Source organism: Ylistrum balloti, unplaced genomic scaffold (assembly GCF_031769215.1).
Source record: "Ylistrum balloti isolate Yb309-2 unplaced genomic scaffold, AGI_CSIRO_Ybal_v1 Utg371186, whole genome shotgun sequence".
In the NCBI taxonomy this organism is placed as follows: Eukaryota; Metazoa; Mollusca; class Bivalvia; order Pectinida; family Pectinidae; genus Ylistrum; species Ylistrum balloti.
Genome location: NW_026782646.1, coordinates 344,070 through 397,313, shown reverse-complemented (window position 1 = coordinate 397,313; position 53,244 = coordinate 344,070). Strand labels below are relative to the sequence as shown.

Sequence of the window (53,244 nt, the reverse complement as noted above, 5' to 3'; positions counted from 1 at the left end):
TATGTTTGTGTGGTGTGACTCATGTTGTTTTTAACTTTGTGACAATTGAAATGTAATTTGTACTAACGTTTTATTAGAGGTATAAACATATATTGAAACAGGACTGTGATTTATTTAATCTTATATTATGATCTTTGTTGTTTATTATTATTTTTTATATATTAAATATTTTTATTTTCTGCTGTCTTGGTTCTGTTGTCTTGTATTGTTTACATAACAATGAAGGTAAGCGATGCGTGTTTTTGGTATCTGTACACGCATGTACTCAAGGGATAAAGAACCGCAGGTTGAACTTTGAAGATGATTCTAGGCAAGACGTCAAGTATAATGTTTAATATTTTAAAGTAAGAATGCATATTATTCCATGCAGAACAAACTGCAAAATCAACGATTTGTATTTGGAAAGTGAGTTTTGAGTAATTGAAGGGAATGGAAAGAGAATTCTGTAATCTGAAATCGAAATGGACTGACTGTGGGAGCTGGCTAGTCAATACCGGGTATGTCCCCCATGCGCTCTCTCGACAGCCCTGATTCTCCTAGGCATGGGAGGTAATGAGTGAGTCTGTCCTCATTGGGATATTGGCCCATTCTCCCAAGAGAGCTGCTCTCAGTTGGTCCAGAGGAACAAGGGGAGGCTGGCGTCGTCGAACCTGTCTATCCAACTGGTTCAACAAGTGTTCTATAGGGGATAGGTCGGGGCTATATGACGGCCAGTGGGTGGATATTGTTATTGGTGAGAAAATGTTTTGCAGCAATAACGGTACAACATGGAGTCGGAGGATCTCATCTCTATACCTAAAGCAGTTAAATTACCCGCTACCACAACCAGTGGTGATTTAACTCCATGTGAGATTCCTCCCCACACCATAACCGATCCACCCCCAAACCTATCCGTCTCTACTTCCCAGCAGTCAGCAAAACGTTATCCACGACGTCGGTATACACTCATGCTCTAAACATGGTGAACCGGGACTCATTAGTAAACAAGACTCACCTCAACTGCCTCAATGGGAATATTTTGGGGGCATAATGCGCCACCCCAGCCATATGACGCTGGCGACGAGAAGTGGTAAGGGGCAGACCTACAGTTTTCGCATGGATAGGACGGTTATGAGTACCTATGATATGAAAGGAAGGTTCAGTATTAGTAAGGTATTAATTGCCGAAATGCGCGAGACGAACAAACCTGTCCTGACGTTGTTACGTAACGCGCAGACGCCCATACCTAGGTCTGTCAGCAACCAGCCCAGATTCCCTTAGACGTCTAACAAGACGTTCTATACTGCAAATATGGACATCGGAATGTCTGGCAACCTGTATTTGCCTTTGACCTTGCATAATTAATTTAATGGCCACGTGCACTATAACCTAGAAAGTTGCTTGACCGATTTTCATTGTTTTTGAACAACACGTTCGCAGGGTATTACAAATAATGCCACCCTGCGTCTCTTTATCCCTTGAGTGTATTTATTAATCGGGGAACGGAATACATGAAATAAATATTGTTGACAAAATATAGTCACGCAAATCAATTAATCATATAGATAGTGGAAGACGATCGTTCTTTGTAAATGTTTTGTAGATCTGATTAGTCGTTCAGAACCTATACAGACCTTGATGTTAACTTAAAATACACCTATTTTACAGTCTATGGTCAGCAGTGCCAAAAGTGTATATTAGTAAGTAAAAAAAAAAAAACAAACAAACAAACATGTCAACATATTCATAATCCAAATTCAAGTTCAATTCAAATTCAAACATAAGAATGATTCACACGAATACTCATAAAAGAATCAACTAGAATAAATCCAGGTGTTCGGGAAGAGTAAGCGTCTTCTGTTTCATCGACGACAACCACCATGTAAACCTTATTCAATCAAAGTAATTAACCCTTTATCACTTTGACACAAGTACTGTACGAAAAATATCTAACACCTTGACAGATAATGTGATGGTCTGTATGATACGTTAAGTGCTTGTTTTGCTGAACGAAATGAAAGGACTTGTTACAATGAATTGATGACCATTTACTGTGAGCGGAGCACGTTTTAATCAATGATTATACTGTCTGATCGTCCTCATATGTCTATGACTATTCGTTCTCTAATGAAATTACAATTCACTTCCTTGTCATTTCAACAGGAACTACACAGCTTTGTAGACAAACAGTGTTGAACATTACTTTCTGACAAACCTTCCACAGACAAATGTCGTTGATGACGTCGTAAACGTAAGACTACGCCGAAGATATAATGGAATAATCACAATTCTAATTCATCATCTATGGTATATCAGTAAGCTTTGGGGAAATGATAAACTAAATAGGAACACATGGAAAAGGGAAAGACCAGGTGTTCTGAGAGAAGAAGTGCCTTCTGCTTCGTAAATCAGCTATTTGGTTTGCGGTCAGTAAAGAGGTAAGCTGATAAGGCAGGGATTCGATTAACGATTCTGAGTTTAAAACCAGTGTTTTAATGTAGAACACCTATCCAGAACCCAGATCATTCGAAATGGACATGAAACTGAGTGGTTGTGATTAATATCTCCGTAGACAGCCATGTCGAGGAAATGTCAAGAAAGGTAGATAGCTAGTCATGGAATAGAAACAACTCATAGAGAAATATAAACAGTAACTACCATGATATTTCACAATTTATAAAAAAAGACCGCGGTATCACCTGGACAAATTAGTAAATATTTGATGATTAACACAAGACTAAATAATCAGTCATCATCTTTTGACAACTTCTAAATTTCATTTTATGAAAGTTGTATGCTGATAAATCAACGATTATATTAGTTATTCTATTTTGTTTTATCATCAATATATATTTTCTTTAAAAAAAGTACTTATCCACATTCACTTCGACGAAATGAATGAAGGACTGAAGTGAATTAGTTCCCCGGAAACACTGCCATAGAATCACAGAGAAAGGTAACATACACACGACTGTCTGTAGTGGATGGACAAGAGTTTTTCTCGTTTTCAAACTTCCAGACCTTTAGCATGGCATCCGTCACCGTGGACGCAAACATATCACTATCATTGGAACTTATGCGCATGTGCCCAGTACACGGGATGTAGTCGGGGACACCTCTGGTCCGGCACATAGGTCGACACATTCGCCCGCACTCATCATGTGCGGTACTCATCAGTTCTACAGGGGTATGGTCGGGGCGTTTTATCGCTATATAAGTATATCCTGACGAGAACGGTAATCGGTCGTCGGTCAGCGCCTGCTCTTTAAAATGACCATCATAGTTTAAACCATCTACACGTACGAACACTTGTAAAGCCCCATTCCGTGACCGTCTACAATGCTCGTACTTGGCAGCGCTTTGTTTGGGTAAGAACGACGACAAAGCTTCTGAATTTGATATCGCGTATATGTCATTATTCCATACAGGATAAGAGTGATATACAAGATCCCCCGATTTCTTATTAATAACTTTTACTGGCAAAAACACCCACTGATCTGTGCTCGCTTTACCGTTTATTTCGAATGTATTTTGTGCTGGAGATTTTCCATAGAAAATGTCATGTGCTGTCATCTTCGACATATGTTCATTACTTAAGTTCCTACGATGATCTGCATCAAAAAGTTTGCCCATAGTTCTCGTCTGTGAAACATGGGCAGTTTGTTCAGTTATTTTAAACTTAGATCTTCCCCGTCCACGCCTGATTTGAGCTTTAGAAACACATACTCCCTGAATGCAATTGAGCCATGTTGAATTACCACAATCGGGACATTCTGGAGACAGTTGATACGTATAGATATCCCTAGTCCAGTGGTTGGAATATCCATCCCGGTTTCTATAACCTGTGAATCCCTCCATTTTTGCGTTTGGTCGATGTGAACGATCTCCATATTCTTTCGGATAGTCAGAAGACGGGTCAATATTTCTTTTTATTTGCTTCTGTTGAAATTGCCACCAAATATAGTCAATGAAGCAATGTATTAAAAAGAACAGTGGATCTCTTGTTGCCGTGTTCATTAAGGCTACGTTTCCACCAATCCAGGAGTGAATGCTGTTATGACGAAATTCAATGTTATGTTGGTTTTGAGCAGCAGGTTCTGTGATTCTACGTGTCCGCCGACGTGATAAGATTGCATTCATGGCTTGTTTGCTCATTAGAATACCATTTAACCCAACATTTCTTACTAGTCTCCAGTCTTTAAACTTTCCATTGGTCACTTCCCCGTCACCATTGCCAGCAAATCGGTAAGAAAATATAACGGATTCTGTGGGATCCTCCATCTCGTAATCTAACGTACAATCCCAGTAGGGCAGCGTGACGTTGTTATCTACAGAACGTAAGGCCTCCTCTAGTCTGGAACAGAACCACAATCACTTTGGTTAGTTTGGATCATTTTCTTAACATCAATAATGTCAATAGAATAGAAGTTCTTGTATCACAACTAATAGAAGATTAGAGTGTGACGTTTCGATGACTGCACGGTCACCTTCATCTTATAACACAACCAGTAGAAGATTAGAGTGTGACTTCTCGATTACTACAGGGTCACCTTATTGTTCACGATTGTGTTATAAGATGAAGGTGATCGTGTAGTCATCAAAACGCCACACTCTAATCTTCTACTGGTTGTGTTATGAGATGAAGGTGACAGTTTAGTCATCGAAACGTCACACTCTAATCTCCTACTGGTCGTGCTATAAGAACTTCTAATCTTTACTTTGAATATGTGACTATGACATCAGAGTATATCATACAATTTCAAATCAATCATAGATATGGACGATTATATAGATTGACTTTTGTATGGCCTGGTCTTAGAATATAAATGGCGATTTCAAAGACTGTGTGATATCATTGTTCTAGATTAGACAACAGAGGTAAGTGTCCCAGACTGTGTGATATCATTGTTCTAGATTAGACAACAGAGGTTAGTGTCCCAGACTGTGTGATATCATTGTTCTAGATTAGACAACAGAGGTAAGTGTCCCAGACTGTGTGATATCATTGTTCTAGATTAGACAACAGAGGTAAGTGTCCCAGACTGTGTGATATCATTGTTCTAGATTAGACAACAGAGGTAAGTGTCCCAGACTGTGTGATATCATTGTTCTAGATTAGACAACAGAGGTAAATGTCCCAGACTGTGTGATATCATTGTTCTAGATTAGACAACAGAGGTAAGTGTCCCAGACTGTGTGATATCATTGTTCTAGATTAGACAACAGAGGTAAGTGTCCCAGACTGTGTGATATCATTGTTCTAGATTAGACAACAGAGGTAAGTGTCCCAGACTGTGTGATATCATTGTTCTAGATTAGACAACAGAGGCAAGTGTCCCAGACTGTGTGATATCATTGTTCTAGATTAGACAACAGAGGCAAGTGTCCCAGACTGTGTGATAGCCTCGCACTAGATTAGACAACAGAGACAAGTGTCCCAGACTGTGTGATATCATTGTTCTAGATTAGACAACAGAGGCAAGTGTCCCAGACTGTGTGATATCATTGTTCTAGATTAGACAACAGAGACAAGTGTCCCAGACTGTGTGATATCATTGTTCTAGATTAGACAACAGAGGTAAGTGTCCCAGACTGTGTGATATCATTGTTCTAGATTAGACAACAGAGGTAAGTGTCCCAGACTGTGTGATAGCCTCGCTCTAGATTAGACAACAGAGGTTAGTGTCCCAGACTGTGTGATATCATTGTTCTAGATTAGACAACAGAGGTTAGTGTCCCAGACTGTGTGATATCATTGTTCTAGATTAGACAACAGAGGTTAGTGTCCCAGACTGTGTGATATCATTGTTCTAGATTAGACAACAGAGGTAAATGTCCCAGACTGTGTGATAGTCTCGCACTAGATTAGACAACAGAGGTTAGTGTCCCAGACTGTGTGATATCATTGTTCTAGATTAGACAACAGAGGTAAGTGTCCCAGACTGTGTGATATCATTGTTCTAGATTAGACAACAGAGGTAAATGTCCCAGACTGTGTGATAGTCTCGCACTAGATTAGACAACAGAGGTTAGTGTCCCAGACTGTGTGATATCATTGTTCTAGATTAGACAACAGAGGTAAGTGTCCCAGACTGTGTGATATCATTGTTCTAGATTAGACAACAGAGGTTAGTGTCCCAGACTGTGTGATATCATTGTTCTAGATTAGACAACAGAGGTAAGTGTCCCAGACTGTGTGATAGTCTCGCACTAGATTAGACAACAGAGGTTAGTGTCCCAGACTGTGTGATATCATTGTTCTAGATTAGACAACAAAGGTAAGTGTCCCAGACTGTGTGATATCATTGTTCTAGATTAGACAACAGAGGTAAGTGTCCCAGACTGTGTGATAGCCTCGCTCTAGATTAGACAACAGAGGTAAGTGTCCCAGACTGTGTGATATCATTGTTCTAGATTAGACAACAGAGACAAGTGTCCCAGACTGTGTGATATCATTGTTCTAGATTAGACAACAGAGGTAAGTGTCCCAGACTGTGTGATATCATTGTTCTAGATTAGACAACAGAGGTAAGTGTCCCAGACTGTGTGATATCATTGTTCTAGATTAGACAACAGAGGCAAGTGTCCCAGACTGTCTGATAGCCTCGCTCTAGATTAGACAATACAGGTAAATGTCCCAGACTGTGTGATATCATTGTTCTAGATTAGACAACAGAGGTAAGTGTCCCAGACTGTGTGATAGATTCACTCTAGATTAGACAACAGAGGTAAGTGTCCCAGACTGTGTGATATCATTGTTTTAGATTAGACAACAGAAGTAAGTGTCCCAGACTGTGTGAAATCATCACTGTATGTGTTGTCTTCACATGAGATTACTTACAGGTAAATATAAACCCTGTGCCAGCCAAGGAAGTTAGCACCACCATGGACAGACTGAAGAATTGTCCTCCCCTGATGTATGTCGGCCAGGGTATCGTACACGCTTGTGCGGGTATTCGGAATCTGGAAGAAGAATCATAGTGGATCCTTGTTATTTCAGAGATATACTCTTGTATACTGTTTAAGAACTATCACTGATTAAACAACTGATACATTTATGAGAAGACTTTGTAAAAATATTTTATGTTTACTGGAAACATAGGGTATTTTAAAAGCACTAGAATGGAATGCGATCATATTTGATATAATTATTTTCTGTGCCGTGACCAAAGAACCGATGTGGAATCAGAGGATGCATACTCTTTCTTTTAACTTGTTCAAGGCGTCGTGAAACCGTCTGCGTTCGGCTCGTGTCAGCATGCGATACTCCTTCCGGACACGAGGAGGTTCTTTGGCACGTCTGGTCTTCTTTTCTGACTCCTGTGTTAAAAGCTTCCGTATGACTTGGTATGCGACTTTGTCTCGGGGCGCTTGCCAGCTGGGGCGACCAGATACCCACAGGAACTGGTTGATGCAGTAGGTACTGATAAGTTCTCCAGCGACATCACTATCCGACCTGTTAGTCTGTTTCATGAAGCAATTCGTTAGTGCGTCTGGGTAGGGTAGGTCCTCAATTGGTGTCACAAAAGGTAGAATACCCAGGACCAAGACACTTATCTGTAATAAATAACAAAATACCAGTCGTTAAACGGGGCTGGACTTTGGGGTACATGGAAAATAAACAACTTGATATATATGATGGGTACCGAGTTGATAAATAGACATCCTAAGTGATATATAGGGACATTCTAAGTGATATATAGGGACATTCTAAGTGATATAGGGACATCCTAAGTGATATATAGGGACATCCTAAGTGATATATAGGGACATCCTTAGTGATATATATGGACATCCTTAGTGATATATAGGGACATCCTAAGTGATATATAGGGACATCCTAAGTGATATATAGGGACATCCTAAGTGATATATAGGGACATCCTTAGTGATATATAGGGACATCCTTAGTGATATATAGGGACATCCTAAGTGATATATAGGGACATCCTAAGTGATATATAGGGACATCCTTAGTGATATATAGGGACATCCTAAGTGATATATAGGGACATCCTAAGTGATATATAGGGACATCCTTAGTGATATATAGGGACATCCTAAGTGATATATAGGGACATCCTAAGTAGAGACATTCTAAGTGATATATAGGGACATCCTAAGTGATATATAGGGACATCCTAAGTGATATATAGGGACATCCTAAGTGATATATAGGGACATCCTTAGTGATATATAGGGACATTCTAAGTGATATATAGGGACATCCTTAGTGATATATAGGGACATTCTAAGTGATATATAGGGACATCCTAAGTGATATATAGGGACATCCTAAGTGATGTATAGGGACATTCTAAGTGATATATAGGGACATCTAAGTGATATATAGGGACATCCTAAGTGATATATAGGGACATCCTAAGTGATATATAGGGACATCCTTAGTGATATATAGGGACATCCTTAGTGATATATAGGGACATCCTAAGTGATATATAGGGACATCCTAAGTGATATATAGGGACATTCTAAGTGATATATAGGGACATTCTAAGTGATATATAGGGACATCCTAAGTGATATATAGGGACATTCTAAGTGATATATAGGGACATCCTAAGTGATATATAGGGACATCCTTAGTGATATATAGGGACATCCTTAGTGATATATAGGGACATCCTATATAGGGACATCCTTAGTGATATATAGGGACATCATCCTTAGTGATATATAAGGACATCCTAAGTGATATATAGGGACATTCTAAGTGATATATAGGGACATCCTAAGTGATATATAGGGACATCCTAAGTGATATATAGGGACATCCTAAGTGATATATAGGGACATCCTAAGTGATATATAGGGACATCCTAAGTGATATATAGGGACATCCTTAGTGATATATAGGGACATCCTAAGTGATATATAGGGACATCCTTAGTGATATATAGGGACATCCTTAGTGATATATAGGGACATTCTAAGTGATATATAGGGACATTCTAAGTGATATATAGGGACATTCTAAGTGATATATAGGGACATTCTAAGTGATATATAGGGACATCCTAAGTGATATATAGGGACATCCTAAGTAGGGACATCCTAAGTGATATATAGGGACATCCTAAGTGATATATAAGGAACATCCTAAGTGATATATAGGGACATCCTTAGTGATATAGGGACATTCTAAGTGATATATAGGGACATTCTAAGTGATATATAGGGACATCCTTAGTGATATATAGGGACATCCTAATATATAGGGACATCCTAAGTGATATATAGGGACATTCTAAGTGATATATAGGGACATCCTTAGTGATATAGGAACATTCTAAGTGATATATAGGGACATCCTAAGTGATATATAGGGACATCCTAAGTGATAATTGGGACATTCTAAGTGATATATAGGGACATCCTTAGTGATATATAGGGACATCCTTAGTGATATATAGGGACATCCTAAGTGATATATAGGGACATCCTAAGTGATATATAGGGACATTCTAAGTCCTATAGGGACATAGTGATATATAGGGACATCCTAAGTGATATATATCATCCTTAGTGATATATAGGGACATCCTAAGTGATATATAGGGACATCCTTAGTGATATATAGGGACATCCTAAGTGATATATAGGGACATCCTAAGTGATATATAGGGACATCCTAAGTGATATATAGGGACATTTTAAGTGATATATAGGGACATCCTTAGTGATATATAGCGACATCCTAAGTGATATATAGGGACATCCTAAGTGATAATTGGGACATTCTAAGTGATATATAGGGACATCCTTAGTGATATATATGGACATCGTTAGTGATATATATGGACATCCTTAGTGATATATAGGGACATCCTAAGTGATATATATGGACATCCTTAGTGATATATAGGGACATCCTAAGTGATATATAGGGACATCCTTAGTGATATATACGGACATCCTTAGTGATATATAGGGACATCCTTAGTGATATATAGGGACATCCTAAGTGATATATAGGGACATCCTAAGTGATATATATGGACATTCTAAGTGATATATAGGGACATCCTAAGTGATATATATGGACATCCTTAGTGATATATAGGGACATCCTAAGTGATATATAGGGACATCCTAAGTGATATATATGGACATCCTTAGTGATATATATGGACATCCTTAGTGATATATATGGACATCCTTAGTGATATATAGGGACATCCTAAGTGATATATATGGACATCCTTAGTGATATATAGGGACATCCTAAGTGATATATAGGGACATCCTAAGTGATATATATGGACATCCTTAGTGATATATATGGACATCCTTAGTGATATATATGGACATCGTTAGTGATATATAGGGACATCCTAAGTGATATATATGGACATCCTAAGTGATATATAGGGACATTCTAAGTGATATATAGGGACATCCTAAGTAGGGACATCCTAAGTGTTGTATAGGAACATCCTTAGTGGATTCAGTACATCTTAATGCCTGTTATCGGAACTGTAGCAGTTTTGAATTGTAGAGATAACAATGATTTTTCCGGCATTTCTTGTCTTAAAACTTTGTCGTGTAATAAGATAATTTTATCTATCGATATCAGTGGCGAAACAACAACGGTATAATATCGTTATTGTTGCCTTTCCCGTATTGTTGACTTTCCCGTATTATTGCCTTTCCCGTATTTTTTACTTTCCCGTATTGTTGCCTTTCCCGTATTGTTGACTTTACCGTATTATTGCCTTTCCCGTATCGTCGACTTTCCCGTATTGTTGACTTTCCCGTATTATTGCCTTTCCCGTAGTGTCGACTTTCCCGTATTATTGCATTTCCCGTATTGTTGACTTTCCCGTATTGTTGCCTAGCCCGTATTGTTGACTTTCCCGTATTATTGCCTTTCCCGTATTGTTGACTTTCTCGTATTGTTGCCTTTCCCGTATTGTTGACTTTCCCGTATTATTGCCTTTCCCGTATTTTTGACTTTTCCGTATTGTTGCCTTTCCCGTATTATTGACTTTCCCGTATTAATGCCTTTCCCGTATTGTTGACTTTCCCGTATTATTGCCTTTACCGTATTGTTGACTTTCCCGTATTATTGCCTTTTCCGTATTGTTGACTTTCCGGTATTGTTGACTTTCCCGTATTATTGCCTTTCCCGTATTATTGCCTTTCCCGTATTGTTGACTTTCCCGTATTGTTGCCTTTCCCGTATTATTGCCTTTCCCGTATTTTTGACTCTCCCGTATTGTTGCCTTTCCCGTATTGTTGACTTTCCCGTATTGTTGACTTTCCCGTATTATTGCCTTTCCCGTATTATTGCCTTTCCCGTATTGTTGCCTTTCCCGTATTGTTGACTTTCCCGTATTATTGCCTTACCCGTATTGTTGCCTTTCCCGTATTGTTGACTTTCCCGTATTATTGCCTTACCCGTATTGTTGACTTTCCCGTATTATTGACTTTCCTATTTGTTTTTCGTCGAAGTTCAGAATGTGTGACATTATAAAACCACCGACTTTTCCCGTGATAAATCCATTATGTATTCATTGTAGTTTTTTGAACATTGTAAGATATTTCAGTACAGTATTTTGTGATGTTTTAGTATGTTTTTTATTTACATCATTGAATGACAGCGATCAACACACACCCTATCGATGTTAAAACACATTACATTCATACAAAAAAGGCGTTGCGACAGACCCGCCGCTAGGTGGCGTGTTGCCATTGGACTCCTCCAATCATTATCAAGTGGGTGAAACTAGTTTTTGTTTTCACTCAGAAAAAAACCCCGACGAATCAGAAAGCAGCAATTTATGTACAACCAACGAAATAATAGTTATCATAGTATGGTATAGTATGGGAACTTGTTTTGTGTGATCTGAACTGGCTGTGTTTTAAAGTACAGCCCATATAATCTTATCTTATATCCCGCTTTATAGTATATAACACAGGAACCTGATTTGTGCGGCCTGAAACTAAACATATCATAGTAAGGAACACGGAAACTTGTTTACTGAGGATGCATATATATTATGTTTCAAATGGTTGACAAAAATATGATTTTAGCGGGTTGATAAATTGAGGTTTGATTAATTGAAAAATACTGCGGCGTGCCCTTCCCTAAGTTGTGAATAAAGTGATCACTTTAAAATGTTAATTATTGATATGGAAACGAAGTAAAAAAATGTCTTCAACAAATCAGTGAGAAAAATATTTCTCAAGATGTAGACATGGGGTATCTTTGCGGTACATGAAGGTTTGTAGTGTGTAGATAGCGAAATACAGGTTCTGTGGGTCTTTAACATTTCACAATTAGAATAATGAATGACAGATTCAGGTATGGTTTAGTGTACTCTTAAATATTCTGGATAAGTGTACCTCCCCAACTGGTTCTGATATGAATTTGTGATTTCCCTCTGTCGCTTGATAGTTTCAAACGATTCAGGTCCCCAGCATCACTGCCGAGTCCTACAAATGTATATCTTATTTTTCACTTTACCGTATTCGATGCTCATAAGTATAGGAATGTATTTAACTTGCTTGTATCTTGTCCAATCTATTCTGTTACAGTTGACCAATGTACCGTTAGATATACACCATCACTGCTATAGTGTCTTTCCGTTACAGAAAGCATGACATTCATCACATCATGACACGGAACTCTGACTGTTAAAGTGTCTTACCGTTACAGAAAACATGACATTCATCACATCATGACACGGAACTCTGACTGTTAAAGTGTCTTACATTTACAGAAAACATGGAATTCATCACATCATGACACGGAACTCTGACTGTTGTAGTGTCTTACCGTTACAGAAAACATGACATTCATCACATCATGACACGGAACTCTGACTGTTAAAGTGTCTTACATTTACAGAAAACATGGAATTCATCACATCATGACACGGAACTCTGACTGTTGTAGTGTCTTACCGTTACAGAAAACATGGTCGTTCATCGCATCATGACACGGAACTCTGACTGTTAAAGTGTCTTACATTTACAGAAAACATAGAATTCATCACATCATGACACGGAACTCTGACTGTTGTAGTGTCTTACCGTTACAGAAAGCATGACATTCATCACATCATGACACGGAACTCTGACTGTTGTAGTGTCTTACCGTTACAGATAACATGGCATTCATCACATCATGGCACGGAACTCTGACTGTTGTAGTGTCTTACCGTTACAGAAAACATGGTCGTTCATCACATCATGACACGGAACTCTGACTGTTGTAGTGTCTTACCGTTACAGAAAACATGACATTCATCACATCATGACACGGAACTCTGACTGTTGTAGTGTCTTACCGTTACAGAAAACATGAAATTCATCACATCATGGCACGGAACTCTGACTGTTGTAGTGTCTTACCGTTACAGAAAACATGGTCGTTCATCACATCATGACACGGAACTCTGACTGTTGTAGTGTCTTACCGTTACAGAAAGCATGACATTCATCACATCATGACACGGAACTCTGACTGTTGTAGTGTCTTACCGTTACAGATAACATGACATTCATCACATCATGACACGGAACTCTGACTGTTGTAGTGTCTTACCGTTACAGAAAGCATGACATTCATCACATCATGACACGGAACTCTGACTGTTGTAGTGTCTTACCGTTACAGATAACATGGCATTCATCACATCATGACACGGAACTCTGACTGTTGTAGTGTCTTACCGTTACAGAAAACATAGAATTCATCACATCATGACACGGAACTCTGACTGTTGTAGTGTCTTACCGTTACAGAAAACATGGTCGTTCATCGCATCATGACACGGAACTCTGACTGTTGTAGTGTCTTACCGTTACAGAAAACATAGAATTCATCACATCATGACACGGAACTCTGACTGTTGTAGTGTCTTACCGTTACAGAAAACATGGTCGTTCATCGCATCATGACACGGAACTCTGACTGTTGTAGTGTCTTACCGTTACAGAAAACATGGTCGTTCATCGCATCATGACACGGAACTCTGACTGTTGTAGTGTCTTACCGTTACAGAAAACATGGTCGTTCATCGCATCATGACACGGAACTCTGACTGTTGTAGTGTCTTACCGTTACAGAAAACATGGTCGTTCATCGCATCATGACACGGAACTCTGACTGTTGTAGTGTCTTACCGTTACAGAAAACATGGTCGTTCATTGTATCATGACACGGAGGTAGATGGTCCAGATAGGAAATACGATTTCTACTATTAATTCATATTCCTTGAAATACTTGATTATTTTGTTCACACAGAAGACAATCCCGTATTGTAGAATACCCTGTTAACATTGTTTACCGAGCACTAATTGAACACAGTGGCCTCCGGTGTTTTTGTGTTTAACAGTTATGTCTAAGTAATGGCATTACCAGGGTGTCGTCCTAATGTAGACAACATGATATATAGAGGTAACATTTGATAAAGGCACAAGGATGAATTGAATTATTTCCACTGCACATTAAATCACTATGCAGTGTCGTTATAAAAACTTGTGGACGGATGCTTTCCGAAATGATTGTATAGACTGTCCGATAGTGACAACCCGTAAACAAAGGATATTTAATGGATAAATGCCGAGGGCATCTTGTTATTTTCAGTTTGTCCTGTTTGATCTATCCGTTGTACAAGATGAAATCAACCCCACACAGAAAGAACCATGTATACAGATCTATACTGTATTATATTTTTAACATATTCTCCAATTCCACACACCTGTTCCCCTAACTTGCCAGTCAGTGATATCTGTTTGATGCAGATACATGGAAATTGTAAATGGAAGCCGGTATGTCATTTTGTTTGAAACGGATTCTACATTTGTGCTTTGGACTGTCAGATCGACGTCTCCTGTAGCACATGCAGTTTACAAACTTAGTAATCAAGTATGTTATGGCGATAATAATGATTATGTGGCCAAATAACATGTTGGACAATATTTTTGTGTTATAATTTGAAAGCTTTGTAAAGTTACTTATTCTTGTGAAGGTCTTACTTAAATCCAACAAACCCCGGATATATCAGTACACTGTATATTGATAGTGAGAGTGACCGGCGGTCAGTTCTGTTTACTTCGTACACGTCTAAACTTACTAATTACAACACTGACCGAATCACTGTAAATTGTAGGATACAGTCTCATACTCTACAGGTTGGCATGTTAATGATGTATACGCTACACAGAATGTAAATATTTATATCTACCAGGATTATGTTTTGGTGGACATCTCACCTTGACCATCGAGGTTGCATTCTCATGCTTGACCAGATGGACTTCCATACCCCGATACACACACATTTGATTTACATAGAAATAAGCGGGAAACCGGTGGTAGAATATAAATATAATTTATTGTTTGCTATAGATACAATGGACGCAGAAATACAATACCGTACATCAGACAGCCCGCATAAAAACCTGTGTTGAGTATTGCTGGAAACACGTAAAATACAACGTGATCTATATCTAGTCACAACTAACATATACTGAAGCACATTTACACGGATATGCTTTATATACATCGCTGAGGCAAAAATCTTACATATCATCAGATAGATTGGATTCCCTTGTACATATCTATATTGTATATATCTAGTATGTATCTAGTATGTATCTATGTTGTATATATCTAGTATGTATCTAGTATGTATCTATATTGTATATATCTAGTATGTATCTATGTTGTATATATCTAGTATGTATCTATGTTGTATATATCTAGTATGTATCTATTTTGTATATATCTAGTATGTATGTATCTATATTGTATATATCTAGTATGTATCTATATTGTATATATCTAGTATGTATCTTTTTTGTATATATCTAGTATATATCTAGTATCTATATTGTATATATCTAGTATGTATCTATATTGTATATATCTAGTATGTATATATCTAGTATGTATCTAGATTGTATATATCTAGTGCGTATCTATGTATCTATATTGTATATATCTAGTATATATCTAGTATTGTATATCTAGTGTATCTAGATTGTATATATCTAGTATGTATATATCTAGTATGTATCTATGTTGTATATATCTAGTATGTATCTATATTGTATATATCTAGTATGTATCTATATTGTATATATCTAGTATGTATCTAGATTGTATATATCTAGTATGTATCTATATTGTATATATCTAGTATGTATATATATATCTAGTATGTATCTATATTGTATATATCTAGTATGTATATATCTATGTTGTATATATCTAGTATGTATATTGTATATATCTAGTATGTATCTATATATATATCTAGTATGTATCTATATTGTATATATCTAGTATGTATATATCTAGTTGTATATATCTAGTATGTATCTATATTGTATATATCTAGTATGTATCTAGATTGTATATATCTAGTATGTATCTATATTGTATATATCTAGTATGTATCTATATTGTATATATCTAGTATGTATCTAGATTGTATATATCTAGTATGTATCTAGTATGTATCTAGATTGTATATATCTAGTGCGTATCTATGTTGTATATATCTAGTATGTATCTAGTGCGTATCTATGTTGTATATATCTAGTATGTATCTATGTTGTATATATCTAGTATGTATCTATATTGTATATATCTAGTATGTATCTATATTGTATATATCTAGTATGTATCTAGATTGTATATATCTAGTATGTATCTATATTGTATATATCTAGTATGTATCTAGATTGTATATATCTAGTATGTATCTAGATTGTATATATCTAGTATGTATCTATATTGTATATATCTAGTATGTATCTATGTTGTATATATCTTGTATGTATCTAGTATGTATCTATTTTGTATATATCTAGTATGTATCTATTTTGTATATATCTAGTATGTATCTAGATTGTATATGATATATCAGATAATTTGAGCAAGGTCTCCTCAGTATCCTCTAAAACATTGTTTTCATCAAGTAACTGTTGACAGGATCGACCAGGCAATATACAACTCAGAGAACGTTATCACCGTGTCTTTATAATCATAATATTCTACCTATCAGATACACAGTTACCACACTACCCATGGTGCGTCACGACACAGTTAGAGAACGAGGTACAACTCCATGGTGATGAAATATTTGGTCTCTAAAATGATATACATATACTGACAATATTCTCCAAATGACACCCCAAAATACGTCATTGATGACATCATCAGTATACTGCAACGTATACCACAAGTGTTCAATTGACAACTCTTATGAAGGAGGTTCAAAGATCTAATGACGCAACATGTCACATAAGCCATTACGCGTCATCCTCTTCACCTGGCAGACCAGAAGACACAGAAAACCCGTTAGTTCTCGTTGGATCTATATTCACAGACTGTTGGGATTTCGAATATAAAGCGTTGTCGAAACCTAGATTTTCGTCAGAATTCCGGAAGCCACCGTTACGACGTTTGATAAAGATGGCAGCCACTGCTACTCCTCCTAAGACCACTAAAACGCCGATGATGATTCCTGCCACAGCACCACCGGATATATCCTTTGATTTGTTAGCTGAAATATTCGTCGTGGTATGTACAGATGTTACAAGAGTAAAGTATAATGACATTTTTTTTCTTGAAAGTATTTATAAGAAAATATATTGCCTCTAAAGTATACCATTTAATTTGACGTATTCTGATTTAAGAACAGCGACCTTGATTTTTTAAAATGTAAATTTGGCATAGTATTACAAAACATATTGACTCTTGGCATATAATTTGATGAGACAGATTACACGGACGGATGGACAAAATGAATATAGGACAAAATGAGGAATATACCAATTGTGTCAAAAACCGAGAGGAAGAAATATTGACACTGCACAAGTATATTAACCTGTCTCTTCATTTGTGAACTAGAAATCCGTGGTGAAATGAAGTGTTTAGGGTTATGTGGTATTGGGTTCATTTAATAAACACTAAACCTTCAGTATATCAGATTTATATTGAGTAACATAATTATATCTTACCTGTGTTGGACGCACGTTGCTGTTGTGAGTGACCGCTGATTGGTTTGTAGGTCACAAATGACGGCATAGTTGGGCCTGGCTTTGGAGTAAACGTCACATGAGGTTGGTTGTTGGTGTTGACATGAGGCTGTGTAGGGAATGGCGTAAATGGCGCCGGTGTAACTCGACCCGGTGTAACTGGTCCTGGTGTAACTCGACCTGGTGTAACTGGTGCTGGTGTAATAGGGGCTGCAGTTCCCGCGACAGTTGGAATAGCTAAATCAAGATAAACATCGAAAGGGTTTCATTAGCGTCAAGTAAGATGTCTTTCCTAGTTTCTTTGCTCCCAGAAATCTAGCGTCAAGTAAGATGTCTTTCCTAATTTCTTTACTCCCAGAAATCTAGCGTCAAGTAAGATGTCTTTCCTAGTTTCTTTACTCCCAGAAATCTAGCGTCAAACAAAAATATCGATTTTTATGATAATTAATTCAAAAATATTTTTTCAACATAAATTCATAATGGCTAACATTTTCAGACTTTTAAAAATCTGTCATACTTATTTATGTAACTATTTGTTTTATTGCGCTGATTGTTTTATTTAAAGCGGAAGGAATGATTAAAACGAACGACAATTTGGTGTTTTAAAAACAACATTTTGAACTCATTTCAGTGCAGATGTCTCCCTTGAGGTTCGGTCGGGGATGGTGAATTTCTGGGCTGTTGAATGCTAATCTGAATTAATGTTTTAATGTATTATTCAGTACTTACAGAGATAAAGCGATTAAAAATTAAAGAAAAAACATTGAAGAAAATGAAAACGAAATCTACCCATAACCGACCTCATCTTCTTCATCACGTAGTAACAATAGTGACAAGCATCAGGATATTAGAGGGATTAAGTTTCGATTGTCTTTTGTACAATCTTGTTAAATTATATAATTATTTATCTATGGTCAGTTTTTTATAAAGATAATTTGATGCGTAGCTATATTTACTTCATTAAAACATTTCTGTAGCAGTACTGCAACAAAGTCTTCGGATTTACATCCGACATAATATTACGTGAGAATCCGAAATGAAACAATATCAACAGCCTGAGATTAACGTCACGATGTGATTGTGGATGTACATTATTACAATAAACAAACTAGATACACAAATACATTAAGAAACTCATTTTTTTCATGAAATGTTTAAATGAAACAAAGTCATATTAGCTTCACAAAACAAAAAATACCCATTTCCACAAATTCTGATTGTTGTGAATATCACTCCTGCGTTGTACGAGACACTTATTCATTTCAATTATTACATAGTTTAACAGGGTCACTTTGAAATATCTAATGACTATCACTGATATTTGAAAACAATATGTGTAAGAAGCGAATTACAAGGTAGGTAATCCATGTTGGAAGATGTAATGTTCTTTGAGAGGAAAAAAAGATACATGTGTTGTAAGAAGAATGACCATATATAAAATGGTGACATTATAGGTAACGCGATTTAGTTATACAGTTTATACATGTGTATATCTAGTTTTGTAAATTTCTGAGAATCTCTTACACACGAACTTACTGGCAAGCGTTTTACATATGTAACCCTTGCTATTGAAACAATTATTGTCGTTCCATTTTCCACTTGACTGGTACATTTCCACACACTCCTCGTTATGGCTTCCTTTGGCGTCAGAGGGTTCGCCATCCGCCCACGCCACGAAATTCACCGCTGTTCGATCAGTCCACGTGAATCCATCTGTGTACAGAAACGTCTTATAAATAATCGATATATTTTTGCAGATGAATAAGGAATTGGCTTGATATCTCAGATGCATTAGTTTTAGGATTTACCGAGAAACCATTAAACATGGATATCAATGGATACAGAATAAAAGTTCTTATAACACAACCAGTTTACTACAACCCTAAGTGTTAAATAAAGCCGAACTAACTACAGTCTGTTGTTACGATCTTGTGTATTACTTGGTCTATAATTTGTTTATCATCTCGTCACACTATTTTCGACATGAGTGTACATAGGGTTATAGTACAGCCGAACAAGTTAGTCGATTCGTTACCATTTCGTACACTACTTATGTCAGTGCTGGTACACACCATACTGGTCATTCGTCAGATTAAGGTAGTCATTGAAACGTCAAAATAAAATCTTCTACTGTTGGTGTTATAAGAACTTCTATTCTACTGACATTACCGACCTGAAGACAATGTTCCAAAATATCGATGGATATATTTCCTGTTGTAAAAAGTCTATGATAACATTGTGCTTACCCGATAAACCCTTATTCATACCAATCCACATGTTTTGCCGCCCCGCTGCTATCGATGCCGTGTCATTTGAAAGTGGTTTCGTGTTATTGGCGTTTGTGATGAGGTATCGTTGCTCAGCAGAAGAATGGATACTGGCCAGTTGCATGCCACGTACCTGACAGGCATACTGTGACTCTGGCCACGATAAGGTGTGGAAGGCCTCGATGAAATAACAATAGTCACCATATCGGAGATAACTGGCGTCAGCACAGTGACCTAGTGGCGGTTTGGTCACCGGGGGAGGTGTTGCTGAAAACGTTCAAATGCAGAAAAAAAAACCACATCAACATATCTAAGTTATAAAAATAAATATGCATTAGCTTGGAGACAGGGAATCTTACACGAGATCTTAGACCTATGGAATGAGTCGTAAAATCACTATGAATGGCGAAGTAAAATGTTGAACTGGATGAGTTTTAGAAATATCATACGACGTCACCATGAAGATATGAAGTCACAAATGATGCGACGGAAATCTTAGGTGTTAATAAGATCAATTGAGAATTTAAGTTCAAAAAAGTTATTTCATTTTTAACATGCTAGTCATGTTATGACATTAAATGTGAATAGAGTAGTAAACTTTATGAAATGATATTGCAATATTGCCACCAGTAAGTAAATGATATCCTCAGAAAGGAAAACTCAACACATAATTGACATAACAATTGATGTGAACAAACCGTTTTGTTGTTTCACGGAAACATGTGCATGATATGACACGTCATGACGGAGTGATGAGGCAATGGGAAGGTAAATGAAAGGTGAACATGCACGAACCAACATGGCATAGATTTCGTGCCAAAAGACAGCGAAGCAATGAAACTGGTAATGAAATCAGAGACAGAATAGGGTAAAGGATCGCTCGAACTAGTACTGTGTGTAAATCGAGAATGGAAATATTTTGATTCCATCAACGATCATCATATTTATATCTCTTAAACATATAGTGGGAATCGATATACACATATTTGCTATCATGAAATTCAAGATATTAGAAAGGACCAACACCATATTTTAGCATAAGCAATACATTACATAAGAAAAGAATGAGTGATTGTTGATTAGAGAAAAATGAAATCAAAGCAAAATATGTTCTTCATCCTCGTTCATGTTTCTCCTAAAGCTACCACAATTTTCTATCGGTTTCGATGTTTGTCTTTAGAATTTGATCGCGTTATTTGATTTCAGTCTAGTTTCGTTGTACCATCAGGAATCCTCTAAAATGTGATGTTTACTACAGGGAAAATAGTACCATTGGTGGAAAGCATCAATAGCGACAAACATACAGACCTTCAGACAGGTATCGTGTCTAACTAATACCAACACACACCACCACCTAAAACTACAGATAGAATCTCATTGATCAGGATGCTTAACGTAACCAGATATAATGTTAGATAGGTGTAATATATTTTCAAATTGGTGTAAAATAAATGTAATATGACATTGTATTATCGCTAGCTGTTAGATAGCAATAAATCAGTCCGCGTCCGAACGAATGAGATTCTACCCGTACGAAATCTCCATCACACAACACATACTTACTAGGGACATATTTGACTGTAAAGGTAAACACAGTGTTGTTCCTGAATACAAAAGCGGTGTACGTCTGCATTTAATGAGGGTAAAAAATGGCGGGAAATAGCATACACTTCACATGTCAATGCTGAGAGCGAAGCATGCCATTGAAATCCCAACACATGATCACTGAAACCTAGTAGTAAAACGCTAGGCGCCTGATAATCAATTTGCTTTCTATGTATTTCTGTTCAAGGAAATGGGTAATTGTTTTTCATAATGCAGTTCTTCATGAAATATCAGCGGTGAGAGAGTCAGTTTGTCACAATGACGTTTAATCATTCACAAAAGCAGGATGTGATCATGTGATCAGTTTAAAATCACTAATAAAAATGTACTTGGGAAATGAAGTAGCATATAACATATAATATGAACCCGTTTTGATTAAATACAAAATGGTACTTAATTCAATGTCTATATGTGTAATTCTGCGAGGGGTAAAAGACGCATTACCTGAATTGATTTCACAAACGAACGCCATTGAAGCGGTACATAAGGTGTCATTCCACATTCCTCCCATTACAGCAACACATCCCTCCCCGGTCCCCCGGGTAGGTTCGCCCGACCCCCAGTTGGTGTATTGAACAGGCCAGTTGAGTGTCCACGAGTAAGTGTCGGAAGTCTGTGTCAATAACATTAAACAATTACATATCAATACTGTGCCAACTACATAACACGCTGTATACTACTGAAACAGAAAATGAAACAGAAAACTTCAACTGATTCAGAAGATGTCTTATTTTACAACTTTAGTTGTCTTCTTTCTTTCAGGATTTTATTACAGCTGTGCTATTAAATATCAAGTGATGAAACGCATATCTCCACTACAATTGCAGCGGAGATTTAAGACATCTTTTTAAACTTTTATCGATCAATCACTGCAAACTGCACTAAAATCAGTCGTTTGGTTTCAGTTCATATGCGAATGAAGCGAATGTTGAATATAACTGGTTAACTTCACACCTCAATTACATACGCTTCCGGTTATCCTACCTATAGTAATAGAAAAAGCTAGTTGATCGATGATCAGATGATCGGTGACATATAGTACATCATCAAAGATACCACCTAGGAGCCCGCTCAACAGAAATATCGTTGAATATCATACACATTGCATATTAACATCGTACGTCAGGGTATGTTTTACCGGTATATACTTGTTTAGCGCCCGTGAAACCATCGATATTCTGTCATAATTCTGGGATATATAGAGGAGTTCACAATGGGCCCCATTCATATGGGGTCTAAGAAACGAGTCTGAGGATTTACTGTGCCTCTGAAGCGGAAATAATACCAGATTGTGTTTAATATAGATAACTTTACAAACATTCACGAAAACATTTTATAAGGTTGATACAAAATCTCAGGTGACGATATAACCATTCATCGCTTTTTGCGTTGATTTACCAAGCTTATGATATCATGAACCTATGACGTCACGATATAAACCACTGAAAAGTTCCACTGGGTGTGATGACACGTTTGTAAAAGTAAAAATATGAGAAGTGTTAATACAATTATAAGAGGATAGAGGTATGAAGGATATCATAGCCCACTACCGGAAGTAAGTTAAACTTGAATTCAATAGCCGACATCTTTTGATGAAATGCAATACGTCGGTACCTGTGAATTGTCCGAGAGTCCAATCCAGTAGGGTGTGTTTCCCACCAAGTTAAACACATAAGAATCCTCATATACATCATTGATAATAACGAGAGAGCCACTGTCACGGGAACAAACTGCATTAGCGTTGGTCCAGGATGTCGGTTGCGTCACTACTTTATAACAGCTGGTCCCAAATGTTTTATACCCGTTTCTACACGTGCCCTGTGTATTTGGTAACGGCACGTGATTCACTGTTTAAAGAAAAAAGTTTGTATGTAATGTATGTAATCTAACCGCTTTGATAAAACATTTTAACTTATATCATTCAAATCAAGAAATCAATCTTCTTCAATATGATAAATTATTTAGAAGTTTCTTTTATAGTTTGCTAGATAACTCTAAAATGAAATAGAAGCATAAAAGAGAAACACGTTTTTTTTTGGAAATGAGGAAAAGTGCATAGCGAGTATTAGAATATCACACAATTCATCATATATAAGGTTTCATCAACATGTTGAAACAGGTAAGTAGTGATGCTTTCGACAAAAACATGATAGTGAAAAGCAGAGCAAGTTGCTAAAATAAAAAAAATGCAAAGAAAGACCATAACTGCCAACATTGAAGGAAACTGATGGTATAAAGACTCACCTCTCGATCCCTGACACAGGTAAGGTCGCGGAGTACTACACTTTTTGTCATTCCACTTCCCAACTTGAAGTGCCTTGGTGTACACCTCAACACAATCCTCCTACAATGCATATAGTTCGGACTTATATTTTGAGGAAAAACTACAACTGAGAAAAAATCAAAACTAAGAAGTGAATCATGTATGTATTATAACAGTAGACAAACACTCCTGTCGTACTTAGACTTGATTCGCTGTAGTTTGTATGTATTATAACAGTAGACAAACACTCCTGTCGTACTTAGACTTGATTCGCTGTAGTTTGTATGTATTATAACAGTAGACAAACACTCCTGTCGTATTTAGACTTGATTCGCTGCATTCTGAGGAATTTTCACTTTGAGTTATTTGTGATAACGCATTACTTACTATGTATACTTAATCAGCTAGTTGTGCGTCTCTAGTCCGCATCAAACTAATCTATATCCGCTTTGTGAGTAAAAATCAGTTTAAAAAATGTAGGTTGTATCCTGCTGTCAAGTCTCGTGAATAATAAGGAACAGGGACTATTTCATCTCCTTTTTTTTTATAAATTATTCCAATCGTACACCTTTGTGAGGTGAGGTGTATTATAAATTATTTCAATTATACACCTTTGTGAGGTGTATTATAAATTATTCCAATGGTACACCTTTGTCAGGTGTATTATAAATTATTCCAATGGTACACCTTTGTGGTACACCTTTGTGAGGTATATTATAAATTATTCCAATGGTACACCTTTGTGAGGTGTATTATAAATTATTCCAATGGTACACCTTTGTGAGGTGTATTATAAATTATTCCAATGGTACACCTTTGTGAGGTGTATTATAAATTATTCCAATGGTACACCTTTGTCAGGTGTATTATAAATTATTCCAATGGTACACCTTTGTGAGGTGTATTATAAATTATTCCAATGGTACACCTTTGTCAGGTGTATTATATGTGAGCTAGAGATTATCTTATGGTCAAAAATGCTTACAAAGTATTGATTGTAACTGATGAAGTAAAGCTGCCGTTAAGCAGGCAGAAAAGGATAAAGATACCTTATACATGTGGATGTAATATTTAGTAAAGCAGGAAGCAGAAACATGTATTGATGATTGATCACTGTGAATCTATTCATATCACAGAGTATGACAATGTACGATCTCGCTTGTCCTGCTCTGCTCAATGATACATGTACCTTTATAAGCTAACTGCAATATACAAAATGGCAATTTTTCCCCTCCCCGTAAACCAAATTTCCAGATCATTATGATAAAGAGCATGCGCAATCAGCATGCTGAAGCCATTTTTGAAAAGTGACTATACTATAACTATGATATTGCAAATACAATCATCCTTGAAAATTATCTGAATAAGAAACTTTTTACCCCATATCAATAGCTTTTCGAAAATGCTCCGTTAATACATGCACAAATAAGAACTAGTGAACTCATTGAGAAATATTATAATTCGTTGTGTGATATGAAGCTGGAAATGTTTGATGCTCGTTAGTTTGCCTGTTCGTTTTGTTGCTTTTTACCTAGTTCTTATTGCAGATGGTGACATTATTTTTTTGGATTGACGCAGGTTTACATGACGGGTGTTGTCAATGAAGCAGATGACTCTTACTCTTCCGGAACACCTGGTCTTATTATCTTTGTACTGTTTCAGGAGTCTCCGTGTAAATCTTGCTTTTATTCATGTTTTGCACTAGTTTTATTGACTTTGAGTTTGTATTATTTGTTCTTATGGTATCGAAAAAAAAAAGAAAGAAGAAGAAGATATGGAGGGATGATCTGTAAATGATATGTTGAGGTGATCGAACATCATATTTAGTTGGCTTTAGGTAAGCTTATCAATATTTCGATGTAGTTTACATAATGTGGATCAGTTTCAAAGGTAGTCAAGTAAAAGTTACAGTCGACATCATACGTTGTGTGGGATGGCGTTAGAAGGTTTTATATTGTTTATCAATTTGGTTTTGTAGCCAGCTAATCTATCCTCATTTTGAGCGCTCACGTTGTCCTGAGGTTGACTACAAATTACACGGTAGGGCAAGCTATTGCAGGAAAAAAAATGTCTTTCTGAAACCCCTGCTGTTTTCATTCTTAAAAGCGATGATATGACCGTGTGCATATATATTAATTTCCCTGGGGATGGATTTTATGTGACGATGAGGATATCGGTATGAAAATACATCTGAATGTTTTACGAAGTGAATATCCCTACATATGCTAAGGCCGTTTGCATAAAGAAGATAGTTTCAATGGCGTTGAGGAAAAAAAATTAATCTGATCTCGATAGAAGAGGAAAATATAACAGATTTAATCTGATCTGGATAGTAGAGGGAAAATATGACAGATTTAATCTGATCTGGATAGTAGAGGGAAAATATGACAGATTTAACCTGATCTCGATAGCAGAGGAAAATATAACAGATTTAATCTGATCTCGATAGCAGAGGGAATATAACAGATTTAACCTGATCTCGATAGCAGAGGAAAATATAACAGATTTAATCTGATCTGGATAGTAGAGGGAAAATATGACAGATTTAACCTGAACTGGATAGTAGAGGGAAAATATGACAGATTTAACCAGAACTGGATAGCAGAGGGAATATAACAGATTTAATCTGATCTGGATAGCAGAGGGAATATAACAGATTTAATCTGATCTGGATAGCAGAGGGAATATAACAGATTTAACCAGAACTGGATAGCAGAGGGAATATAACAGATTTAACCTGATCTCGATAGCAGTGGGATTTATAACAGATTTAATCTGATCCAGATAGCAGCGGAAAATATAACAGATTTAATCTGATCCAGATAGCAGCGGAAAATATAACAGATTTAATCTGATCCGGATAGCAGCGGAAAATATAACAGATTTAACCTGAACTGGATAGTAGTGGGATTTATAACAGATTTAATCTGAACTGGATAGCAGTGGGATTTATAACAGATTTAATCTGATCCAGATAGCAGCGGAAAATATAACAGAATTAGTCTGATCCGGATAGCAGCGGAAAATATAACAGATTTAGTCTGATCCGGATAGCAGCGGAAAATATAACAGATTTAATCTGAACTGGATAGCAGTGAGATTTATAACAGATTTAATCTGATCCAGATAGCAGCGGAAAATATAACAGATTTAGTCTGATCCGGATAGCAGCGGAAAATATAACAGATTTAGTCTGATCCGGATAGCAGCGGAAAATATAACAGATTTAGTCTGATCCGGATAGCAGCGGAAAATATAACAGATTTAATCTGAACTGGATAGCAGTGGGATTTATAACAGATTTAATCTGAACTGGATAGTAGTGGGATTTATAACAGATTTAATCTGAACTGGATAGTAGTGGGATTTATAACAGATTTAATCTGAACTGGATAGCAGTGGGATTTATAACAGATTTAATCTGAACTGGATAGCAGTGAGATTTATAACAGATTTAATCTGATCCGGATAGCAGCGGAAAATATAACAGAATTAATCTGCTCTGGAAAGCAGAGGAAAATATAACAGCTTTTGTCTGATCTGTAAAGCAGAGGAAAATATAGCAGATTTAGTCTGATCTGGATAGCAGCGGAAAATATAACAGATTTAATCTGATCCGGATAGCAGCAGAAAATATAACAGCTTTTGTCTGATCTGGAAAGCAGATGAAAATCATAACATATTTATTTTTGACAAAGCCAAAGGTTCAAGTTTAAATATATCGATTAGTAATCACATACGTACAGTCTCTGGTTGTGGTGATTTCTGTAAGAGGTTTATCAGATTAATTTGATGAATATCCATTTCATGACATATACTTCTTGTAAATGTTTCGTTTGATCAAATGTTGCCCTTATATCTCGAATTTAACCTTAAATTACGATTCTGCTGACATGTCAGTTTTGTCTTTGCTTTTTGTCGTCTTTTTATGCAAGATATTTTGGTAAAATAAGAATATTTAGACATAAAAATATCTGAGACAGTGTGGACAAATAGATGAACACACAATGAAAATTACGTAAATTTTACATTAATTCATTAACGTTTAAGCATTATCACGAAACATATGTAATTTAAATCCTAGCATTCATCTTATTCATCTACAGACTGCTTACAGGTAAAAACTATTAATTCAGTTACTACTTTAAAACTAAAATACAGTAAAAGTTACTACCTATCTTAATATAGACGCTGTTAAAATGATATTGATTGCGAACAGTTGATATCTAAGTGACTTAACCAACAGTATTGATTATCAAAGAGGATATTTCAACAGTAACACAACAGGGAAGAAATGAATACAAACCAGAGTAATTTATATCAGTTTCAGCGATAATAGTTAGATATAAGATGGCCTAAAATAGTATTTATTAACTTAGCAATAAGATAGTAACTTATACTGACGGTGTTGACTGGAATGTAATCAGCAATATGTACGACATTACAGGTTACCGAGGTAGTAAATAGAAAGGCAGCTGATGTCATGTTTATACGACAGTAAGAGGTAACTGAAGTAGCTAATAAGGCAACAGTTAGTATTACGTCTATACGACAGTAAGAGGTTAATGATATAGCTAATTAGCCAGTTGTTAATGTTATGTCTGTACGGCAGTAGACAATACTGAGGTAGTTAATAAGACAGTATATGATATTATGTCTGTAAGACAGTGACTTCTACTGAGGTAGTTAATAAGACAGTAGATAACATAATGTCTGTAAGACAGTGGACTCTACTGAGGTAGTTAATAAGACATTATGTCGGTAAGACAGTGACCTCTACTGAGGTAGGTAATAAGACAGTAGATAACATAATGTCTGTAAGACAGTGACTTCTACTGGGGTAGTTAATAAGACAGAAGATAATATTATGTCTGTAAGACAGTGACCTCTACTGAGGTAGTTAATAAGACAGAATATAACATTATGTCTGTAAGACAGTGACTTCTACTGAGGTAGGTAATAGAAGGTATATCTGTGACTACCAGTATCCTTACCGTTGCTCCACCAGTGTGTGAGGTACTATGTCCATTAGGTTCGTTGATCGCCCAGTTGGTATAAGTAAGATGTGAGTTATCATGCCAGATAAATTCGTGAGAGTGGCGGTTGTTATTTAGACCAATCCATACGTTATTTGTAAGTCCTTTCAAAAATGTATTCACAAATGCTGCAAACAGAAGCCGTACAGAGCGTGATTAGTAGTTTAAAGTTTTGTAGGCATGTATCGTACCTGAACGTATGAAATATACTACATCGAAATATTGCATTTTTCACTAAAACATATATTTGCTTATTAGATGACAAAGGTGTCGTGTCTTCAAAACGTCTTGTACTACAGGAAGCGTTTGGCATCAAACTGATAATTTCATAATTGGTTGCTGTTATCGTGATTTGCTTTGTTTTGCGAAATATAAGAATAAATAAGACAACTAAACAGAGGGGAGTTTTGGGATTCCAAATGTGCAATGCGTTGTGTAAATGAATATCAAATAACTATACAAGTTAGGAAAATTATTGTACTCTATTTCATCTAGGTGTCTCGTTCAGCGGAACAGATGTTGATCTGTCAGAAAATGAAAGAATAACAGAAACAATGCATTTTATGCAAACTACGTAGTGTTGTTTATTAATCAATCACTCGATCGTTCTTAAGTACATGCTACTGGTATAATATAGAATGTGTAAGGTACTTGTGACGACCCTTTCATAACCATGGTTACTGGTATAATATAGAATGTGTAAGGTACTTGTGACGACCCTTTCATAACCATGGTTACTGGTATAATATAGAATGTGTAAGGTACTTGTGACGACCCTTTCATAACCATGGTTACTGGTATAATATAGAATGTGTAAGGTACTTGTGACGACCCTTTCATAACCATGGTTACTGGTATAATATAGAATGTGTAAGGTACTTGTGACGACCCTTTCATAACCATGGTTACTGGTATAATATAGAATGTGTAAGGTACTTGTGACGACCCTTTCATAACCATGGTTACTGATATAATAAAGAATGTGTAAGGTACTTGTGACGACCCTTTCATAACCATGGCTACTGATATAATATAGAAATTGTCAAAATTGTGACGATCCTTTCGTTACCATGTTACTGGTATAATATGTAATGTGTTAGGGGCGGCTAACGACAACCCTTTCGTTACCATGGTTGCTGGTATAATATAGAATGTGTAAGGTACTTGTGACGACCCTTTCATAACCATGGCTACTGATATAATATAGAAATTGTCAAAATTGTGACGATCCTTTCGTTACCATGGTTACTGGTATAATATGTAATGTGTTAGGGGCGGCTAAAGACAACCCTTTCGTTACCATGGTTACAGGTATAATATAGAATGTGTTAGAGACTTATGACAACCCTTTCGTTACCATGGTTACTGGTATAACATAGAATGTGTTAGAGACTTATGACAACCCTTTCATTACTATGACAACAGTTAATTGCTTAAACAACATGTCTGAAAACCAAAAGTCGCCAGAAGCTTCTGTGATTGAGAACGCTTCATATGGTCGCTATTCCCATCCAGGAATGCTAGGAATGAAAGTAACTTTAAAGACAGGTATCAATCAAATTTCGATAAGGAAATCAATATTTAAGGTCTGGTGAAATATCATATTATAGCATTCAGCTCCTCAAACTCTGTATCGAAATCCGCTGATGTATTGTCTTGAGAAGTCTATAAGGCCATATTTTATGTTATTACTTCCTGTTAAAGTTATATCTGTTATGAATACCTTACCTTGTTCTGTGGCTGAAGCTATTGACGCGATATCATATCCCGCTCCGTAATTCTGACAGTGTTGGTAAGCTGTCTGCCAGTTCACCGGTGTCGTCGTACCTTCTAGTTTATAACATTTGTTACCTAAACAATAATTAATAGATTTACACAATTAAAAACTAATCAAATGACACATCTGTAGAACACATGGAAGACACTGAACGAAAGGCACGAAAAAGATAACTAGATAGAGTCAAATAAGTATTGAAACTAAACCATACAGTTATTTCATCATTCTGGGACCCATCAGCTATGCGAAGGGCAAACATTGTAAAGTAAAAAAGGCGATTGTGAAAGACAAAAGATGATGGAATGATTAAACACTAAAATTATCTCCTATTTGTAATAGATATGCACACAGTCTAACAGTTTTGTTTTGTTTCCTAAAGAAAAGCCCCCACCCCTCCACCCTCGGGCCTCGGGCAAGAAAAATACCTGCATACGGTTATATATGTGACAAGTTCAGATCCGTACCAGCTGAGTGTTCCAAGTAACAAATACAACACTTAAGATTTACTTAAGTATATAAATATATACACAATTTTGGTTACAAAATAAGAATAATACAGAGGCAATGAAAAAGAAATTTTGTGATTTCTAAGTTTATATCAACCACGATAAAACGACACGACGTGCGCACAGAAGTGTACAGCTTATTTCGTCTTGTTTTCCTATCGTGCATTCCTCCTGCAGACATCTTGCGCACATCGTGTAACATTGTGCGATCCTACAAACGTATCTATCGAACTACTCTGATTTCGTAACAGAATATGGCAATATGGTCTTTAGCAGCCGAGACAAACTGGCTTAGAAAAGATGTTTTATCTTGAGGGAAGAAACGCAACTTACTGTTTGGCATGGGAGTAAATCCGTTATTACAGCCTGCATTTAAAACAGTCACAGTTGGAATTGTTGGTGGTCCTGAACTTCCAGGAGTCTTTTTACAGATAAATCCCGTTTGTTGTCCACAATTAGCGTCATTCCATGATCCTCCTGTAAAATAAATAACTCATCTGTTGTTACAATGCTACTTACAGATAGTATGTATTCACACATGTTTTATTGTACCTAAGTTTAGTCTAAATTTTGTGCAAATTTAAATGTAACACTGTTTCAGCTTAATTGATTAAATGATACATATACTATTTACATAAAGACTTTTTATTTTAAATATATTTACAACAGGAGCAGACGTGTAACTTTTACGGTTAGGAAGGGGTGGGTGGGGAAAGGTGGTATTCCGATTGCGCTTGGTAAAATATATGCTTTGTGAAAAGGTAGGAATATGAATATAAATAAAGAATAAATACATTATTCATCTTCCATGCTAGCAACTTTTACATTATGTATCTAAGTAAAGAATATGTATATTAACTATATTTAAAGGACTGAATAGTTGGAGAGAATGCTGTTATCAAGTTCAATACAAGTTAGACTATTGAATAGCTCAAGAACATACATATATGTCAAAGAAAAGCAAAATATGAGTATTTAAGAATGAAAATGTAAGAGGAGAAAATTGTTCTGGAAAGGTTAGTGTTGTTCTGGAAAGGTTAGCATCTTAAGCTTCATCCACCAAGTTAATCTTTCCGGGTAAACAGACAACCATCACCAGACAAAACACGTCGATAACATCATTCATATCAGCACAAGAAACAGAAAATTTCACGATGACAAACATAACTGCGGTCGAATTAATATCAGTCTGCATTTCATGAAAACGTATCGTAATTTTGTGTTTAATAATCAGGTAAAAAATACAGGTGATATTTACCATACACCGACATCATTACGCACATCTCTGCCCCAAAAGCATTGTTAGGTTCCCCATTACTCCAGAAGTCGAAATCCACCAAAGAACCGTCCGACCATCTGACAGTACGAATTAAAGTATTTTCATTATTTCATAATCAATTGCATACACGTCATAAAGAATATTTGGCCTATCGGTAGCATTATTTTTTATCCTACCAGCATTTGTATATTTGGTGTTAAGAGGTTTGCATCATTTCAATATCTTTGGAAATGGCAAATTAACATAAACTTATATACATAAGAAACATATATAAAAAAAACTTCAAATAACCACAATGGTTAAAATGTGTTATTACGTACGAATATGAGGTTGATCCGAGTTCGTTATATCCCAACCAGACATCTACCAGAGAAGCCTTTGATACCTGCGATACAAATGTATTACTTGGTTAGTCTGATGTTGTCGACAAGGTAACAAACACACTAATAGATGCTCAGATTATCCCAGTAGTAATACATGTGGTGGTGGATTAATTTCCTATCAAAAACAGTCCCTGTACAGATATATAACATCTTCATCAAATATGTATCGTCCTTTAAAACGCTTTCAGTGATGCTACATCATACTGATGTTTCGTCCTTCTTGGACTCGTCAGTGATGCTACATCATACTGATGTTTCGTCCTTCTTGGACTCGTCAGTGATGCTACATCATACTGATGTTTCGTCCTTCTTGGACTCGTCAGTGATGCTACATCATACTGATGTTTCGTCCTTCTTGGACTCGTCAGTGATGCTACATCATACTGCTGTTTCGTCCTTCTAGGACTCGTCAGTGATGCTACATCATACTGATGTTACGTCCTTCTAGGACTCGTCAGTGATGCTACATCATACTGCTGTTTCGTCCTTCTAGGACTCGTCAGTGATGCTACATCATACTGATGTTACGTCCTTCTAGGACTCGTCAGTGATGCTACATCATACTGCTGTTTCGTCCTTCTAGGACTCGTCAGTGATGCTACATCATACTGATGTTACGTCCTTCTAGGACTCGTCAGTGATGCTACATCATACTGATGTTTCGTCCTTCTTGGACTCGTCAGTGATGCTAAGCACATAACGTTTGAAGGACATAGGAGGTGAACATCAAAAGTGATCGAATAAAGATGGAGAGGTGCAGCAGCGCCATAATTAAATAAATTTCGTAATTTCCATATATCAGATAATTTTAGAACAGCGTCAAGCACATATGTATATTCTGAACAATGTTAGTATATATACATATAGATATGTCATTGATGAGCGAGTTATTGATTATACTAACCAATGAGAGGACGTAGTTATTCTCATTTAATGAATGTATACTGGCCAGTGTAGCACTTTGGCTCATACAGTACTGTCCGGCGTCATACCAGTCCACTACTGCTGCATCACCGGTGGACGGACTCGTCATGTAACAAGATCCGTTGTAATATGACCATCCGGGGTCAGTTCCGCAAACACTGGCTAGAAAGACAATAATGGTCTTTATCAACACTATTCCTCGACATGAACTGTCCACACATAGCTATTTAAATAGTATAGAGCCCTATGTATAACGGTATCCTAATCATTATACTGAATACACTTTTTAAACCGATCATATAAGCATGTGCTTTAAAAGAGAACATTGTTCATTTGTGATATGCATTAGCAACAACACACTAGATCTCCTACATGTACAGCGTTGCCACTCCGGATGTACTACAGTACTTTAATCAAAGGTATTTATGTAAACATCAATGAAATTTCAAAATATGGTAGAATACATAAGACTTCACACAAAGTTATAAAACTGAAAAATATTACACATTTAAAAACAATTAAAGGAAAATTAAAAGAAATTTGAAAAAAGACGAGACATGATTTGGTAGTAAAACGGAGTAACAACAAAAACACAATGAAAAAACAATTCAATACTTACAAGTGATACCAGTAGGGGGTGCAACAGTCGTCAAAGGTGTTTTTCCTTTAAACATATGATAGATGAAATCAGTGCTTTATTTTTTCAAAGTTTAATCAGATGTAATGTTTGCTATATTTAATCAATTCAATTTAATGTATGGTATGTGTAACTATATTTAATGTATGGTACGAGTAACTATATTTAATGTATAGTACGAGTAACTATATTTAATGTATGGTACGAGTAACTATATTTAATGTATGGTATGTGTAACTATATTTAATGTATGGTATGTGTAACTATATTTGACGTATGGTACGTGTAATTATATGGTGTCACTAAAACAGATACTGCTATCTTGGTGTTTGTTTCGAATGTTCTTTACTTTTTAAAAGATGAAAATACCTACAACTTTAGGTAAAAATAGAAGCGTTAATAGAGAAGGATATTGATATAAATCAGTATATATCAAACGAAAATATGTATAAATTACCTTGGTTGTATCTTTTTTAAACAATCTGGCAACATCTACGTACCTCTTCTAATTTCACAGATCCAATTACTCGTTATAAAGCAGTTGTTATCGTTCCACCCTAATGAACCAGCGAAGATCTGTGTGCAGTCCTCATTACCATTATAATCGTTTGGTTCGTTAGGGTTCCAGTTGGTATAATCCGTTCCTCTGCCATCTGTCCACACGTAACCTGGGAAACCCCGAAAAGTTCGATCGTCAAGATAATTTTGCATTTATCCTAGTTGTGTATTCACCAAGATCTCCACTTACAATTTTCGTTTCTTAAGGAGCATAACCACTTGAAACAAAAAACGGATATAAACAGTGAAAGGTTTGCGAATTATTTGAGGAAAACCTACCTGCTTCGGAGTCTCGATCATTTAAACCGATCCAAAACGATCCAGTCTTTAGTCTGAAATGATAATAATAATACCAGTTGGAGACCTACAGCGAGTGATATGACAGTAAGTCACGATCAACTAATAATGTTCTGATTGACATAAGACATATTTTTAAATCATGGCTGTTAACCCTCAAGCCAACTGTGATTTTGAAGTTCCCTTCTGATTACATTCAGTTTAAACAAGATAATACAATACATTACACGCTTACCGCAGCAGTGTACCCATATAATCATTCTGTGCCTGTCTGTGTATGCTGGCCAGGTCACCTCCTATACCACGACAGTAGTCACGTGATTCTGTCCATGTCATCTTACCAAGAACGTTGTCGTTGTAAAACACCTTAAAACATTTCCAGCATTGTTTTAGTTACCGTTTTCTTACCTATACAGCTTTTGAAATAAAACAATTTCAATAGAAGATAAAAAACCATACAACACCATAATATCAAATGATAACGCACCTTGTAACAAAAGTAGCTGTTAGTATACTGTCCTGACCACCCTGATGGACATATAATTGGCTGTCGTGTGGTAGTAGGCGGGGGTGTGGTGAAGCCAATTCTGGGGTACTGACATACATAGTGATGCTTCTCAGTGCAATTCTTGTTCTCCCACAGACCTATCGGCACAGCCGTCGTTAGAGCCACGCATGTGCTCCTCTCCCTACCTGGAGAATATAGTAAAGCGATACGAAGGGATAAAATAGACTTCATACATAACAATGTGAACATAAAATTCATGTTAAGCTATCCTTAGGGAAAGTCATGAATAAGGCACACTCTTCCACTGAAGAAGAAAACCGACCTAAAACGAAACAAACTACGATTTCTTTCTGTTGATAATGTCATTTGGAATAATTGTTAACGAAATGATCACTGAAAAAGATCATTTAAAATACAAATAATATAGTTTTTTTTTCTTTAGATGTTTTCGAAGTCGAATATATTATTTGTGTTCATATCAAAAGGGTTATATTACATGAGGTAAAATATTTATGATCGCAAAAATGATATTAATACTGATTAATAAACAGAGGATTTTTGTACATGATATATGTTTGTATAAAATTACAACATGGACATTATTTTACAGTGAAATGATAGTACAATAGAAAAGGTTACCACATACTAAATAATATGGCCTTAGTAACTATTATTGCACTTTGCTAAAGCAATGTCTAACTGACAATTTAACAAACGTACGTATTTTAACCTATCCAATATGCAAAATATAGAATTGTAAATATGCCTTTCGATGGATTATTTCCAAAATTAAATCACCTGTATGTGCACTTCCCCAGAACGTGAATTGAACTTTGGTTCCGTCCTTCCACAGATAAGTCCCTGGTGTAACGGCATCTGACATTCCAATCCAAAACATGTCTCCCTTGTTATTAAGGTAATTAGCGACAAAGGCTTGAGTATATCTGTCAGAAAAATACCAACATAATGTACTACTGTGAATTTAATACTATATGTAAGTGTTGAAAAAGTATGTCATAACACACAGATTAAAGAATAACATTGGATTTTGTATAAGTTTCCTTCGGTAGTTTTCGCTAATTTGAAAGCTTTATTTAATCATAATATTATACTAATATTATAATTATTTTCGTTATTGTCAAAAGTCACAGATTTATATTAGATATATAAATAGTATAAATATTTTGCCCGAATCAGCGAACATGTTTCTACTGAAATATCAGTAAAATATCATAAAGCAGATTGGTTGATACTGATGGCTTTACATTGATTTGATATACGGTAACGTAAAATTGAGAGACACAAACGTTGACATACGCAGTCGTATACGATACCACCATTACAAATGAACAGTTCGAAACATCAACTCGATGTTCTAACGTTGAATAGTGACGGTTACATAAGATTAATACACGTATTCTCCGGGAAATTAAGACACGACTTTAACGTATTTCATGCGCTACTTCTTTAATTGATTAGAAGTACATCTACCTGTCATTGACCGTGGCAAGTGTCCCGTTAAATCGACGAATACAATCCCTATTAGCGTCTGACCATGCCTTCATGGCTCCAGCCACGTAGAAATAACAGGATGCTTGATATCCAACAGCAGGCTAGTATATCATAGTAGGAAGGAGGCATTAATGAATCAAACGATATCAAGAATAAAAGTAGAAAAAGAGTTCAATATTGTGAACAGAGGGTGTTCACAAATGGAGACACCGTTTAATAAAAACACTGGATAATCATAAATCGTTATAGAATGACATTTCCTAATGCTCCTAATAAATCATAGACAACGAATATATATTTTGGAACATTTTTTTTGCGGGTTGGTAATGTGAATATAAGTGACGTTTCGATGACAACACAATTACCTCCATCAGACAAATGTCCAGTTTGCAGGTACTTGCACGGACATAAACTCATTGGAGAGGAAACAAACAACTTACTAATGTACATCCAACAGTTTGAGGGCTTTGTGTTTTTGACACAATCTGTTTTGGTCGTTTACATATGACGCCTTGCTGAAGACTACTGCATGTTCCGTCGTTCCATTTACCGCTCTGGTGTACAAAGTAAATACGGTTATATCCTGAATATGCAATTTTGTATACTTCTTAGCCTTGACCCAGGCTATGTCATCTCCCAACATTTAGCTGATGTAAAGAGAGCTGTTATCGTACATTTAAGAGGCAGTATTGCTTCGTCCTAAATGATTTGTAAAACGTGTATAGCAACATAGAAAATAGCAAACAAGAACGTATATCTGTTCTGTTTCTGAAATTAAGACAGCAAAACTGGGATAACAATGGCATTATTGTAAAGTAAGTAAAATCACCAAGTTATATCCTTTAAGATAGATAAACAATTGAATTTGACCGACGACTAGTATCTCAATTTTCGATATGTGGGTTTTGTATCGAAATAATAACTCCCCATTGCTCTCAAAAATATAAATATCGGGAACCGTATAGTTTCCTTACGTTTAAGTATAAAAGCACACAGTCTTCTCTATGCCCGAAGAAGTTGTTTGGTTCTCTAGGTGCCCAAGCGGTGTAGGTTACTTTACTTCCGTCAGACCATTGGAAGTTGTTCTGTACAAGCCTATCGTTCAGACCAATCCAGTAACCTCCCGTGCGATCTACAAAATGGCGTTTTATTTATCAATTTACTGATGAAACAAGATACTGGTAATAAAGGTATCCGATCCTTACGTGTTTTGTATTACTCTGTCCATCTACATAAATTATTTTTATGGAAATAAGCAAAAAACATTGTTTGGTGTAAAGCTTTCTTGAAAATAAACGTCTTGGGTAAAGGCGGTTGTAATATATTCCGTGCCATGCCCGAACAATCGTTATACATATGGTCGACGTGATATTACTTACTAGTTGGTAACTGACTGACAATGAAGTTCTGGTCTGCTTGGCTAGATATTGTAGCAAGGTATCCTCCGTGTCCCCGACAAAGTGTACGACCCTGGTCCCAGGTCAAATTTCTTTTTATCAACTGGTAGCAAGAGGAACCATGAGCCTTCCAATAGTTCGGACACCCCAGCATCATTCCAGCTGATAACAAGATTAAATAAAAAATAAAAACCATTCGGAAAATAGGAAAATAAGACCAGGTGTTCCGAAAGAGTAGGCGTCTGTTGCATCATCGACGACACCTGCCAAGTAAAACTTGGTCAATCGAAGTTAGCAAGGTCACGTTCTCAAATACGAACAGGGTATACAAACAAATAAGAGAAATCATCCAGTATTATTTCAGTCGTAATAGTTCTGTTGTTGTCTGCCTTACCTGGTACATGAACTGTGGTAGATGGTGGAACGGTCGTATGTACTCTACCTGTAGGTAAAGAGAACATACAATAAAGGTATCATAGGTCATATAACAATTTGCGTTGATTGAATCTATCATATATATATATAAAGTACATGTCTGAAATGAAGCCGTTCTTATTCTAAGAACGGTACATGACATATGACCACTTTTTCGTAATGTCGATTCCATTTTAGTATTTCTATTTACGTATATAATTTTTAAGAATATCGAGAGTATGAACCATGTGTTCTTAAAATATAATAATGATTAAACGCACTCGGAGCTCTTACAACAGTAAAGATATATTTATATCAAATTCTATTTAAATTTTAACTCTACATTTTACCCTATTTCAGTCAATTTGAATCAAGATTTTTTTTACATACATCCCATCACCGATTATACTTGCGTGTCATATTGTTCCACTACCGGAAGAGAAGGCTATCAAAATCTAGGATGTACCTTAACGAGCATTATCCTACATTTAGGATCATTTCTTTTGTGCCGAATTGTTATACTTATCACTAATTCTAATTCAGGGAAGAATTTCATTACACATCTGTCCTTTTCAATTAGTTTGCATCTTTAAAACTCATTTTAAGACATTGCCTCATCCCAGGAAAGCTTTTCCCTCACTTTTATCACTAAGTAAGATACCAGTTAGTTTTGGCAATTTGATTTTAGTGTCAATAGGGAATGAACAAAAATTGTTTGCAAGCATTATGAATACTAGTGGCGGGTTCTTACATAGGTTTCTCTAGACCTAACTGTTCACAATACCACAACACCGTCTTTTTACGTTTCGGTAATTCTTTAACGGGCTGTGAATTCGAAAGACGATTTGGACAGAAGTCTGTATGGAAGGAAGCTGTTGAAGACGAGGCATGGTATCGATGTTCACACTAGTATGTAATGAGAGTGAACTAAAGCAAATATGTCTGTTGCTTTACTGTTTCGGGTAAGTATCTCTTTATTATACCAACAAGGACATCGGAAGTTTCACGGGACTTTTCTCTAGTACAGGTGTGGACAAGTAACAAATGATATCTCAACATTTGGTATAGAACAAAATAGTCGTAATTTATTTTAATGATAATTTTAACTGCATTAGATACTTACTGTGTTTTTTACAAATGTATCCATTTCTCTGTATGCAAGAAAAGTCGGCCCATGTGCCTTTCTGTGTAAATATTGCTCCACAGTCTTCATTGTGATGGAGGTCGTTAGGCTCACCTATATCATTACAAAGAAGTGAATGTATAAAGATGGGACAAAGGACAACACCGGATTACCAAGTAATATGCCTTGTAACGCGAGATAAAAAAATACTTACAGATCGACTTAATGCGCTCTTCGCCATTTAAGTTTGATTTTACATTTTCGAAACGCAATAAATAATCTATGAAGATGTACAAACCCGATTGCCAGTTTAAATATGCAAACGGCGACCGACTAGTCCAGGTCCAACCACCTTCTGACCCTCGGTCGTTCGCACCGATCCACAACGATATAGACGACATGGTTCGAATACGCCCTGAAACAAACACAAACCTGGTACTTTCTCATCCGTTTTATTGTTTATTGTATTATTAAATTCAGGTTTACATTGAAGACGCAATTTTCCTTTTGCCATCCTCAGTATCATGCTTAACAGTGAATATGATTGACCAATGCTCAACACTGTTAACGTCCCGGCCAAAGTTTACACTAAACATTCTAAGTTTTAAATCAAATAACCGGATAACTCCAAGTTTTCCAAAAGTCCCGCTGACTTCGAGATAACAAGGTTCGACTGTAAATAAAATAAATACGACTATGAGAAAAACATTATATCAAACATGGAGCTGAAACATAAGTTTTACTAATATTAAATCAAGCATCGTCATATACATTGCTTTATCCTCGGCTTTTGTATTAAAACATTTTAGAAATCAACGATGCCGAATTGTCTGGTCAAACCTGATTAAAAAAATCTTCAAATATTGAAGGACGCCATAGTTTATCAGATATAAAGGCAAATATTGTCGTATACGTTGTAACAACATTAGAAATCAAAGATGTCCCACCAGCAATGTAAAACTGTTCCTCCCTAGACTCAATGCTTAATAGGTCTCCGCCCTGATGTCTACACGTCGTCCTGGCGTCATTCCAGTCAAGCTGTTGGTCCTGGAACTGATAACAGTAGTTCGAATTGGGATCCTCCTCCCACAACAGACCACACTTTATGCTGTAAGGCACTGGAAAAAGAAATCAGATCACAGTCAAGTCAGGATAACTTAATAACAGCGGTAAACTGAGATTTTGAAAACTTCAAATTGGTGAATTAAGTGTTCGCAAACATCAAAAGATAGCTTACATGCAGTTGTTGTTACAGGACCTATAGGCAGTCCGGCATTTCCTAAAAATAATAATAATAAAGTTGCTTTATAAAGAGATGACACAAAATAATGATAAAATGAGGTATAAAACTTAATGACCAAATGTATTTCGTGGAGGGGTAAAACCTTCAGTAGATGTGGCACTGACATTAATGCGCCAGATTACATCTGTTAATAAACTCCATAGTGAGGCATCGTTTTCAAACCACTTTCTGTATAGAATTATTTTAATGTTGGTGCTTTCTTTTTTTAATCGTTATATTCATTTGAAAACTATCGTTATTTAGCGTGATATCTATTCAAGCCAAAGTTCTTACCAAGAGACCCACAGGCCTTGACGGTTATCTGACTACAAAACCTTCAGCCGAGAGAAGAATTATTTTTTTCTACTTTGAATGAAAGCTTACTAAGAAACTGTTTTCCATGATGCAGATGGTAGATTTGGTGAGGAGTAGGTAACTATGAGAGGTGTTACCTATTTTTTTACATTAAAGTTAGAGATCAGTTCGAATGGTAAAAAGTTTGAAATAGGTGTTGCACAGGAAACCATGATTGCGCAATCATGTTACAAAATGGCCTCCCTTGCTGCTGTATCGAAGTGTTGACAGGGTTGAAAATAACACTTTGTTGGCTACCTTTCCTTAACATTCCCAACAATTTTTAGCTCAATGGCACCAGCGGAACTGGAGAGGAAGAAGTTTAAAATGGTCAGGACTATCTCAGAATTATTTTCTGAAGTTTGAGGGCAATCCCACCTGTAAAACTTGAGAAGTTTGAAAGGTCAAAAGTTTACGTACGGCGGACGAAGCATGACGTTTCTGATTTTCGTATATAAGTGTTTATTTTGATTGAAAGACACGATTAATAAAATCCATTTAAATACTTTCTGTGAAAAACTTAATGAATAAATTGGTCGGAGATGGTAACGTACGTGCAGGTTTCATGCAGATGTATTTGAGGGCTGTTGTGCACGCTTTGTCATTCCAACCATTCCCTCTTGTCTCAACACAATTTTCATCGCCCTGGTTATTTGGTTCATGGGGATTCCATTTAGTATAGTGTGCCTAAATACAATAGATTAGTAATGCAGTCAGCTGTGCAATGAATACACTAACGATTCTTCTGTAATGTGTTTCCTTAGACATATACAAGTCAGTTAATAAACGAATGAAGTGTTTCAAGTATGTTTGTTTGTGTTTGAACGGTTCCAGCTAACTGACACGAGCTTGATGCTCTAGAAATGTGACGAACAAGTGCATGCATACCGACATGAGGTTAAAGAAATATCAATCAATTAAAATATCAGAAAACATATACAAGATCACAAGACTGTCGTGGTTTAAGTAAATTGTTATAGACAGAAGTAAACCCTTATAAAAGCCTTGATTATGATAAACATTGAGCATTGAGTAAGATACCAAAGATAAATTAATATCAAATAAATACTTACCGGGGTTTTGTCAGAGACCCATACAAAATGTCTCTCCGCGTTTTGATCATTTAAACCGATCCAGTATTCTTGATTGTGTGTGTGAGCTGTGAAGTTAAATAAATGCTCATCATAAAGACAACATGATAATGATTTCAGGTCAAATTCAATAAAACTAGGGCAAGATATACACAGAAGAAAGAAACTAGCGAGCATTAAACACGTCAAGTTTAATATCACACCAAGAAACGGAATAATTCTCAATGACATTACTGTGGCGACAGTAAAAATGTCACATACTTTCCATCAACCTGTACCGTTTGAAACCGTGTTACGAGTTTGTCCGTCGGTTGACGACTTGTACGAAAATCGAGATATTTTGAGCAGGCCCTTGAATATTGACTGCGATATGTTAGCTACATAGGTTTGGGAATGAGGTGTGTTTCTATTCAGAAATGGTAAAAACATACATACTGGTTGTGTTGTAAGAACGTCTGCTCTATCCACCAGATCACAGAAATGGATTCTTCTGACGAATATGATTTCCTGTACACCTTAGTCTCGGTACTAAATTACTATTAAGACAGAATTGTCGAAAGCAAAGACTAGAATTAACCATCTAGTAGTTTACTGACCGCTGCTGTGCATTGACGCAATAACCTAGGTTGAGGAATGAATTAATATCATCTTACCTACAATGAAACCCTGGACATGTACGTCAGAAATCTTTGCAAGACTGGCGCCTTGTTTCTGACAATCCTGGCCTGCACCAATCCAATCTCGTCGGTGATCATTGAAGCTGTAACAGTTGGACCCATAAACCAACCAGTTACGATCACAGGTGTACTGGGCTGAAAAGCGAGGCCAAATGGATACACCACGAATTATGTGACATCGCGTCATATAACGTCGTTAAAACTCAAATGGAACGTTCCATCAATGTTAAAATCGTTTCGTGAAACAAAGAGGTTTAATGTAGACAAACCATATAACAATCCCTGTATATACCACTAAAATAACGATTCAAAATTTAGGGAAATATTTTTCAGCGGATACTTTACGTAGGGATTCATTTATAGATACTGAGAGAGGAATCCTATCATGGACTGCCTTGGGCAGAAAGGTTTTTTTTATGTATTGGTTAGCTATGATCGATTTTCTTACACAAACTACAGTAAGTGTATCGTAAATGACAACATATAGGGATTGTTCGCGCGTGTTACTTCACATGAGCCATTTATTGACAGTACATACATTTTTGCGACTGCAAACATGTAATAGAAACACATACATATGTTTCTATCTCCAGCATTGAGAGTTCATTTTTACAGGAAGTAATGATATATAGTTATCGAAACGTTAATGTATAACACAACACATCTCACGTCTTGGTTGGCTAACGTGGTGCACAGCCTGATTCATTCCTATACTACACATAAATGCCTTCTTCATCACTCCACAGTTGCTAGTCGTCCTCCATTTACCCCGGGAATCAGCTGTCAAAGAAAACAATCGCTTAGATTAACAAGGAATTTACAATACACCGTTTTTAATTTTTCTTCAGGACAAATATGGTTATATAATCCAGTTACATTACCAATCTGAAAGTGTAGATAGTATAGTAGATAGAGAGTAAAGACACACTAACATGTTGCAACGTATGCACAGTCCAGACGGTTCCTGGTATTGGCTGGCGGGTTTCGTTGCCAGTTCTGATATGAAATACGTCCGTTGTGGCTCCATTTATAGGTGGTCGTATTTTGATCTGTGACAACAAATGCATATTTATCCTGTGTGGACTTTTATATAATAATTAATTGTTTTACATCAACTGTGTGTACCGATAAATACGTAGTTGAGGTGTTAATTAGCAGTATGGCCTTTCTGAGAATGTTAGCTTATGAACATTGAGGAAACACACGTGAAAACATTTGAACAAGGGCATTGACATATCCAAAGACATACATTTGAAAATTTACTTGGATAAAAATAGCTCATTGCCTAACCTAAAGAATACATATTGGTTAAGTTTATATCTTACTTATATAAGCTAGGTTACTATTATACCTAATAAGTGGGCAATTCAAATTACCTGAAAAATAAATTTATTTACTTATCCGAGAACATAAGTTTAATGACATACCTGAAGCTCCAATCCAAAAACTGTCTATGCCAGCTTGACGTAATTTACCCAGAAAAGAATTCACGAATGCTGTGTCTGAAGACCTATAAGCATAATGATCACATCGCTTTGGTAAGCAATTACATTGTACGTACTTAGAATTTATCCATAAAATGTTTCTAATTTACTTTTAGATATAAGAATAAATCTATAATTTTGCGTCTAATACAATACAATAAAATTATTATGTAAGTAAGCGATTAACTTCAGGTTTTCACTAAAAAAAGCAACACAACGAATTTTGAATGTTAAACTTCCAGTCACTCAGTCACATATCTTACTCCAGAATGAAACGTTAAAAGAACATCTTGGAACACATTAATGTACCTGTAAATTTCTACGAGTCGAGCTCTCTGGCTGTCGCAATAGGTTTTCGCCCGTGACCACGAATATTTGAATTTAATGTTGATCTGGTAACATTTTGTCTGATGTGCAACCCACCCCTGCTGACAAACACCTTCAACAGTAAACGGTTGTTATAAAAACGGTCTCTGTGGACAAACACCTACAACAGTAAGCTACGAATGCTACCCACACCTGTTGACAAACGCCTACATTACAAGCTGTTGTTACATATACCAGCGTTCCTTCTGACAAACACACAAAACGTTAAACAGGACAAAGCAATACAACCTAATCCTGCTTACAAACACCTTGCACGTGTGCACGTGCTGTGTGTACAATAAGATCAAACTAAGATCAACAAGGTTCTTCTCTCATAACACGTACATTTATTTCCATTTTTTTTTTATCTAAGCTTGAAACTTGATATTAGAAAAAATAAAAGTGTGATGGTAACATGCTTCATCTAGTTTTAAACATGAAATGGTTGGTTATTAAATGGTTGATTATTGAATGAAACGATGGCAATATTCCTTAATGCTATCAATGAGGATGATCAAAACAATATGATAATAATAATTAAAAAAACCCACAAATACAATATACACATGCGCATTCGTACCTTCTGGCTTCCGACATGTGTAATATTTCCGAGAGTTGCAGGTAGTGGACATCCATGGTCTGTTATTAGTGATGGCGTTACTGATGTAGGAACACGTCGTGTTTTTACGGTTACTATAAATATGGGATAATTATTAGTATAAAGATGACCGAGTTCTTAAACACATTAAATACGTAATTATATAAAAGAGTAAAAAATATATACACATTATATTATTGTACCTACTTTATCATAATGATATAATTGTGTTAAAAATATATACATATAATATTGTATATAAATCTTTAATCATTATAATGATATAATAGTGTGTAAAATATTTACACATAAGATAAACTTATAAGATGTTAGTTTCAAAAATGTAGAGACGAATACGACAATAAATGCTTCGAAGATCGACTTATGTACTTGCCCAGGCGGGGAGGAGGCCGCGTTATTTGCCCAGTAAGATGTCGTGGTAAGCAAACTGCCGTTGGACCACATCCACTGTACTGGACCCTGAGATGCAAACATTCCCGAGTACAATAATAATACAAGAGTGCGAAATAAGGTCAAAAATCAAGAACAAATATTTTTTATTGAATGGAAACATAATTTCCTTACATTTCGAGTTTGTTGGAATGAATGAAGACCAATCCAATACGGCCGTTTCGTTGATCTGGCAATACTCTGCATCGTTGTCTCGTCAGCGCTTGACTGGATGGACACAAGATCTCCTCCTTCCCGATTACATTGTTTTCTATGTAAATATAATTGAATTTTAACTTTTGAAGATGTAATTAAAATTTCATAAACATGGAAATGAATGATACATTTCTAATGTTAAACATTACTCTCTAAACAGAAATAATTACAACAGTGTCAGGGATAACAACACTAAAAACAGCAGTAAATTATAGATATGTTAGCAAAATAAATGAAACCAAAGTAAGTGTAAAGTCACCAACAGACGTGATGAGAAGCGTACTTAGCGTTTGCCCATGTTTGTTGGTCCCCACGGACATGGTAGCAGTAAGGTGGGTAAGACTGCCAGCCTCGGTCAGCATCACAGGTAAGAGGTACACCTATACAGGCAGAAAACGTGTATCACATTAACAAATCACCTTTACAGACAGCAAACGTTTATCACATCAACAAAACACATATACAGACAGAAAACGTGTATCACATTAACAAATCACATATTAACATTTATAACTGCTTGAAATTATGATACCTCTGCAACATTTATAATAAGAAAGAGTTTAATACATAGTATATGTCAATAATTGTCAAAGTGCATTATATTTCGTCTGAGAGTTCAATAGTTGACTGTCACACCGTCCAACATTGACTCTAGTGTACCATTTGTACCACATACCTTTCATTATAGTCTCTTGTTTTTGTCTCAATGTTTTCCTCCTTACTCTAGGTACAGTAGAGTACAGTAGGTCCTGTCGATTCATTATCATCTCGTGCAGTGCATACGTCAAACCACCACACTTGTCTTTCGTCTGATGAAAATGTTCAATAATCGCAACAAATGTCACACAGTCATTTCTGATCGGCAAGAACTTCTTCCAAGAAAAAATGACATCTTACCTTTGGATCGCTCACAAACGTAGTTGATTCGTTCGTTACATGGTCTGTCGTTCATCTTGAGGTTGTCGAATCTAACACAGTGTTCTCGAGCTCCTTGGTTGTTAGGATTTCCCGGTGACCAAAGACTACAATCAACAAAGACAGATCAAAGGCATGAATCGATTCTAAAATGGTGCCAAAACTAAGATCAGTAAAATCATATCATATGTAGAATGTGATAGTACAATTATAACGAAATTTCGGATTTTGCCACATCAACCAATAAAGTCAAGCAAGGATAGAGAATTTGGATTTTAATGTCAGCTACACTAAAGCATATTGATAGTGCACTAAGAAGTACGACTCGTTTATATAGAGATAACAACATATCATTGCTTAAAAATATCATTGTTCAAACAACAACATTATCGCTTATAAATATAATTTTAAAATAAAGATATCATTGTTTGATAAAAATACCATTGTTTAGAAACCAATACCATTGCTTTTCTTGTTTCAATCTATCATCATGATGAATTTGTTAATTCAGGACATGGATATGTCATCCAGATACTTACAATATCCTTTGATCAACAGCAGAGCGATCTGTCCACTGCCACGCAGAGGTCGCGTCAAGGTCATTCAAGCCAATCCACCAGTAAGGGCGAGCGTGTTGGTGGCTTTGTAAGTTTCCTAGTTGTCTAATGATCCATGTCTGTTGGATAAATCAGTTGTTTCATTTTATATATAAAGCATATTCACACGGATACTTTTCAAATTTGGAACTATCCTAAATGCTTCACTGCTACCATACTGTAATCATCGATCAAGATAATAGACCAAGATATCTCTATGACAACCGTAAATCATCCCCATAATCAACCTGCATCATTTGAAACCCTTTGTAACGAGTTTGTCCGTCAGTTGACGACTTCTTGCACAAGCATCCTTGCAATGGGAACAGGACCTAGAAGCCCTAAATGTCCTAGACTATTGAATGAACTCTGACACGTAAGTAACATTGGTTTGGAATGCAGGGATATTGATATCCAGAAATGGAAAATTCACATTAGGGAAATTGAAATCACGTTTATCATACAGCTTGGTGGGAAGTTATCCATGTTGGTTCCGTTGTAGGAAAAGATCGGGATAAGCAGTTGATGTAGAAACGTCTGTGGTTAAATACGATGAACGTGGTCAATAAATTTCTTGTTATTGAGAGACAAAAAGCCATCAAGATAATAGACACATACTTTAAATATATTTAGGGATGTTAATGTCGGTTTTAGTACTTATTCACATAACTATAAATATGAGTCTGATTCCAGTTATTACCCGTTCTTGTGTTGTCTCAATCTTGACTAGGTCACCTCCCTGAAGTCTGCACCAATTTTTAGCCTCGTTCCAAGATTTGGTGTCCTGATACTGATAGCGGTAACAACTCTGGCCATAACCAACCCAGTAAACAGGACATCGCTGACCCATCACTGGAAAGAAATCATGTATAAGGCACAGAACAAACCAGAATCTTCATCAGGTATATTATCATTAGTGCAATACCGTTTCAGTTAATGTAACTTCTAAAGCAACATATTCCTCGTATAACTCGGTGTATCGTGTACTGTGGTATATCATTCTAACATGTAATGTATTGCTTAGATACGAGGCGTGCCATGATTTTAACTGTAATGTGAAAAAATCATTGTTGCACAATAAACTACGGGAAAAATACCAACATGTCAACATAATCATAATTCAAACTCTATTTCAATAAAACTAGGGCAAAATATGTATGTATGAACAAAGATGATACAATTCTCAATGAAAGACCAGAAGACTTCACCAACATATAACTGTCAGTCTTACTCAACGACAAAAGAAACGATGACAAATGTAAGCAAACGAAAGAGTACACAGAGAATCGGAACCGAGGTTCCAAAAGAGTAAGCGTCTTCAAGGACCAGTATGGCAGGCCATTTATTCATAGAATATTGTTGATCGTGTACTTAACCAAAACACGCGTTATAAACGCAAAGGCATGTATCTATTCTGTGAAAAAGTTGTTGGAAAACACAAGGAGTTAATTCAATGGTCTTTAACTTTCTGACACACCGAAGCAAGCCTTAAAGAATCGGTAATATGTTATATCTTGAATAAACAATACGAAAATACCAAAGAGCATCATTTCATTTCATTTTTGAAGATTGAATTAAAGTGTTGTTGAATTTTTCCTAAATCCTAAATAAAATGACGACCACGTGGTACTATGGAGGGTAGAATTAGCTTTTGACATTGTAAACGATAAACGATGAAAGCATTTTAAAATTGTATCAGGCACCAGTATATCATCAGACGTACGAATATTCTCACAGTGTTAGTGTTCATTGGGGAGTGTTATTTTGTGATATATGTGTTTCAGCCCTAAAACGAATGAATCAGTGATTTTTCTGTGGTTACACTGGATATCACTGTATTTGGGACACATGCTAGAGCATGCTGACAAAGTTTGACATTATCTGTACACCTCTCAGGACAAGGGCTCTATACGTTCAAACTTGTGTGGTTAGCCTCACTTCTGTCTGTTGAGTGTTACACTGTACAACTCTACAACTTGCATACACGTTGTAAAGGGAATATCGAACAGGTGTAAAATCGATCGGTTTTATGGATACCTACAGTTAGTCACGTGATATCGTCAATTTTACAAATTGACTGAATTAGTACTAAAAAAGGGAAAAAGATTTTTTTTTTATAATTTAGAGTGAGATACGGTAGAGCCAAACAATGAATTAAACTGCATCATACAGCTGTTTCGTCCTTTTAGGACTCGTCAGTGATGCGAAGGGCCTTTAATTTTGAGGCCTTGGGGGCGACTAAGGCAAATCCAAAGTCATCGAATGAAAGTAAAAATCTAGACGGGGGTACAGGAGACCCGAAATACAATATATTTCATAATTTTCATATATCAGATAACTTAAGGACAGCTTCAAGCATATGTGTATATTCTGAACCGTGTAAATAAAAGAATAAATTAAAACGTTGCAGGCAGGTTACGGCGAACCTCGGGGACAAAGCCCCCCACACCCCGACATCTCTCCACACCCCCGTACCTCACCACAACCCCACACCTCACCACAACCCCACACCTCTCTACACCTCCACATCTCTCCACACCCCCGCACCTCACCACACCCCACACCTCTCCACACCTCTCAACACCCCCACACCTCTCTACACCTCTCCACATCCCCACACCTCACCACACCCCCACACCTCACCACACCCCCACACCTCAAACACCCCCACACCTCTCCACAACCCCGCACCTCTCCACATCCCCACACCTCACCACACCCCACACCTCACCACACCCCCACACCTCTCAACACCCCCACACCTCTCCACAACCCCGCACCTCTCCACATCCCCACACCTCACCACACCCCACACCTCACCACACCCCAACACCTCTCCACACCATCACAACTCTCGTCACCCCCACACCTCTCCACATCCCCACTCCCCCACACCTCACCACACCTCACTACACCCCCAAACCTCACCACAACCCCACACCTCACCACACCCCCACACCTCTCTACACCCCCACACCTCACCACACCCCACACCTCACCACACCTCCACACCTCACCACACCTCACTACACCCCCACACCTCACCACAACCCCACACCTCACCACACCCCCACACCTCTCTACACCCCCACACCTCTCCACACCTCTCAACACCCCCACACCTCTCCACACCTCTCCACATCCCCACACCTCACCACACCCCCACACCTCTCAACACCCCCACACCTCTCCACAACCCCGCACCTCTCCACATCCCCACACCTCACCACACCCCCACACCTCACCACACACCCACACCTCTCAACACCCCCACACCTCACCACACCCCCACACCTCACCACACCCCCACACCCCCACACCTCTCCACATCATCACACCTCTCCACACCCCCACACCTCTCCACATCCCCACTCCCCCACTCCTCACCATACCTCACTACACCCCCACACCTCACCACAACCCCACACCTCACCACACCCCCACACCTCTCTACACCCCCACACCTCTCCACACCCCCACACCTCTCCACATCCCCACTCCCCCACACCTCACCACACCTCACTACAACCCCACACCTCACTCCACCCCCACACCTCACCACACCCCCACACCCCCACACCTCTCCACATCCCAACTCCCCCACACCTCACCACTCCCCACACCTCACCACACCCCCCACCTCTCCACACCCCCACGCCTCTCCACATCCCCACTCCCCCACACCTCACCACACCGCTCCACACCCCGACACCTCACCACACCCCCAGCAGCGTCTAGAATTTAGAATTAGATACAGTAGCCGCAAATAACGTGTCAAACTACATCACACAACTTCAAAATTAGCAGTGAAAAGGCCGACATATAAACATACAGAGGCCAATGTTTGAATAGAAAATTGTATTCAGTTTACTCATCAAAAATGGTATTTAAGTCAATCATCTTCTGTTCGAATGACTATTTTAAATGGTCCAATATTTGGACAAATTAATTCAGGCGACCGACATAATAGCTAGTAGACAAAGCATGTTATCAAATTAATCAATGGCAGGTACAAGAGAAACCGTTCCCGTCCTGTTCCCATAGATATCTCAAATCAGAACAGGTCAATTTATGGTACGATCTGATTTGAAATACTTGCACTAAAGAGAAGATATCGCCGTTAAATAACTGATAGGGCGCCAGGTACACGTGCTCGAGATCAAAGCGCATATGTAGGTCATTTCAATTCTTTACAAAATTTGTAGTGGTAAAAAACGGATTGAATTTAATGGTAAAAAACTTGTATTAGTGTAATCAGTTGTGAAGACGGTGACGTGATGATAAAGAAAACGTCCACTAATAATTTTCTTTCGATCACCATGGATTTTCGCCACTCAGGCTTCAAAATGTAGGCTTTTCGCATCACTAAGTACGAAACAGCTGTATGATGCAATTTAATTCATTGTTTAGCTCTACTTTGTCTAACTCTAAATTGGAATAGGGTGTTATTCACTTGCCATGCCTGTTGTACAATCTTTGCTGTGTTGTTATGTTCTGTTAACATAACGACTAACTTCAGGGAAAAATTCCGTTGTGTCGGAATAGACATGAACGGAGTTGACTTGATTTTGATATTGTCAGTTCATTTTGACTGATTTTGATTATATTTATATGTAATTGAACTGCTATTGATAATGCTATAAAGTAACATTTGAACATAAGAGAAGACTTGCCGATGAAGAAATAGTGTCAGTGCAGTTGTGAAATGGTCCTCAGTGTTATCGAACATTAA

At 36.8% G+C, this 53,244-nt stretch overlaps 2 protein-coding genes across 2 annotated transcripts; both read right to left on the bottom strand.

The window, feature by feature from the left end:
* Positions 1-2,895: 2,895 nt before the first annotated feature.
* LOC132561271 (tyrosinase-like protein 1) lies at positions 2,896-7,452 on the bottom strand. The gene is made up of 3 exons (XM_060225998.1): positions 7,180-7,452; positions 6,821-6,942; positions 2,896-4,333 (listed from the first exon to the last, which is right to left on the bottom strand). The coding sequence occupies exons 1-3, from the start codon at positions 7,450-7,452 to the stop codon at positions 2,896-2,898; spliced, it is 1,833 nt and encodes a 610-aa protein (XP_060081981.1).
* A 9,816-nt stretch (positions 7,453-17,268) lies between these two features.
* On the bottom strand, positions 17,269-47,959 carry LOC132561284 (macrophage mannose receptor 1-like). Its single transcript, XM_060226012.1, is given in 40 exon segments — positions 17,269-17,522; positions 17,980-18,234; positions 19,534-19,710; positions 20,244-20,531; positions 22,314-22,482; positions 23,484-23,716; positions 24,114-24,234; positions 29,127-29,296; positions 30,897-31,019; positions 31,785-31,928; positions 32,710-32,807; positions 33,051-33,115; positions 34,018-34,199; positions 34,657-34,701; positions 35,175-35,342; positions 35,512-35,564; positions 35,765-35,895; positions 36,017-36,222; positions 36,836-36,981; positions 37,529-37,650; positions 37,990-38,103; positions 38,524-38,681; positions 38,929-39,108; positions 39,341-39,388; positions 40,484-40,597; positions 40,782-40,898; positions 41,431-41,601; positions 41,721-41,762; positions 42,674-42,806; positions 43,193-43,278; positions 43,864-44,022; positions 44,557-44,667; positions 44,820-44,936; positions 45,315-45,397; positions 45,681-45,810; positions 46,318-46,430; positions 46,730-46,815; positions 46,921-47,056; positions 47,285-47,381; positions 47,899-47,959. Coding segments are annotated over 40 exon segments (5,400 nt in total). The 5' UTR covers positions 47,954-47,959.
* Positions 47,960-53,244: the final 5,285 nt, after the last annotated feature.

Coding starts and splice junctions, on each gene's coding strand:
- LOC132561271 (XM_060225998.1), bottom strand. CDS start 7,452: ATGAAACAGACTAACAGGTCGGATAGTGATGTCGCTGGAGAACTTATC. Junction 6,943..7,179: donor TGAACAAGTTAAAAGAAAGA/GTATGCATCCTC, acceptor TTCTTCTTCCAG/ATTCCGAATACCCGCACAAG. Junction 4,334..6,820: donor CACAGGGTTTATATTTACCT/GTAAGTAATCTC, acceptor GTTCTGTTCCAG/ACTAGAGGAGGCCTTACGTT.